A 71,758-nucleotide genomic window follows, 5' to 3' on the forward strand; every position below is an offset into this window, starting at 1 on the left:
ACATGGTAAGCCGGCTCCCCGTTTTCTCCACGGATGTCAGCAACTTTGTGCCGCCACGGGGTGTTGTTGACATGACTCGTGATGTGCACTTGCTTTCCGCCCTCTGTCGCAGCGATGTTCGGGTGCCCAGTAGCACCTTGGAACTGACAAAGCCCACCGTCTACGAGAATGAGGTCAGCGCTCTGTCCTCTGCTAGCCTGTGAAGACACAAGATGTGGACACAGGATAGGTGGGTTAGGATCACACTCGTAATGACACTGGTTATTTCAACGGTACACATGTGAGAGGAGCGGAGTTGGCTCCCAGAAGAAGGTGGGTACAGACGTGACAGAGAAGAGAAAAGGAAAAAAAAGACAATAGAGAAAGGACAGTAACCGGGGCCGAGTCTCAGCGGACGGACCCAGCATGTATCATTCCCATACAGCGTTAATAGAGGACCCGCAATGGGTGAGCTACTGCGTCGAGAACGAATGTTCTTTCAGAGACCACATTCGGGGCTACGTGTGCCCAACACACAGCAGCGAAGACGTGTGTTCGGCTTCCAGTTGCTCTTTGATACGATCCATGGCCATGCGAACCCAATATCAGGCGCACTCATCAGAGTCACCGTGCCCGTTGCAGCCCTGCTCGTATTTCAGAAGCCTCAGTTGGAGTTCAGAGGAATTCAGTCATTCGGTCGCAGAGCTTTTCATTTTGACAGGGTCCTTAGCCGGCACATAGCGTACTATGTGCCGCTAAAGGGAACCTGTCGAAATGGGCTATGCTCATGGAACACGAATACAGCTATCGCGGAATGGAAGCGTCAACCATCTCATACTGAAAGCCAGCTTGCCTGTCATGATCGCACTGTTCTCAACAGCACTGACCGACAAATTCGCTCGCCAATACGGGCGATGCGCCAAGAGTCAGGTGTTGAACAACATTCGTGGAAAGACCCACGCTTTCTCCTGGCCGACCAAGATATTTGAGCTAGCGCGGCGATACAATTCGCTGGCAAGCCCACGCTGCATTGCTCCAGAGAGATGTCCTCGGTTGTGAAGGAGGCAGTGTTGAAGAGCGCCGTGGCCCTATCGACTCTGTTCAACTCGCGTGATGACAAGATCACCCGGTTCATGAGGAAAGTGACGTGCAAGTATAACGACAAACACAGCAAGAGAGCTGACTTCAACACCATGGTGGTCATGCTGACGCTGTGTCTTTTCCCCTATTTAAAACATCGCGTACTTTGTGACCTATTTAACAACAGGACTTTAGTGATTATGTGCTTTGACAAGACTCGCACCAGACACAACAACGACTGGCTATTGTATCTGACACACAAGTGGCTCTCGGAGAAAGAAAACATGAACCAGTGCATAGAGTTATTTGGACCCTTTGCCTGCGACGCCATGCTCGCCCCGATTCTCCGTGAAACACTTCGTTCGGACTGGATCGATGAACGCAAGGAACTCAGTGGCACAAACAACGAGCTGAAACTTGGCTGGGCACAGGAGTTTTATGATTGGAAGTCTATCGCCAAGAACAGAACCTGTTCCATGGTGTTTGCTCACCACGGTACGTGTCAAAGCCAAGCTAAACACACTGTACACGGCTGCACACTCGTAACGGCGATACTGGACAAGATGAAATGGTGCGGCTGCAGCCCTTGGTCCGCCGTGCGGTCAGTGCGCTGCGCCGAGGCTCGCATTGTAAAACTTCCATGTTCAGACTGTAAGCGTAGACTCCTGACATCCTGCGTGTTTCTCATGGAGTGTGCTGCAGTCGAGGCTTCTCGACAGCGCGATTGACTAGTGCGAAACGAAGCTGTGATTCAACTATGCTGGCTCCTGTATCAAATCCACAAGCCTCCGGGGTCTGATGTCCAAGAGTTGATAGAAGCTTGGACCCAGTCAATCGTGGCACACTCGATGAAGTTCAAGGAGTGCCAGGCCACCGGAGCCTCATTTGACTTGGAGGCTCTCGTTGTCATGTTTGCCAGTGATCACATTCCATTCTCATCATCTAAACCCACACGTGCCTCAAAGTTCGAGCATGAAGCGGGTCTCAATGCCGAACCCGAGTTGGTAAATATAATTACTCAAAACCAAGGATTCTCCCCTAAGCGTGGGGCTGCCGCTGCTGCTGCTGCTGCTGCCCAGCCGACTGCAAGCGAGTGGAATGGCTGGGACATATCGACAGCGGTGGATGTCCTGACCAATGCCCCGAGGCGATGGAGGCCAGGGCTCAAGAGGTGCACGTGATTACACAAGCTCGTCCCGTGCTTCCCCAAGGTTGCTGCTTCTGCTGTGGACGATCTCACGCGTGAAGGCTCCTAACCACGCGAGTTTTCGGGTAGAATATGGCCCGTGTTTGTCAACTCCACCAGGACATGTTACCAGTTGTTCAAAGCCCTGGCTCTCCCCGTTTCGCCCAGTTCCCAGTACACACTTGAGCTGCTGGCGAGAGCGTAGAGAGATGCGTGTGACGCCAAGTCTTGGAACGTTTACACACAATGGGCACCGGAGGGCTTGTCAGAGTCAGCAACGGCGCATTACACAAAAGCACCTCCTGGGTCCCTTGAACACGATTGGCCCAAGTCACTCTCATAAGCGAATCTGAAAGGTGTATGATGATCAAAGTCTTGCACAAAGGAGTTCTACCGTGCCCGGCGGGACAGGGTGACAGTGTTCCTGATCGACTTGTGAGCTCCACGATAGCTTTGACATTCGCAGCTTGTGGCCTACGCGTGGTTGGGCACGAGGACAGCGAGGGTTATGATCGGCACAGCGCACGGCACACGGTCACCTCAGCAGGCCTGTTGTACTTTGCAGCGTGGTATGTACTGGTGTATGTGGGAATGTTGCACATTCAGCCCGTGTTGAAGAAACGATTGTCCCAAACAGGTTCAGATGCTGATAAACACCTGTGCGCAGCTCTGAACCTTAATCGTGCACCCGGGGGATCTGATAGTCACGTAGTACTTGACCACAGCGAGATTGTACACGCTCTACGGATAGTCTTTGGCAACTTGATTGACACAGGGACCGTGCTACGCATCGCGGAGCTATACGTGCCCGAGCTTCTGGCTCAGCTGCCTTACACAGAGAAACTGAACCAGACCCCAGCCAGCGTGAAGAGTGCGATAGAGACCCGAGACATTTGGTTTGACACCGAACCGCGCTTCACCTACCTTGGCAATCTCCGAACCGCGCTTCACCTACCTTGGCAATCTCGCGCACGGGCTACATAGCAGCATCCAGGGCACGTTGACGAGGTCTCTTGCCAGACCGATTGCACAGGCCCTGTGTGGACCCGGCAACGAGTTTGATCCGTGGTGCGACACGCTTCGGATTAGCGAGGACGAGAACGGTTACCAAATCGATAGCATGTTACACATGGCATGCAGAGATGAATCGGTTGAGACCTTTGAATGTGTAGATGGACAGAGCGAGTCTGAGGAGCAGGACGTTTGGCGCTATCCTTCTCCAATCTGCGAATCTGCAAAACACGAATGCCACAATGAGACTATCGAACCACAGCAGGATGCTAGTGCCGATGGTGAACGTGTCAGACCCCAGGGGCCTCGGCGCATATGCAAAGGGCTAGTGGTCGACGTAGACAAGTTTGGATTTCGCGAAAGTTGCATATTCCTGACTAACAGAAATGTGCAACTGGTATCAGAAACGAACCGGGACACATCACCGAGCATCAAAAACCCTTGCATGGTCAGCATCGCGTCTACCGTGTACGGAAAGAGCCCGGGTACGGCAGCTGTGACAGCATGTGCATGCTCTCACGGTACACTCATAGAGGCACTCTGGGTCCTCTTCATGCATTCAACGACGAACCCCATAACTACATCAGCATCAACCGAGACAGCTGCTGCTGCTGCCGGTGCGGAACCCTTGACACCCGAAGCTCTGGCCGTTATGGCACATCTAGCAGTCAAGAGTTTCAACTGTGATGACTCGATACTTGCTGTCTGCAATGACATACGTGTTCTGTTCGAAGAACCGTGCGATAATGAAGACAAGTTTATACCTGTAACAGCGATTATAGCAGGTTTATTTGGAGTCAACATAGAGCTCAATTTTAGTGGATACAATTATTATATCGTCAACAGTCACTACACGTCGTGGGCTCCTGGTTCCCTCTGTTACAATATGGGTCTCTGGCACGTAATGGTCCATGGTCTCAACCTACGTACCGTACATGCACCCCAGGAGATGACAGACACACACTGCTATCACAAGGCTCACAATTACGTGAGACTGAATAATCTCAATGTTGTGAAAGTGCCGTCCGACAACCACTGCGGATTCCACACAGTAGCCGCACTAGTGGGTCTAGACTATCGCCGGGTGGATCGCAAAACCTTGATCGACACTACTGTCAAATACATTGAGTCTAATAGCTACGACGAGGGCATCAAGTCGTACCTAAGTGTTGAAAAGGTTGACACTGAAGGTCTGACTGATCATCTTATGTAATACCAGCGGTGGTTGTCCGTAGACGAAGTGTCCTTGATGCTCAAGGCTCACTGAAAGTTCTCAGTGATGATCACAGAACACTCATTTCCCATTTACAACCCAGATCATAGTCATTTTCTTTTCACAAAGTGCCAGTGATGAGTATAAGCCTGTGACATTGTGAGAACGTGCACATGTGATTGGTGTGCAAATAAAAACAAACTGAGTTACACACTTCAAGGGTCTTTAATGTCCACAGAACGTACAACACAGGCAATCAAAACTAAATACTACAAAAGACACTGCGTTTCCAAACATGAAACAACATATACACAACAAGGGACATTCACAAAAGCAAAAGTCCTTTGGCACGGTATGTGACACTAGAGAAAGCAAAAAGGGATTCACAGAGGCAATAAAAGGTTATAGTTGAAATACACAGTCTTCACATCCCCACAAGTGCCAAAAAGGATTTGATTGGTGTGCAAATAAAAACAAACTGAGATACACGCTTCAAGGGTCGTTACTGTCCACAGAACGTACAACACAGGCAATCAAAACTAAATACTACAAAAGACACTGCGTTTTCAAACATGAAAGAGCATATACACAAGAAGGGACATTCACAAAAGCAAAAGTCCATAGGCACGGAATGTGACACTAGAGAAAGCAAAAAGGGATTCACAGAGGCAATAAAAGGTTATAGTAGAAATACACAGTCTTCCTATCCCCACAAGCGCCACAACGGACACTGATAGAGAGAGTTGGACCAGCTGTGTGTCAACATGATTTGGGTAGTGTGAATGTGAAGGTCTCAATCGACAGCTACTGCACTCACACTCTACTCAAGACTCACAGTAGCCCTTGCAGGTGTCTTGGGCACAGATCCAGAGGCTCGTTTTTGAGAACCGAAGCTGCCAGAGTTTGGCAGTCTCTTGTCTCTCTGCGCTTTGGGTAAGATGGCGCCGCTGTGTGTGTCTCGCCGCTTACCTGTGCTGGAATTTTTATTGATTTGCCTGCTTTTACTAATTGTCACCGCTGCTGGTATATGACCGCCTGACTCTTTTAAGTATCCGCAATTCCGTGGAAAAAGTGCCGATCTACGGCTCAGATGGACAGTCAACCATGCCGCCGCCTTTCCTGGCGTCCATTCCGGCCTATCTATGGCGTCAGCCCGGCCTTCGGCTCCGCAACAATCGCCGCAGGAGACGCGGAAAAAGAGGCGGAGTTCGTGTAAGGCTCAGAGCTTACCTGGCATCACCCTACACACGCGATCCGGGCCATCCGTGTCTCGGGTTCTCCGCGGAGTTCATAGCCTGCAATCGGCGGCGTTCTCTGGTACACAGTTACCGATGGCTCCAGTTGACGGTCCCGGATTCCGAATACAAATGTCCCCGCCGGTGGAGCAGGATGCGCTCCAGGCGAGGCTGCGTTCATGGGAATCTCCGCCCGCTCGATCGTGCTTCCCAACAGACTGAGCGGCGCTCAATTCGCATGGCGCTAATCAACACCAGATCACTCACAAACAAGACTTTTATCCTCAATTACTTTTTTAAGACCAATGCTCTGGACCTTCTTCTGTTGACGGAAACCTGGCTGAAACCAGGTGATGACAGTGCCTTCTCGGAGCTCCTCCCCCCCAGCTGTTCTTTCCTCAACTCTCCGCGAGCGTCAGGTCGAGGTGGGGGGCTGGCCACGCTCTTCAAGGATGAGTACAGATGCAGATTGTTACCTGCACTCTGTTATAATAGTTTCGAACTTCAGCTGTTTGTGGCTGACTTGGATTCTCCTGTGTTGTGTGCAGTTATTTATCGCCCACCAAAACACAACAAGGATTTTATGTGTGAGTTTTCGGAGTTTTTAGCTGATGTTGTTACAAAGTACGACAAGCTCCTGGTTTGTGGGGACTTCAATATTCATGTGTGTTGCCCCTCTAACCCACTTGCTAATGATTTTAAATCACTTTTAATCTCTTTTGGTCTTAATCAGTGTGTGAAAGGGCCGACACATCATCTTGGACACACCCTGGACCTCATTATTACTTATGGGCTTTCAGTTTCACTAAGTGAAATAAAAGAAACTGGCATCTCAGATCATTTCCCCATAAGGTTTGAGATCAGTGTACCACCACCTGCTAGTAAGCCTGTCTCCTCAGCTTCTAGGCGCCGCTGCATCACCTCCTCTTCAGCTGGAGAGTTTGCTTTGGCATTCGGGGGCTCACAGTTCTGTGTTATGAATGGTGTGGTATCTCCCTCTTATCCAGATAACATTCTCTCTGTGTTCCACTCCACGTGCACTGAAATTTTAGACTCTATTGCCCCTGTCCGGACTAAATCTATTAAACCTAAGGCTGACCCTTGGCTAAATGACTCCACAAGGGCCCTTAGGCAACACTGCAGGCAAGCTGAACGAAGATGGAAGAAGGACAATTTGCAAGTATCACTGGGTTTATTAAGAGACAGTCTAGCCACATACCAGAAGGCTGTGGAGGTGGCAAAGATGCAACATCTCTCTTCCGTAATAGCTAGCAGTTGCCATGAACCCAGAGTGTTATTTAATACTATTAACTCTGTTGTAAATCCATGCACCTCTGATCCGACAGAGGTTTCAACTAGTACCTGTGAGAAGTTTCTCTTTTATTTTATTGACAAAGTTGCATCGGTCAGGCAAAATGCCAGTGTTAGTTTTAATGTGTTTGTACCTGCTGCTCCTGTGCATTCTGCTGTGTTTGAGGAATTTCAGCCAGTTTCTCTGACATTGCTTTCTGAGATCGTGCAACACATGAAACCTATCCACTGTCCGTTAGACATTGTTCCCGCCAGGATAGTGAAGGAGGTTTTTAATGACACCATTGGGCCGAGTCTACTCACTTTTTTTAATTCTTGTCTTAGTTTAGGTTCTGTCCCGGCTGCCTTTAAACATGCTGTGGTCAGGCCCCTACTTAAGAAGCCTAATCTTGACCCTACAGTGTTGTCCAATTTTAGACCAGTCTCCCATCTGCCCTTTCTGTCAAAGGTTTTGGAAAAAGTTGTTTTTATACAGTTACAAGCCTTTTTGCAACTGAACTGTGTGTTTGAAAAATTTCAATCTGGTTTTAGATCACGTCACAGCACTGAGTCTGCACTTCTTAGAGTGCACAATGATATTGCCCTGTGTGTAGATGCCGGGAATCCGACTGTTTTAGTGCTATTGGACCTCACAGCGGCGTTTGATACGGTAGACCATGCAGTCCTCCTCTCTCGCCTTGATCAGTACGTAGGCATCCGAGGCTCGGCACTTCAGTGGTTTAGCTCCTATTTGGCGAATAGGAGCTTTTCTGTTATGATTGGTGACTGTTCCTCGTCAACCACTCCTCTCTCTTGTGGGGTACCCCAGGGTTCAATTCTTGGCCCAATCCTGTTTTCTTTATATATATTGCCGTTAGGGGCTATAATAGGAAAGCACAACTTATCTTTTCACTGTTATGCAGATGATTTGCAAATTTATTTGCCTATCAAACTAAATGACCGTGTCGCATTAGACTCCCTGCTTAGTTGTATCAATGACATTAAGTTGTGGCTGTCACAAAACTTTCTAAACTTGAACGAAGATAAAATGGAGTGTATCATCTTCAGTACTTCAAGCACGACAAACGGTCCATCCTTGAGTTTTGGAGCACTGGCTTCATATTTTAAGCCAGCTGTCAGAAATTTGGGGGTTACTTTTGAATGCAACATGAAGTTTGACAAACAAATCAGCAATGTTGTTAGAATGAGCTTTTTCCAGCTCCGTCTCCTGGCTAAAGTTAAGCCATTCCCTAACAGGCATGATCTAGAAAAAGCCATCCATGCTTTTATTAGTTCAAGGTTGGATTACTGTAATTCTCTCTATGTTGGTTTGAATCAGACCTCCATCTCACGTCTTCAACTTGTGCAAAATGCTGCTGCTCGCTTTTTAACAAATACATCTAGACGTGCACACATCACTCCCGTTCTTTTCACCCTACATTGGCTCCCTGTGCGTTTTAGAATAGATTTTAAGATTTTATTTTTTGTTTTTAAGGCCCTTAATGGCCTAGCCCCGGAGTACCTATCTGAGATTTTAACCCTGCGTGAGCACAGCCGGTCTTTGCGGTCTTCTAACCAACTGGTTTTAGAAGTCCCAAGGTCAAGGTACAAACAATGGGGTGATCAGGCTTTTGCGGTTGCTGCCCCGAGACACTGGAACAAGTTACCCCCTGATATTCGCACAATTACAGATGTTGCTCTTTTTAGGTCTAAACTCAAAACCTACCTGTTTAGAATGGCTTTTAATACGCAGTAGTGGGGTGACAATTTCCTCTTTCTGTTTCTATGTAACCTTTTTATGATTTTACTGTTTTCTACATTTCATTCTTCTTATTGCAAGATATGTTGTCTATTCTTAGCTCCAGATGTGAAGCACTTTGGATACCTGCTGGTTGTTTTAAAGCGCTATACAAATAAATTTTGATTGATTGATTGATTGATTTAGGTTGGGTGGCTATCACCTGAGCCAGGACTGGATGCTTTGTGCCAAGAACGGGCTCCACTACAATGGCTCTGTTCCACGAGAAGAACTGGTTGTGAAACTGTATGTTGAAGGGCCCGTAGGGCTCGAGGATGAAGCTCTTGGTCTCCAGCGTGATGTGTTTGTACCGGTCAGAGCCTAGTATGGTCTCCAGGTCACTGTGCACCAAAGTCTCTCGCTCTGTGAATTGGCACAGGTTGTACACACTGTGGAGTGCTTCTTCTTCGGTGTCAGTTGCCCGAGCCACGATTAAAGGGTCCATCACATGGCGTGGCAAACAACTAAGTAAACCCAGCTGGTCCAGTGTCCGGACTATGGCACCTGACCCGCTCTGCATGGAATCAACACTGTCCCACATATGTATTGTGTCAACCAGGCACCCGATGAAGTCAACTCTGAATCCAGTATTCCATCTCCAAATCCGCGCCGGTTGTAGCAACTTCATAGCAAACCCCAGAACCCTGAGCGCTACGATCTGTGCTCGTAGGAGGCACTGTAAGATGTGGTAGGCTAGCGTGGCTTTCTCCTGATCTGGGAATGTCCTTTCTTGCAAGCAGCTCAAGTTCCAGTCTCCTACAGCCTCGCCTACAAAGGTAGCTGCACCACACCTTTCGAACGGGTTCTCCGAAAGGTGCAGAGCGAATGTTCTGGGTATGAATGGATGTTTTTGGAGAGACGTGTGCATGTCCAAGACATCTTCTATAATCTTGACATCCTTATAGACAACCCTCTGCACCAACAACCCAGGCACATTTTGCATGGTGTAGACCAAGCCCAGGTACTTTGGCTTGTGACTTCTGACCAAAAGGAGCTTGATTGTGTCACTCCTTTTCAAAACCGGTACCTTGTCGGTTATCAAGTTGACGTGTTTGAAGCCGTCACAGGGAGGCTCGGCCAGATTCACCGTTTGATATATTTCTCTAGAGGACTGGTAGCTCAGTGTACTGTAGGCTACCTTTTGGTCGTGGTCAAACTTCTCAGGGTATTCCAGCTCGGCTTCTCCGTCCTCGATTTTGATCCCGAGAGGCCATGTACACTTACTGCGGTCTAACGTTGGCAGCATATTGGCACATATTTCGTACACAATAGCGCTGTAAGGTTGATAGCCACTTTCCTTCAGTTCTGTGCTAGTTAGACCTCTCGATTTCCAATTGCGTTTCCGTCTCAGTTTGGTCTCAGGCGTCTCCAAGGGTCCAACAGTCCCCTCCCCATTTCTGTGCACAGGTCCTAATGTTGCCACAGGTGCCGTCACAGGTCCTGCTACTGCTACACCCTGTCCCCCACCGAGGCTTGATAGCTGATGGCCAGACAGGTGTGATTGTAGCATGTCTGGGTCAGTTACTTCAACAACATGGTTGACTGGCTGAGGAACCAGAGGCGGCCCCCGCAGTGGCCGCTGTCCACTGTGATTTTTCACAACGTTTTCTGATTCCGCTATACATCTTTGGAGATACGCAGGATCATTGAAGCTGTTCTCATACAGGTCAAACAGCATATTGGTAGTACACTCTAATGCACGGCTACCGGTACCGGTGCGTGATTCAGGGTGACACTCTGAGACCAATTCAGGGTTGCTCTCCAAGAATGTGGAGATACCTGATGATGATCCCCCAAGGACGTCATTGACTTGTCCCCATCGCTTGTGCTTTCCGACGGCAATGTCAGTCGTAACGTGGTGCTTCTTAACTGCTACGTCAGGAACTGGTCTATCTTTGGAGCGTTTGTCATTGTGTACACCTCTACCACCCGGCAAGCTTGTGTTGCTTTCTGTGGCTGTTGAAGCTGTGCGGTGTGTGGTGGCTGTCAGAGTGCTCATCAGTCTCTGGTGGATCTCAGGGTTAGCCATAGTGAATCCTTCACTGTTACGAAACACGGACGCTTCACATTCCTTCAGCAACTCTATGACGCTGACACTTAGGGGTTGCTTCAATCCCAGATCCAGAAGCTTATCCTTAAGAGCTTCGTATGGTCTTGAATCCTCACCCAACCACACGTGAGGCACGTCGATCTCGCTTATGTCCCTATGTCCGGCTGTGTCTGGTCTCAGTGTGGCCCATTCCGTATCGCTAACCAGCCCGGTCCTGCAAAATGTCCAAGTGTCCAGCAAGAGCCTGTCTCGTGGGTTTTGACTCTCCGCTGAGCCAGCTCGCGGGTTTTGACTCTCCGCTGAGCCAGCCTTCGGGTTTTGACTCTCCGCTGAGCCAGCTCCCGGGTAAGGTTTGTCACATTTCCACCAGGCCTCGAGCTTCTCATGTCTGTCGGGGACATTGCCATGCACCTCGTTTGATTGGTACAATATACACATCGCCAGGGTAGCGCAAGCTTTGCGGAAACATGTTTCGTCCTGCTTATCATTGGAAGACCTGTACATCCTGGAAGATGAGATGAATGGTAATAGAGATAGCACGTCTCCAGTCTCACGGTGTACAAAGAACGCTGTGGCGAGGTTGTGCTTCGCATACAAGCGTCTGTGAGGTCTCTTGTTTGCCAGGCACGTGTCTCTGAGAGAGCCCATTACTCCTAGGAGGACCTTGTTGATGTGAGAAGCAAGCTGGTCCTGGTTCAGTGACTTGACTCGCATGCTTGCCATCCAAGAGTCCAAGGTCTGCCATTGACGATGCAGAGTCGTCACCACATGCATCATTGCAACTTTCTCCTTATTCACATCGTTCGCAGCCTCAAACACCAGACAATCGAGCCTGGGTGCCAGAATTTTGCAGCAGGCCATGTGTTCCAAATCCATCCTCTGGGCTGCGAGACTCCAGGTCCCACGAGAGGCTTGTCTGTCTTTGTAAGCCTTTACAGCTGAATGTAGAACATCTTCGATGTGTCTCTTGGGGAGCATCACCCTCAACGAGAACGTACACACGTCTCGCCTGGGCAGTGTTGTTATCTTCGTTGTCACATCTACATCGGCAGAGCGTGTGGCAGTGTGACCTATTTCGTGACATAGGCACTGTGTCTTCAGGAATGTGTTCAGGTTTTCTGCCAACAAATGCGTCACGCCTTATGTTCCATTTGTTATTAGCATCATCGGTTTGCAACTCAAGATACCAAGGGATGGACACGGTCAGTGTCCTGGCACTTCGTTTGTCTTGTAATCTCCACCATAGCTTTAGGAACCTTTCTGCAGTGTCTCCTTGGTCAAATCCGATGCTGTTTGTTTGGAGTTTTCCAAACATGTAGCTGGCAATACGGCTTCTGGCCTCTGCAGTGTTGTGAAAAACGTACCGTTTGCTCTGCACGAGTTCCACAAACAGCATCACAAAGTAAGGTGTGTGCATAACAGCCAAGTGTTCCAAGCACTCCCAGACACTGTTCACAATTGTCCTCCGGGCAGTGGTCTCAGCCCTAAAACTACCACCAGTTGCTGTCATCGATATATTCCAGCACAGTATGCAAGACCTACTGTGGCCATCGAAGAACATATTGAGACTCACGGGACCATGCATTAGCTCCTCGGAGTGGTAGTAGAAGTCTGTGGCCGAGCCTGGCGTCCCTTGTTTATCCTGGTATGTGTACAAGTATTGTATGATATCATCTATGCAGGCAAATGTTCTATCACGACGATGACCTTCGAGGGCTCCATAGTAGACAGCTGTTGCGACAGTCCTCCACATGACCACTTCATCCCGGGGCTCCATTGCACAACGCTCTATAAAAAAGAAAAGATGTGAAATGGCGATTAGTGTGCAGCATGGTGGTGGCCCAATGCATAGCACTGTGATCTCAAAGCAAGAATGTTCTAGGTTTGAATCCAGGTCGTTCTGGGCCTTTCTGTGTGGAGTTTGTATGTTCTCAAGGCACTGGCTCAGATATAGAGTTGGTCCCCGGGCGCTGTAAATGGCTGCCCACTGCTCCCTTGAGGGATGGGTTAAACGCAGAGAATGAATTTTGCTACATGTATGTGTATGTGACAATAAAAAGTACCTTTAGTGATCAAAACAATTATTGTTGCAACCATAAGTCTGATGAGTCCCCAGTTATACATATGCCTGGACCATAGACCTGTAAACATCATGTGAAGTGCCAAGGGTGCCGAGTCATTGCCGTACCGTCAAAGTCTGAATATTTGCAGTGATGTGTCAGTGTCCCTGACCGTATGACATACCATCATCTGGTATTTCATGTCCCTGGCATGATAGTACAGAGTATGTTGCACGGCAATTGCCATGCAACTACTTCCATCCTGCTTGAGTGTCCATTCTACCAGGGACGCCTTGAGCCCATCGGTGATAGCTGAGGCGCGCTCGTGCTTGATCCCGCAGCTAAACGGTGTAGGTTGGAAGCATCTCAAACCAGGTAAGGAATACCAGAAACTAAACGCGTGATACTCACACGCAATCTCGGGTGGCGTCGAGCAGCGTGTGATGAGATCCAAGGCTCTTGCCTCTCCGTACATTCTGTTCCCGTACTCCCGTGGGGACACGGCGAGATTCCGGTTGATCACGTACAGGGCGCTTAAATTCTCATGGCCGGGGAACATATCTATGGTAATGTCGCCGGGTAGCTCTTCCCCTCTGCTGCTAAACCGCTTCTGGTGACCATCAAAGTTGAACTGTTCCACGACCGTCAAAGGTCGCTCCACAATGCAGCCAAAGTGACGCGGGTGTGTTCTGTAGACGTACAAACCCGGAGGCAGACTTGGTGACTTTTTGAGCTGATAAACAAGCACGGCCCCACAGCACTTGGGGTATTTGAGGCTTCGATTCCGCATCAGCCAACTGTGTGCCATAACCACAGTGTCCAGTTCATACGCCCAAAGCATCCCGCTAGATCCGGACCCTGCATTCGTCCCTCGCCTCGCCCCACCCCGCAACATGCAGGCGTTCCCTGTGGCATCAGGTACAAAAGGGGCGACGTGCTGTTCCTCCAAGCAGTCCTTCCGCGGCTTCGAACAAGACACAGACTCACACGAGCACCGAGTTTCCTTAAACGCGTGCTGACGCAGTGTCCTCACTGCGTGTCCAAAGCTGTATCTGTGAGCTGGGCAAGCTGTATTCACTAGCTCTTCCTTAAGATCCCTCAACTTGAAACCCTCCGCTGCGGGAATGTACACCATGTCCCCGATCACAGGGACAGGGTCCAGAGTTAGCGCCTTGAACAGCGAGCAGCACAAAACGACAGGATCCATCGACGACAACCCTGCGTTCACTGGCCTAGTTCCTGAGGGCCTGCTGAGAGACTGCGACAGGAAACGTACAGAAACAATGGTGGGAGCGGTGCGGAAAGCGACAAATCTTTACCGGAGAGTGGCCACAGTCACTTACAGAAACATCGGGGCCGCGACCAAGAACAAACGTCTCAACTCGTCCAGTGCAAAGTGTTTCGTGTGCCTGGTGACCTTGGTTAAAAGCAGCAAAGACAAGAACAGGGCGGGGATTAAACTCCGTTGTCAATGTAACGTCAGAGTGTGTTCTACATGCTTCAAAACAATCGGACTGGCACTTGAGCGAGCCTCACTTCACAAACTGCCCAACGCTGTCGGGGTTCATCTGCACCGTGTGTGCATGCTTCGAAAGCACCAAGGAGAAAGTATGCTGTGACTGGATGTGTACTCGTTGTTCCTCTGAACGGCTACAAAACCAGGGCTCTCGATGTTTGAAATGCTCAAGGGCCTTGAATCAAAGGTCTAGACGTGAGACCCTTACCGTGTATAGGTTGGACAAGCACAAAGAGCCGTGTGGGGACACGGTGACCAATACCTCCCTCATGTATGCAGCGGAAACGACTGCCACTTATAGGGATGTCATGAGAGCATGGGTCTTCAACAAGGTGTCACAGAGTAGACACCTGTCTCCATCAGACATCAGAGCCCTTTTCCCTGAGTGCTTCGCGCCGCAAGTGTGCACGTGTATGTCCAGTTGCGCCAGGAACCCTATGTGTGCCAGCTGCACCCCCGTGCTGACCGTGTTGCAAATACTGGCCAAGAACCCGCGTCCTCTGCTAGCTACGTTTGCAGAACGCTCAATATCGGGCAGGGCTCTGGCTCGCAACGTGTACAATAGATCACTGCTGTGTATCATGCTTAACGATCAAGATCTACCCTCATGCGCCAACAGGGAGGGTTGCAAGGGCATGCTTTTGAACCCTCTGGACAATCCCAAGCCGCTCACAGTGCTGATTTCACCGCAGTCTTACGAGTGCTTCGTGTCGAGCAGAACCAAAACCGGAGAGATTCAGCAGCTAGAGCCATGTCGATGTATCCTCTGTCTCCTCTTCAACCAGTCGGCTGTAAGGCTTGTGGGTTTTTGTAACACTTATTGCAAAACTTAATAAAATAATGAATTACACAATCATTTCAGTTTGTCAATGAATCACTGCACACACACACACACACACATACACACACACACACACACACATACACACACACATACACATACACACACACACACACACAACACACACACACACACACACACACACACACACAATGATGAGAGCCGGGATATAGAACTCAGGTTTGTGGCCCATACACAATATGTATATAGAGTATTTGAGTAGGTCGTTGACTTGCAAACGCGCTCGCAAGTGACAGTCACAGCTGTTCTCTTCAGCCTGTCCCAGGGCTCGATCGCGCGCCCGCAACACACGCTGTGGTTCGACGCGAATGTTAGTTTTTTGGGTGATTTTCAGCCGCGAAGGTCGTTGACTTGCAATCGCTCGCAGGTGTCAGTCACAGCTGTCCTCTCTACCTGTCCCAGGGCGCTTCAAAAAAAGACCCCCAATACACGCTTTCGTGGTTCGGACGCTAATGTTAGTTTTTTGGGTGCTTTTCAGCCGCGAAGGTCGTTGACTTGCAAACGCGCTCGCAGGTGTCAGTCACAGCTGTCAGTCACAGCTGTCCTCTTCAGCCTGTCCCAGGGCGCTCGCACGCCCGCAACACACGCTGTGGTTCGACGCTAATGTTAGTTTTTTGGGTGCTTTCTGCCGCGAAGGTCGTTGACTTGCAAACGCGCTCGCAGGTGTCAGTCACAGCTGTCATCTTCAGCCTGTCCCAGGGCTCGCTCGCGCGCCCGCAACACACGCTGTGGTTCGACGCTAATGTTAGTTTTTTGGGTGATTTTCAGCCGCGAAGGTCGTTGACTTGCAAACGCGCTCGCAGGTGTCAGTCACAGCTGTCCTCTTCAGTCTGTCCCAGGGCTCGCTCGCGCGCCCGCAACACACGCTGTGGTTCGACGCTAATGTTAGTTTTTGGGTGCTTTCTGCCGCGAAGGTCGTTGACTTGCAAACGCGCTCGCAGGTGTCAGTCACAGCTGTCCTCTTCAGCCTGTCCCAGGGCTCGCTCGCGCGCCCGCAACACACGCTGTGGTTCGACGCTAATGTTAGTTTTTGGGGTGCTTTCTGCCGCGAAGGTCGTTGACTTGCAAACGCGCTCGCAGGTGTCAGTCACAGCTGTCCTCTTCAGCCTGTCCCAGGGCTTCCTCGCTTCGCGGCGCTCGCTAACACACGCTTGTGGTTCGACGCTAATGTTATTTTGGGTTGTTCTGGTACCGCGCGTATCAAGTTGACTTACAACGCGAAGCGGCTCGCAGGTGTCAGTCACAGCTGTCCTCTTCAGCCTGTCCCAGGGCTCGCTCGCGCGCCCGCAACACACGCTGTGGTTCGACGCTAATGTTAGTTTTTGGTGGTGCTTTCTGCCGCGAAGGTCGTTGACTTGCAAACGCGCTCGCAGGTGTCAGTCACAGCTGTCCTCTTCAGCCTGTCCCAGGCCTCGCTCGCTCGCGCCTCTAATTCAATTACTCTACTGGTCACAAGGCTTGAAACTAAGTTTGCATATCCAACCAAAATGACAAGCTTAACTATCAACATGAAGGAAAACTTAAAGTGATTTCACAGCTTTAACTGAAGTTAGTTTGCTGCATATATGACCCTTTCCTTCTGCTAATGTTAGACTACATTTTAACATGTACCATTATTTTATCATTTTTACTAGATGCCACAGTTGGTTAAGTATTCAGTTAAGTATTACATTCACACAGGAGTATACAAAATAGGCTTTACCTATCAAGATAGGAAATTACCTATCGGGATAGAAAATGTTGGGCCTATGGGGAAGGTTACAGTTAGTATTGTACATGACATATTAGGGCTGCATATTGTTTGTGATTTATCTTCTCAAATGCATCAGTATTTATTGTTGAACACAAGCATGAAAAGAAGTGTCCCTACATGTAAATAAAATATTGTCTTAAATAAGCAAATTGTTGATTTAAGACAAGAATAGTCTGATCAAAAATACTAGAATATCAAGTTTTCAAAGCCAGCTTTTGGTACAAGAAAGTTACATATGAGCTACCAAACCCAATATGTGCACTATTATAGAGGCTTTATAATGTTATAATAAAGCCTCTGTACTGGAACTGAAATTCAGCCCGTGACTTTAAGATGGAGAGGCCTTTTACGCGAGTGCCCTTGGTGCACGAGCAGAAGGATTTTTTGCAGTTATTTTAATTCTAATAGTGTTTTTATGGTATAAAGAGAATCAGATTAAAATGGAGATTTGTGTGTGTGTGTGTGTGTGTGTGTGTGTGTGTGTCCTTACCTTCTCAGCTTGGCTCCCTCGCTCAGCTTCCCCTGTGATGGACCCTGCCTCTGCTTACTGATTGTGCAGCTACATATGCATGAGAAGAACATCAGTTATAAATATGACTAAAAATAAAACATTTTCTAATTCAATTACTCTACTGGTCACGAGGCTTGAAACTAAGTTTGCATATCCAACCAAAATGACAAGCTTAACTATCAACATGAAGGAAAACTTAAAGTGATTTCACAGCTTTAACTGAAGTTAGTTTGCTGCATATATGACCCTTTCCTTCTGCTAATGTTAGACTACATTTTAACATGTACCATTATTTTATCATTTTTACTAGATGCCACAGTTGGTTAAGTATTCAGTTAAGTATTACATTCACACAGGAGTATACAAAATAGGCTTTACCTATCAAGATATGAAATTACCTATCGGGATAGAAAATGTTGGGCCACTAATGACAGTGTGGTGTTTATATATATATATATATATATATATATATATATATATATATATATATATATATATATATATATATATATATATATATATGAATATCTGCTTTGAAAACCTTGTAATCAAAAATATTTTCTCGTTTGAAAAAAAAAACTACTTCCAAGCTGGAATCAATCACGCAACTATCTGGTATAGAGAGCAAAGCACTAACCACTTGACTATTGACTCATTGATGTCTATGGTGTCTCTGTTAACCTATTCAATTCACTTAAACCATCAATCACAAGGCGTGTGTCCGTGCGGTAAAGCATATCACGTTCCCGATTTAAACCAAAGACGGAAAAAAACTATGAGGTCAGTTTCCCGTGACAATATATGTGTACAATAATATAATAGTGTAAATAATATAATATAATCGTGAGCGTGAAAAGCGGAACTGACAGTCTGTCGCGAGCGTTCCACACAGGCAGATTAGAGCGGTGCACTCCCATGGTAGCTACCATTGGGAGAGAGGAGCAGCTGTGTCCTGTTGCTACACACGAAAGGTAAGCCAGGGTTTCCCACCCATAGACTAGCTAATGTGATTTGGTGCGCCACACAGCCTACACCGTTTGTTTGTTAATTTCTGTAACGCTATTTAAAACATGCGTTCAAACAGCGTTTCATTCACTCATCCGTCTCTCTGTCACACAGGCACGAAGCTGTCGTGTGTTAACAGCAAGACACATTTGAAACGCGGTCGACAAGTTTCCTCAGACAAGACTTCAGAGGCAAATCAGAGAGGTGAACATCGTCATTATAAAATAATTGGCTAAAAGTATTTAATTACTGTCTGCCCCGGGACCCAGTGAAAGGTGGGCTTGTAAACATAATCAGAGCCGGCCCGATGCATAAGCGAACTAAGCGTCTACTTGGAGCCTCCAGGCCACCAGGGGGCCCCAATCGAGTGTTGTTTTTTCTCCTTAACATTCGCCGACGGTCCCATCTGGGCTCCCGTAGTTCAGAATGGACCCAGCCCTCCCCAGCGCGTATGCCATGGAGATACACAAACAAGATGGCAGCGACAGCGGCTAATATGAGTTATTTTCTTAACTAGTCGTTTCATTACTTACTTAACCGTAATCTCCGCCGAAATGACCGGCAACACATGGTGCTCTTTACCCGGCTCAAAGTCACCCATTCTCGAATAACTGAACCACGAACTACTGCTGACCTGACGGAGCGAGTATTGGACGGAGCACCATGGAGCACCGTCAGCTGTTGAGGAACTCGGTTGCAGCTCAACACATCTACTAGAACGCGCCATTAACCTGTAGCGGCTTATACAACTAGTAATTTCCGCTTTATAGCACGGAGCTCCTCTTCAATGTTTTTTTTACCGCTAGTTACCACGATGGAGCTTGCTACAGGTATGCTACACTCATGAGACCATGTCATGTTAATGTACGTTACTCAGCAACAGGTGAAACAGGAGCAAGTCAAACTACTAAACAACTAAAGTCAAAATGAATTGAACTTTTACTGAGGAACGAGAGGTGAATTACCTGTATGTGTGAAAACAGCTTTATCTCACGCATCCGTTTAGTTGTTGATAGCATAATTATATAATTTGTTGAATACATAGCATATGATTTTGTCATTCTTTTACAGAGGGCGCCCCTTCCCAATACATTGGTAGGGAAACACTCAAATGAATTTGCATAAAATTGGCATGAATAATCATAATGGTATACATGTCCCGTGTGTGTATGTGTGTGTGTGATCTTGTCAGTTATTTGTCATCTGCAGATTGATTTTATAGGGGGGGGGGTTAAATCATGAATCAGATTTTTTGTGAAACAAATCAGGGATTTTTTTGAGGGCATATCGCCTAGCCCTACTTCCTACTAACACAGTGTATGTCCGGCAAACTCACAGCTGACAACCACGCAGCTAAACTAGACTTGGACTTAGTCGGCTGATTGTTAACGGTTAATAAGCGGTTAACATCGGTCAGGACAAAAAATTTAAATATGCATCCCTATCAGGATAAATACAGAACATGAAGTCCTGTGGGATTGAATATCGCGTCTCAATTTGTGCTTTATCCTTCTCTTTCCCTGTATGTACTCCAGACCACAGAAACTCCGCTGGCCGAGCTTCCAGAACTCCCATCGGCCCAGCTCCAGATTAGCTGCCAGTCTGTGCTACAGATGAATCTACTCCAGAAGCTCTCCCTGCTGCAGCTCACTGCTCTGCTGGAGAGACACACCCCTACAAACAAACATGGCTTTAGCTGGTGAGGGGACTAGAGGAAATGAAATCCATAATTGCCGGGAAGGGGCGTACATTGTCTTTTTCTGTGGTTCTGAGAAGCGCTCAGATTCTTGTGAACAGCTGCTCTTACAAAGACGAGCTTGTCCTGAGTCACACATAGCGTCTCCCTGCTAAACACACTCGCACCCATGCAGATAGATACACACAGCCATATATCTGTGGGTGTATTCTTGTAAAACAGTCAGAGTTGCATGCTTCAACTCTGGGGTTCGTGGTTATAGACTTTGGCGTCATCTTGCACCCAAGTGCACACACACACACACACACACACACACACACACACACACACACACACACACACACACACACACACACAGTAACAAAGTGGGACAGACAATTTTTGCGGATGTATAAAGCAGTAGGATCCTCCCCTTTTAACACCCGTCCGTACATCCTACTCCCCCTCCTCTATTCTCCCCTCACCCCTCTCATAAACCTAGAGACAGGCATCTACAGCTGCCTGGTTTCCTGCTTGCACACACATAACACACACACATTTTAGTAGCCAGGCTAATTCATTAGTAGTGATGTGATTTGGACTCGCAGGGTTTTACATTCAATCTGAACTAAACTACAGCCATTTGAAATATGTCTGAGATTGTGATGAATCCAAATTTGTAATGTCTGTTGGTGTTCTTCTTCCGCAGAGCTGTTTCACCCTTATTATTGTAAGACGTGTTGTTGATAACAAAGTAGGTTCTTCAAATAAGACCTAGTAAGAATGAAGACATGTCACAACTTTTTTGACCTTTTTAAAGAAATCCTTTTACAACTAAATTGTTTAAATTCTATAAAGGCAATGTGTAGCATATATTGATGAGATGGGTTTTCTTTTATTGTGTGTGTGTGTATGTTGCAGGGCTGTGCCAAGGTTTATGAAGCGGATCAAGGTGCGTGAATATGTTCGGTGTGCCACTACAAGTCATCGTCCAGCGGACAGGCCAGCCCCTCCCTCAGGGCATTCAGCAGGCCATGCGCTATTTACGCAGCCAGTGTCTCGACCAGGTAACATAAAGTACACAAATAAACACACACATATGGACAGATTTGTATATAAACTTGTAATTGCAGTGTACACATACCGTCAAAGTCCCTGCCAGTCATGTCATTTAGCTTTAGGTACGGTTTTCAGTTTCCACAACTAAGAGAAAAAGCTTTTTCTTTAAGCTACTGGAGTCACATATTTCAAGTTTAGGACATCTACAATCAGGCATATAATCATCCCTGATTTTTGTTTAACTGGGTGTTACACAAGATGGAGCAGTGAATTGGAAAAAAAACCCTGATACCCACTTAGTCAGTATGTGTATACAGTTTCTTTCTCTCCTCTCTTTGCCACATAGGAGGTCTGGGGAGTGTCAAAATGTGCAGCTGTTAAGTCACCTGTGTCTGTCTGTCTAATCCAGAGACTGTGTGTGTGTGTGTGTGTGTGTGTGTGTGTGTGTGTGACAGAAAGCGGGAGTAAGGAGAATAGTTATAACTTAGGGCAAAACAGAGTGATGGTGTTCTTTTGAAAGCAAGAAAAGGCGCCTCTGTTTAAAAGTGGTGAAGGCTAATGGAAAATTTTCAGGCTAGACAAACCTCTTTTCCTCCCCAACATTGCCATTTCATACAGCCTTAAAAGGCCACTGATGAGGTCCCACACAACATTCAGTGCAAGAATGCCAGCTGGGTGTCATGGGAGCTTCTTGTAAATACAGTCAACAGGATCTACTGTGATGTAACCGTGTTGACTGTAAGCCCTGGATTTGGGGATAAGTCAAGAATATTATTTTTCAATGATAACATCCTGCAGCTTAAAAATATATATTTTTTAATGTGCTTTGGGCACATGAATCAGTTTTGATACGCCTTTGCTGACAGAACGACTGAACCACTGGTTCACTGTACCGCATCATTGCCAAACACCTTGTCTCCCTGTGTTTGTCCTGTAAACAAACACAGTCCAAGTTACATAACTCGTTGATGCAATTCATGCTGTCATTTGCTCAAGCAATGTTATGATTACAAAAAGTAAATGTGCCAACCGTTTTTAAAGTCCCCATTGTGCAGAACTGGACTTAACTTCACGTCTCTGTCCATTTAATCCAAACTCAAGAATTGGTGAAAGAAGTTAAAATACAGCATAGTCCCACAAAAGCTGCAAACCCATGAATCTACCCCGTCTAGTGTGGTTCTGTGTGTCCACTAGGAGAGCATTTGAATGGATGAACAGGAAATAATCAGCAAACTACAGTACACTGTTACTTATCCAATTTTAATCCCATTCCGCCTCAAGTGTTGCTCAGCCCAGTGCAGTCTTCTTTGACATGCGACAGTAAATCCTAAGAGGCTGCATACTGTGGATCATTAGTGTATATTTGATTAGATCACTTCCTGGCTTCCTGTCATGGCCACATCACACAACAAGTTAACTCGATTACCGCCCAAATTATTTTCTTTAATTAGATTTGTATTTGTTCGCGGAAGTTCATAGGAAGGAGGATGTCCTATGAAATAACTAACAGTAATTTGCCTTAATTTCAACAAGCCTTTTCTTATCTAATGAAATCCTTTTCTTAGACTGAAATATTGTGAGTGTTCAATTAAACCTGAAAGATGACATACAATCAGACCGAGAGAAAGAAAGAATGAGAAAACAAGAAGATGAAATTAGGATGTGGTGTGTTTCCATCCTTATTCAAGCTACGCTTAATACAGTTTTCCATTAATTAAGGGGGCATTAATGTAATCAGGGTGGGGATGCCTGACAAACACAAAACATTAAGTAGAGACTTAGTGCTGATCACTCTTATCATAGGACATCAAAGGACCCAAAAGGCTTACAAATAAATCAAATCATTCTCCCTTCTTAAACAAGATCCAAATAAAAATGTTCAAATCAAACATATTTAACCATCATGCACCCTGGCGGCTCCAGCAACACAATGGAAAGGTGAGGCCTGACCCTCATCGTCCTCCTTTCCCACAGATCCCAGGGGAGATGAATCGCTGCAGGAACTCTTATGTGGAGCAGGCGCTGCTGTCGCGATGGCTGGAGGACCTCTCCGGGGACAGAGAACAAAACTTGTCCCTCTGTTTGACTGAGTCCAAAAGCTGATAAGGAAGGTAGTGCTAAAAAACACACACACACACACACTTGCTTCATGCAATGATGAAATGCTTTGCACTGATACACTGTTTTTTGTTTTTGCTATTTAGGGACAATTGGATAGGTTAGAAAGTTCTGAAAAAGAATCTGATCAGTCAAACCATTATAGTATGTTATCTTCTGAAACCTACAAGAAAATGCCTACTACTGAGGGTATAGTTAAAGGGGTTCCACTCACATAACTTGATTATTAGAGCTAAAGATTTGACACTGAAGTGCAGTGGTCATTCTGTTTGGTCAATGGGAATTGGGAATATAGGTTAAACAGTAAAAAGAACAATTCTCTGTTCCTTTCTCATATACATGGAAAACTTTTTTTGGTGTCTGATTTATATCCACTTATTTTGCTCAGGTAGTGATTTAATGTGCACTTTTAACATTGGCTTAACCTCAACACCTGATGGATTGAGAATTTCTCGTAATGATGCATCTAACAAAACCACGTTTGTTAATCACAGTGTGGCTGATATGACCTCACTGATGCGGCGTCTGTAATCAGCCCTGCCTCTGACTGCATGAAACCTGACAACCTGCACTACACAGCTCATGTTACTACAGGGCTTGATGAAGAATGCTCAAAACGGTTCTTTAGAGACATAATGACAGTTTGACAACCTCACATCTGATTTGGACTGATATGGACTGTGTTGTAGCTGCATGCTTGACTGACAACCAATATAGTTTTTTTTTGGTGCCCAGCTTGTGTTTTTTCTACATCTCTCAAGGCTGCATCTGCTTTTCTTTCCTCGAGAGAGTTTTTTGGTACAGTGCTGTTTTCATGTAAAATGAACAGAAGAGCAGCTTTTTCAGTTTAGTGTTAATGATTAGGATTTTTTTTTTACTTGAGCCTGTCACATAAAAATGTCTGTACACGTTCCTGAGGTCACTGTAAGACTTTTTGCTGCCGAAACTAATGAAGCGTTCGTGAATATGAAACTGGCTTCCCCGACGCTGGGACTGCCAGATCCCTAAAAACAGTTTATGCAGACCGTTGATGAGCACAAGAGCTGCGTGGCTCTGTGTTGCTGCAACACCACGGCGACAAAACTCTGTCCAGTTGCAAATTTCTCTGCTAAACTTGATTCTGCCACTTGAAGCATTAAATACGCCCTGTTCCACATTCTGTATCACACATTTTGTGGGAACAGAATGAAAAACTCTATTTATCTGTGGCCAGGTACCTTAGATATTACTACTCTGTTAGATTGCAAAATTATTAGTATGTGTATGTGTAGTATGTGATTAGTATGATGGAAATACAATTGAGGGAAACAGTTGTTTCACAATGGTGAAGCAACATTGGTTCACAAATGGTTTCTTTCTGGATAAAGATTACTGTCAGCCGGTGTAGGAGCCAAAGCCCTACTCACTGAAATAATTCCAAAATGGAGAATTCCTACCAAAATCTCAAGTATAGTGGTTTGCATTCAAAATGCAACATGCATACATTTGACAAAAGCTCTGCTTATTGTACTGAGGTATAGAATGTGCACGCGCAAGCGACTTAACCTGTCACCCTTTTTTGAGATTTTGTTTACAGCACCTCCACACATTGGACTTGGGTAAGGAGGACACCCACCAGACACACCACTGTGTGAGCACCAAATGGTAAGCCTTTTGTGAAATCATGTTGATCCTATTTGCAAATATATCTTTTTTAATAAAATACAAAAACCCAACTTGGTTCTAGTCTCAGACTGTCTTATTTGTTTCAATTTACTAAACTCTGAAAACATTAAGCATTTGTGAGAGAATTAAAGTAGAATTTAAACATAAAATATAAGGAATTGTGCTTAAATGTAATTTTCCCATTATATTCCACCCTTGTGATTACAACCTAATCACAATACACAAATTACTTTAATGATTACATATATTTCTTTGCAAATAGCGTCTTCCATGTCCATGTCTTCTATTGTCAGAGGTTAATAGCACTTGACAAATCGTTGGAAACTGTGTGTGTGTGTGTGTGTGTGTGTGTGTGTGTGTGTGTGTGTGTGGTCCCCATCTTGGCTGTATTGATCCTCTGTAAGAAGGAGCATTTAAACACACTGCGTTTCAAGGTTTGATCTATGTCATCATTCAAACACACACACACACAGCAGATACTTTGAGGCGTGGTTGAACTGGCTACCTCCGCTGGTGAATCCTGAGCATTATACTGCATAAGAACTGTAAGATGAGTGTATTTACATGAGATGATTTTATTTAAATAGTGGTGTATATATACAGTAAAGGCCAAAAGTTTGGACACACCTTCTCAGTCAATGTGTTTCTGAGAGAGAGACTGAGAGACTCAAATCAAACTAAATCCCACACATAAATATACTCATGTTTCCCCTTTGTCTTTGCAACTTATTCAAACAAGCCATTAGGCTGTATTTCTAAACACTCAACTGTAGGTTTTTTTTATATAGTGTGTGTATAAGCGATAAGTCTTATTCAGGCTGCCCTAGACACCAAACCTCCAGACTCAGATGTCTGTCTCACAGATGTGAAACAGACAGACTCCGCTTTCGGATGGATGGTGTGTTGCATATTTACATTATCACACGTTTACATGTGCAGACGAACCTGATGGTCTCCATCAATTACCCGATCCATTGTATGCAGTTTTAAAGCCTTTGATGTGTGTGTGTGTGTGTGTGTGTGTGTGTGGGTGTGGGTGTGTGGGTGGGTGGGTGGGTGTGGGTGGGGTATAAGTAGGCCTACACCGCTATTGTAAACCGTCCAGTTCAGACCCACAACATTTTGAGGTGAGTCAGATTATACGTTATAACAGCTGGGCTGTAAACCGGAATGTGGTCACTGCAAGGGATTTAATTGCATTTGGTTGGTAGCATGTTGATGTTGTACAAGTTGTGTTTAAAATGCCGAAGCATTAACGACGTGCTGTTATTATTGTAAGATTGTCAGGCTTAAATCATTACACTCGTTTAAACGTTTTGTTGGCGGTGCCTCGCTGTGCTTCGCTGTAGATTGCGTTGTCTCGGCAAATTGTGATTCTTTTTTCTTAACGTTTATGGTGTTCATATGGCCGTAAGCCTACCAAGATTGGATTTCGTGACGGCGAATTGTTAAATTGTTAATTAAATTGAAATTAACAACCTCAGTTTTTGTCAGTGTAATTTAAGATTTTAAAAATAATTTTTTTTTGGGGGAACATATACTGTAATATTTCACCGGTAATACGACCGAAGTAATATTATTAAAATACAGATTGGGCTAAAAATACCAATAGGCTAATAACTGGGTTCCTTTTTGTTGATTTATATTTTTTAAACTATAATGCCTCATATATCAACATTTATTTTTTGTTATCATGATATTCATTTCTTTATTACACTAATATTATTTCGGTCTTATTACCGGTGAAATGTTACAGTGTATGCTGTAATACAGACCATAGGCTTTATTGTCCGGGCGGCACGCATTCACAGCAGATAATCCTCCATTCATTTCAAATAATCGGCCACAGCGAACAGCGGGGTCTTTCTTTACGACAGGTTCGCCTGAATATACATATATAGCCTATATATACAGTCAGTAGTTGAGTCACAACAGTATGCTCCTTTTTATGCGCACATATTCTGTATATATGTATGCTGACGTGGAAATTCCACACCTTCTGTGAAAGAATGTTCCACGTTTTACGTGAGGATTTCTGTAAATCCTCACGTAAAACGTTATTGTATATATTGTAACACCGGTTTATGAAATTTAAGTCATTTTAGCCTAAAAGCCTAGACTACACTGCCTTAGATTTGTGTCACAGGGCGCTGGGTTCCTTTTTGTTGATTTATATTTTTTAAACTATAATGCCTCATATATCAACATTTATTTTTTGTTATCATGATATTCATGTCTTTATTCCACTAATATTATTTCGGTCTTATTACACATGAAATATTACACCGCTGTAGATTGCGTTTGTCTCGGCAAATTGTGATTTTTTTTTCTTAACGTTTATGGTGTTCATATGGCCGTAAGCCTACCAAGATTGGATTTCGTGACGGCGAATTGTTACATTGTTAATTAAATTGAAATTAACAACCTCAGTTTTTGTCAGTTTAATTTAAGATTTTAAAAATAATTTTTTTTGGGGGGAACGTATACTGTAATATTTCACCGGTAATACGACAGAAGTAATATTATTAAAATACAGATTGGGCTAAAAATACCAATAGGCTAATAACTGGGTTCCTTTTTGTTGATTTATATTTTTTAAACTATAATGCCTCATGTATCAACATTTATTTTTTGTTATCATGATATTCATGTCTTTATTCCACTAATATTATTTCGGTCTTATTACACATGAAATATTACACCGCTGTAGATTCCGTTTGTCTCGGCAAATTGTGATTTTTGTGCTCATTGACTGAATATTATAAGAATTAATAAGAGTGTGGTCGTGAGCTGGGGGGGGGTGTCACTCACTGTTCCTCAAAGTGTGGCAGGTAAAGACATATTCTGCTGCTAGACTGCATTTTGCTTTGTGCTTTTGTTTGTGTGTTCCAGTTGGTGATGTAGTTTAGTTTCTGTTGTGTTATAATTTGGTTAATTCTGATTGAACCGGACCAGTCTGTCTCTGTCTCTGTCTCTCTGTGCGTCTCTCTCTCTGTCTCTCTGTGTGTCTCTCTCTCTGTCAGGACAAACACGCATGCATCATGCTGTCATTTAGAAACAAGTAGTACTGCCTTTTCATCTGCTATATTATTCTAAACAAACCACTTTTACACCCCCTCTCTCCGTGTCTCTCTTTCTCTCGCTCTCTCTCTCTCTCTGTCTTTGTCTCTCTCTGTCCCTCTGTCTCTCTCTCTCTCTCTCTCTCTCTCTCTCTCTCTCTATCTGTCTCTCTATCTCTCTCTTTTTTCTGTCTCTTTCTCTTTCTCTCTGTCTCTCTCTCTCTCCCTCTCTCTCTCTGTCTTTGTCAATTCAAATTCAAAGAGGCTTTATTAGCATGACCATATTGACATACAGTATTGCTAAAGCACATAAACAGTGAAACATGTTACACATTTACATCCAGTAGTCCAATAGGATGCAGACAGTAAACATTAAGTTAACATTCATCATGTCAACACAATGTAACAATATGAACAACACTGATGATATCAGCAACAACATGAAAACAACAATATTACAGGTGTGTGTGTGTGTGTGTGTCTGTGTCTTTGTGGGTGTGTCTGTGTGTGTCTGTGTGTGTGTGTATATGTGTGTATGGGGGTGTCACTCACTGTTCCTCAAAGTGTGGCAGGTAAAGACATATTCTGCTGCTAGACTGCAGCTAGGTAGCACTGCATTTTGCTTTGTGCTTTTGTTTGTGTGTTCCAGTTGGTGATGTAGTTTAGTTTCTGTTGTGTTATAATCTGGTTAACTCTGGTTGGTTGGTTCCCAGACTGGTCCTGAGGCAGAACCGGGTCAGGAGGTGACCTGAGCATCAGGACCAGCTGAGTGAGGGGACTCTTCTCTTTGCTCAGCTCTTGGTGTTGCAGGGCTTTCTGCTGGTAGGAGTGGGGGTCACTGTTTTTTAGATGTAGCCAATATTTGATTGCACGTTTTTGAATTTTGATGAATAAAGGGAATTGGCCTAATTCAGCTCTGCAGGCGTTGTTGGTGGTTTTTCTGTGCATCTGTAGGATGCTTTTACAGAACTCTAGATGCAGGGTTTCAACTGGGTTTTTGTCCAAATGGGCCTGATTCTGGTAGGAAATAGGACCCCACACCTCACTTGCCGTAGAGGAGAATTGGTTCTATTACAGATTCAAATAGTTTGAGCCAGATTCTAACTGGGATTTTAATGTTGATTTGACTTTTTATTGCATAAAATGCCCTGCGTGCTTTCTCTCTCAGCTCCATTATCGCTGGGTTGAAACTTCCAGTGGAACTTATTTTGAGTCCTAAATAATTGTAATGTGTACAGCGGTCTAATTTATGTGTTCCTAATGTGAAGCTGCATGTGTTTCCTTGAGATCTGGATCTTTTCTGAAAGGTCATTATCTTTGTCTTTTGAGTGTTTACTGCCAGGGCCCAGGTCTGGCAGTACTGCTCCAGCAGGTCCAGGTTCTGCTGTAAGCCCTGTTCTGTAGGGGACAACAGGACCAGTCAGTCTCTCTCTCTCTCTCTCTCTCTCTCTCTCTCTCTCTCTCTCTCTCTCTCTGTCTCTGTCTCTGTCTCTCTCTCTCTCTCTCTCTCTCTCTCTCTCTCTCTCTCTCTCTCTCTGTCTGTCTGTCTGTCTGTCTCTCTCTCTCTCTCTCTCTCTCTCTCTGTGTGAGCGGATGCGTGAGTGTGTGTGCAGAGTCTCAGGAGCGTGTGAGTTTCTATCTTTGTTTTTCTCTTTATTTTGGGTTTTGTATGTGTTTATTTGGTTGTGTGGTGGTTAGTTATTAGTTGGTGGAGGGTTTAGTTCGGGTAGTTTGGTTGTCAGCCGGGTATAATGCCCGTGGCTGGCGGCCATGCGGTGCTAGAGAAGCTAACACGCCGACATGCGGTGAGGATTTCCCCGCATGTGGGCTGTTCAGTGGAGGAGGCCAGCTATGCTGTCGGGGAGGTAGTGGGCTTTGACAGCGTGCTGTCTGCCTCTCGTATGAACAGGGCAGTGGTGATTTTCCTGGATGATGTGGTGAATGTTGACACTGTGGTGGAGAAAGGTGTTGTGATCCGGGATACTTTCACCCCGGTTCTCCCGCTGGTGAGCCCGGCTAAACGGATCACCGTTTCAAACGCTCCTCCGTTCATTAAAACTGACGATTTGGCCAGAGAGCTGTCGCGGTACGGCCAGCTGATGTCTCCCATTAAAATGGTTCCGCTCGGGTGCAAATCACCAAAACTCAGGCATGTAATGTGTCACAGAAGACAAGTCTTCATGATTTTAAAGGAAAACGCGGCGGATCTAAATTTAACGTTCAGTTTTAAAGTTGACGGCTTCAGTTATGTTGTGTTTGCAACGTCGGATACGATGAAGTGTTTTGGATGCGGGGAGGAGGGTCATTTGGTCCGTTCCTGTCCGCGCCGGCCGGCCCCCGGTCCCGCGGATCCGGCCCCCGGTCCCGCGGATCCGGCCTCCGGTCCCGATGGGCCGGGCGGTTCGGCGGAGACGGCCCCCGGTCCCGATGGGCCGGGTGGTTCGGCCGATCGGGCCGCAGAGCCGCCTCCGGGGGGCTCAGACTCAGATGTTGCGCCTCCTGCGGCTGACTCAGACTCGGCAGGTGTGCAACAGAGTGCAGAAACTGCACAGGTTACAGAGCCAGTCACGCAGGAAAAAGAGAGAAATGTTGAACATAGTGAGAGTGTAAACGAAGGCCATGACCAGTCTAATGACAAACCAGACAATAACAAACAGACAGGGAAAAAGAAAGGCAGTGCAAAAGGAAAAGGCTGCAGTCAGGAGGTTATTAACGTGGCTGATGTTGATTTGGCTGATAATCTGTCTGAAGAGATGGAGATCATTAAAGGTTCCAGCAAAAGAAAAAGCAGTGCTCACAAGGAGCAGAGTGAGTCAAAAGCTAAAAAGCTGCTGGAGGATCTGAGTGATGAGGATGAGGATGATGAGGAGGAATGTGAGTGGACTGCATCCCAAGCAGAAGAGTTAACTCTTTATCCTCTGGATAAAATTAAGAAGTTCCTGCAGGACACTAAAGGGATCAAGGCAGTTAAGACCGAGCAGTTCTTCCCTGATCTCAGAGGGTTCATCAGGTCTGTGGCCTGGCTCAGGACAGATACAGAAGGGTTCACTAAACAAGAGGGTTACCGCCTCAAGAAACTGGTCACCAAAGTCAGAGCTCAACTGATTGAGGATGATGATTAAGTGTAATATGTTTCTTCACATACATGTTGTGTGTGTTTTTGTTTTTGCTCTTTCCTTTTTAATGGCGGAACTAAAAATTGGATCTTTAAACATTAATGGAGCAAGAAGCGATGTTAAAAGAGCTTCTCTTTTTCAACTGATGGAGCTCAAAGCTCTTGATGTTATTTTTTTGCAAGAGACTCACAGTGATGTGGGGAATGAGAGTGAGTGGAGGAAGCAGTGGCCGGGGGAGGTTATTCTCAGCCATAAGGCCTCTAACAGTGGGGGGGTCGGGGTGCTCTTCTCTAAGGGCTTTCGGCCCTGCTCCTTTAGTGTGGAGGAGATCATGTGTGGGCATATCATAAAAATTAAGGTTCAGTATGAAAATGTAAACCTTATTTTTATAAATGTGTATGCTCCAGTTCTGGCCGTTGAACGAATGACTTTTTTAAACCTTTTGTGTGATGTCATTCAGGATTGTACTGATGATTTTTTGTTTTTGGGAGGTGATTTTAATTGCACAGAGAACCCCACTTTAGACCGAAACCACCTAGAGCCTCATCCTGCCTCCTCAGCCCGACTCAGGCGTCTGATGGAGGGCTGTGAGCTGAAGGATGTGTGGAGAGGGTTTCACCTGAACACCAGGCAGTACACCTGGAGTCAATCCAGAGACAACATGTTGTCTTTGGCCAGGCTGGACAGGTTTTATTGTTTTAAACACCATTTTGGTGTTTTTAAGCAGTGTGTAATTACTCCTGTTGGTTTTAGTGACCATTGTCTTGTCCAGTGCTTTGTTTATATTCAAAATGTAAAATTGCACAGCGCATATTGGCATTTTAATACTGGACTTTTAAACGATAACTCTTTTAAAGAGGGGTTTGCGTGTGTGTGGGGTATACACCGGAGCCAAAAGTCCAGTTTCCCATCGTTGCAGCAGTGGTGGGATATTGGGAAGGTTCAGGTGAAACTTTTTTGTCAGCAATATACTCGCAATGTCACCAAGCACATTACCAGGTCTCTTCAAGACCTAGAGATAGAAGTAGTGGAGTTACAGGAGTTGGTGGATTCTACAGGAAATCAAAGGCATGTTGAAGCTCTTAAAGTCAAAAGGCTGCTTTAGCCAACCTGTTGGGCATCACAGCACAGGGGGCTCTGGTCCGCTGCCGCTTCATGAACGCCTCCCAGATGGATGCCCCCTCGCAGTTCTTCTTTGGTCTGGAGCGGAAGAACGGGCAGAGAAAGATCATCCACTCCCTTCGCTCCGCAGATGGAGGTACGATCACGGGGACACCTGAGATCAGAAGGTATGCCACATCGTTTTATAAAGACCTGTTCGGAGAGGAGTATGTGGAAGACGCTGAGTCAGCTGCTCCTTTCTACGATGGCCTTCCTCAGGTGGGTGCTGATAACAACACGATGCTGGACGACCATCTGTCCCTGAACGAGCTGCATGTGGCTCTGATGAGCCTGGGGAACGGGAAGGCACCAGGCATCGACGGGCTGCCTGTGGATTTTTATAAGACCTTCTGGCCCGTGGTTGGAGAGGATCTGCTGGAGGTGTTCCAGGACAGCCTGAGCAGAGGACGTCTGCCGCTGAGCTGCAGAAGGGCAGTCATCACCCTGCTGCCGAAGAAGGGAGATCTGCAGGAGATAAAGAACTGGAGACCTGTTTCTCTGCTGTGTGGGGACTACAAGATCTTGTCGAAGGCTCTCGCTTCTCGGCTTCGGGAGGTGATGAGTGAAGTGGTTCATATTGACCAGACCTACTGTGTGCCCGGCAGGTTAATGAGTGATAATATCACTCTAGTTCGGCATGTTTTGGACGTCTCTAGCTCACTGGGTATGGATACTGGTCTTATTTCCATAGACCAGGAAAAGGCTTTTGACCGGGTTGAACATCAGTACTTGTGGCACACGCTCAATGCTTTTGGTTTCAGCCCAGGTTTCATAGCTAAGATTTGGGTACTGTACCGTGACATTGCGAGTATATTGAAGGTTAATGGTGGTTTGGCTGCACCTTTTAATGTGCAGAGAGGGGTACGGCAGGGATGCTCTCTGTCGGGGATGCTTTATTCCCTGGCTATTGAGCCTCTGCTTCATAAACTCAGGAATGAACTTTTGGGTGTCTATTTTCCTGGGTGTGCTTCAGCTGTTAAACTTTCAGCTTATGCTGACGATGTCGTGATTGTTTTAAATAAACAAGCAGATATCAATACTTTGGTAGCAAATGTGAGTGTTTTTAATCACATCTCTTCTGCCAAGGTTAATTGGGCTAAGAGTGAAGCGGTGGTGGTGGGGGCTGGGTTGCAGGGCACTCTATCTCTCCCAGGAGGGCTAACATGGAAAAAAGGAGGGATAAAGTATTTGGGAGTGTTTTTGGGTGAGGACTGTGTGTTGGAAAAAAACTGGGATAACGCTCTGGAGAAGATAGAAGGCCGGTTAAAAAAATGGAAGTGGCTTTCACCGAGCATGTCCTACAGAGAGAGGACTCTGGTTATCAACAATCTGCTGGCTTCCTCTCTGTGGCATAAACTGTCTTGTGTGGACCCCCCTTCTAATTTGCTTGTTAAAATTCAAGCTGTTTTAGTTAATTTCTTTTGGGACAAGCTGCACTGGATTCCCCAGTCTGTTCTGTTCCTTCCACTGGAAGAAGGAGGACAAGGACTGGTACATTTGGCCAGCAGGGGCACTGCTTTCCGCCTGCAGTTCCTCCAGAGGCTGCTCTATGGCCCTAAGGACCTGGTCTGGAGACCTCTGGCCCACTGGGTGCTGAACAGTTTTAAAGGTTTTAGATTAACGGATTCGCTGTTCCTGATGGACGCCAGGAAGCTGAGTGTCCAGTTTTTACCTCCTTTCTATCGAGGCTTGTTCACCGTGTGGAAGCTGGTGGTCAAGGAGAGACGGCTGCAAGGTGACTCCCTACACTGGCTGCTGCAGGAGCCGGTGGTCTACGGGGACCGGCTGGATTACCCCTGCTGGGCTGGTTCAGCCATCACGGACACATTCTGCAGAGCACGGGTGCTCACCCTGGGGACGGTGGTGGACATCACAGGACATAAACTGACAATGCTGCTGCTTTGGCAGCTGTTCTGGGGGTGAGATCCATCAGGATCATCACCAAACTGTTGGATTACTGGAAGCAAAAACTGACCGGACATGAATCCATCATGTTGGAGCAATATACTGGTGGTCTGACCACACCTCAGACTGAGGACTCCTTCCCTGATTTATGTGTCTGTCCATGTCTGGATCACTATGTTGGTCGTTTTTTAAATGTAAAGCACTGCATTTTAGACATGAAGGAGGTGAAAGGGAAGGGTTTTTATAAAATGATGGTGCTGTGCTTAAATAAAAGTAAGCTCCACCAACGGGTTGACACACCGTGGCGAGGGCATCTGGGTTGGGCGGCTGATGTCCAGCCTGCGTGGAGGAGTTTATATAAGCCCCCGTTAACAAAGAGAGTAGCTGACCTCCAGTGGAGGGTGCTACACGGGATAGTGGCAGTCAATAAGTTTGTGTCTGTCATTAGTCCTGGTGCTAGTGATAACTGTCCCTACTGTGATGAGACTGAAACTGTGTTTCATTGTTACTGTGAGTGTGTGCGCCTGCCTCCGTTGTTCTTACTGCTGGAGAAGTTGTTCATTAAGGTAGGGGAGGTCTTCTCTAAAAACATGTTCATCCTTGGGTTCAGGTATAGTAAGATTGCAAAATATAAATGTCAGTTGTTGAATTTCATCCTGGGCCAATCAAAGATGGCGGTGTATGTTAGTAGAAAGAGGAAGGTGGATGACTCTGTTGATATTAATGTAAATCTCCTGTTTGCTCGGATGGTGAAAGCCAGAATCAGGATTGATTTTAATTATTATGCAGAGATGAAGGATGTGGATGAGTTCAGGGTGATCTGGGCCCATGGTGATGTGTTGTGCTCTGTAGAAGGAGACCAGCTCCTCTTCTCTCAGGAGCTGATGTCATGTAGTTGAGTGTTTAAGTCTGTATGTATTTATTGGACTGGTGAACAGAGTTTATTTTGTATATAACAGAAGGGAACATTGATTAAATAAAGTTCCTTTAAAAATCAAAAAATCTCTCTCTCTCTCTCTCTCTCTCTCTCTCTCTCTCTCTCTCTGTCTCTCTCTTAACATCCAGTAGTCCAGGAGGATGCAGACAGTAAACATTAAGTTAACATTCGTCATGTCAACACAATGTAACAATATGAACAACACTGATGATATCAGCAACAACATGAACACAAGAATATTACAGGTGTGTGTGTCTTTGTGTGTGTGTGTGTGTCTTTGTGATTGTGTGTGTGTGTCTCTGTGTATCTGTGTGTGTGTGTGTGTTTGTGTGTGTGTGTGTGTGTGTGGGGGGGGTGTCACTCACTGTTCCTCAAAGTGTGGCAGGTAAAGACATTCTGCTGCTAGACTGCATTTTGCTTTGTGCTTTTGTTTGTGTGTTCCAGTTGGTGATGTAGTTTAGTTTCTGTTGTGTTATAATTTGGTTAATTCTGATTGGTTGGTTCCCAGACTGGTCCTGAGGCAGAACCGGACCAGTCTGTCTCTGTCTCTGAGGCAGAACCGGACCAGTCTGTCTCTGTCTCTGTCTCTCTGTGCGTCTCTCTCTCTGTCTCTCTGTGTGTCTCTCTCTCTGTCAGGACAAACACGCATGCATCATGCTGTCATTTAGAAACAAGTAGTACTGCCTTTTCATCTGCTATATTATCCTAAACAAACCACTTTTACACCCCCTCTCTTTGTGTCTCTCTTTCTCTCGCTCTCTCTCTCTGTCTTTGTCTCTCTCTGTCCCTCTGTCTCTCTCTCTCTCTCTCTCTCTCTCTCTCTATCTGTCTCTCTATCTCTCTCTCTCTTTTTTTCTGTCTCTTTCTCTCTCTCTCTCTCTCTCCCTCTCTCTCTGTCTTTGTCAATTCAAATTCAAAGAGGCTTTATTAGCATGACCATATTGACATACAGTATTGCTAAAGCACATAAACAGTGAAACATGTTACACATTAACATCCAGTAGTCCAATAGGATGCAGACAGTAAACATTAAGTTAACATTCATCATGTCAACACAATGTAACAATATGAACAACACTGATGATATTAGCAACAACATGAACACAAGAATATTACAGGTGTGTGTGTGTATCTGTCTGTGTCTTTGTGTGTGTGTGTGTGTGTGTCTGTGTGTCTGTGTGTGTGTGTATATGTGTGTATGGGGGGGTGGTCACTCACTGTTCCTCAAAGTGTGGCAGGTAAAGACATATTCTGCTGCTAGACTGCAGCTAGGTTGCACTGCATTTTGCTTTGTGCTTTTGTTTGTGTGTTCCAGTTGGTGATGTAGTTTAGTTTCTGTTGTGTTATAATCTGGTTAACTCTGGTTGGTTGGTTCCCAGACTGGTCCTGAGGCAGAACCGGGTCAGGAGGTGACCTGAGCATCAGGACCAACTGAGTGAGGGGACTCTTCTCTTTGCTCAGCTCTTGGTGTTGCAGGGCTTTCTGCTGGTAGGAGTGGGGGTCACTGTTTTTTAGATGTAGCCAATATTTGATTGCACGTTTTTGAATTTTGATGAATAAAGGGAATTGGCCTAATTCAGCTCTGCAGGCGTTGTTGGTGGTTTTTCTGTGCATCTGTAGGATGCTTTTACAGAACTCTAGATGCAGGGTTTAAACTGGGTTTTTGTCCAAATGGGCCTGATTCTGGTAGGAAATAGGACCCCACACCTCACTTGCCGTAGAGGAGAACTGGTTTTATTACAGATTCAAATAGTTTGAGCCAGATTCTAACTGGGATTTTAATGTAGATTTGACTTTTTATTGCATAAAATGCCCTGCGTGCTTTCTCTCTCAGCTCCATTATCGCTGGGTTGAAACTTCCAGTGGAACTTATTTTGAGTCCTAAATAATTGTAATGTGTACAGCGGTCTAATTTATGTGTTCCTAATGTGAAGCTGCATGTGTTTCCTTGAGATCTGGATCTTTTCTGAAAGGTCATTATCTTTGTCTTTTGAGTGTTTACTGCCAGGGCCCAGGTCTGGCAGTACTGCTCCAGCAGGTCCAGGTTCTGCTGTAAGCCCTGTTCTGTAGGGGACAACAGGACCAGTCAGTCTCTCTCTCTCTCTCTCTCTCTCTCTCTCCTCTCTCTGTCTCTCTCTCTCTCTCTCTCTCTCTCTCTCTCTCTCTCTCTCTCTCTCTCTCTTTCTCTCTCTCTATTTTTTTTATTAATAAGGTAAAAACTTCCACTAATTAACCCTGACAAAGCACACCTGTGAAGGTGAAACCATTTCAGGTGACTACCTCATGAAGCTCATTGAGAGAACACCAAGGGTTTGCAGAGTTATCAAAAAAAAGCAAAGGATTCTAAAATATAAGACATGTTTTCAGTTATTTCACACTTTTTTGTTAAGTACATAATTCATAGTTTTGATGCCTTCAGTGAGAATCTACGATGTAAATAGTCATGACAATAAAGAAACACATTGACTGAGAAGGTGTGTCCAAACTTTTGGCCTTTACTGTATATATACACCACTATTTAAATAAAATCATCTCATGTAAATACACTAATCTTACAGTTCTTATGCAGTATCAAATGCTCAGGATTCACCAGCGGAGGTAGCCAGTTCAACCACGCCTCAAAGTATCTGCTCTGTGTGTGTGTGTGTGTGTGTGTGTGTGTGTGTGTGTGTGTGTGTGTGTGTGTGTGTGTGTGTGTGTGTGTGTGTGTGTGTGTGTGGCTCCATATGTATATGCTTACGGCATAATAAAAGGTAACCAAACAATAAATATATATAAATAAATACTAAATATGGTAATGGTATGGTTTCCCTCCAGTAAATGCCACTGATTATTAAAATCATTGCCATGTGTGTTTAAGACATCATTTCATACTTTCTTAACATACACCGGTCTACAGTCACTTTACTTGAATGATTTTAACTTGAGAACATTATTTGTATTACGCTTTATTACTTCAAGGCATAAATGAAATCTTGAAAAATACCATTTTAGTTTTGTACATTAAGAAAAGGCTACATTCACCATCCCTCTCTACATCTCTCCACATCTATCATTTGTGATCTGCTGGGGAGTGGTGCAATAGTGCCATCCTGTGGACGTGCGCAGGTACTGCACGTCAAGCTGAATAGCTGTTTTAATCAAACAATGTTGTGTGTGTGTGTGTGTGTGTCTGTGTGTGTGTGTGTGTCTGTGTGTGTGTCTGTGTGTGTGTGTGTCTGTGTGTCTGTGTGTGTGGCTCCATATATATATGTGTGTGTGTGTGTGTGTGTGTGTGTGTGTGTGGCTCCAATATGTGTTGTGTCTGTGTGTCTGGCTCCATATGTGTGTGTATATGTGGCTGTGTGTGTGTCTGTGTGTATGTGTGTGTGTGTGTGTGGCTCCATATATATGTGTGTGTGTGGGTGTGGGTGTGGCTCCATATGTATGTGTGTCTGTGTGTCTGGCTCCATATGTGTGTGTATGTGGCTCCGTGTGTGTGTGTGTGTGTGGCTCCATATATATGTGTGTGTGTGTGGGTGTGGGTGGGTGTGGCTCCATATGTATGTGTGTCTGTGGCTCCGTGTGTGTGTGTGTGTGTGTCTGTGTGTGTGGCTCCATATATATATATGTGTGTGTGTGTGTGTATGTGGCTCCATATGTATGTGTGTCTGTGTGTCTGGCTCCGTATGTGTGTGTGTGTGTGTGTGTGGCTCCATATGTATATGCTTACGGCATAATAAAAGTAAATGCCACTGATTATTAAAATCATTGCCATGTGTGTTTAAGACATCATTTCATACTTTCTTAACATACACCGGTCTACAGTCACTTTACTTGAATGATTTTAACTTGAGAACATTATTTGTATTACGCTTTATTACTTCAAGGCATAAATGAAATCTTAAAACATACCATTTTAGTTTTGTACATTAAGAAAAGGCTACATTCACCATCCCTCTAACATCTCTCCCCATCTATCTTGTGATCTGCTGGGGGAGGTGGTGCAATAGTGCCGTCCTGTGGACGTGCGGAGGTACTGCACGTCAAGCTGAATAGCTGTTTTAATCAAACAATGCTGTTTGAAGTGTGTGTGTGTGTGTGTGTGTGTGTGTGTGTGTGTATTTGTTTAAACTCTAGTTGTATTCAGAAACAGTCTGAGTTGTCTGTTTGCTGACGTCTGGCTTCAACTGTATTCGTGTAGTGTGTGTTAACGCTTGATATATTTTCAAGGTGTTAATAGGCTGGCTCACACCACACACACACACACACACACACACACACACACACACACACACACACACACACACACACACACAGGTCATAAACATAAGTCCTATAACCTTTCCAATGCTTATGAAGCTGTTCAGTCAGGTAATGCAAGCTAAAAGAAAAACACTGCACTGTGTCCCCGTTAACGTACATGTCTTTTATTTAGTTTGAAACATTTCCAAATCAGGGGACATACAGGGATAACTTTGATGTTTTTGATATACATTTTATTATTTTTTTGTCTTCCACTCATGGTTTCAATCGGTCCACTTTGATCCCTGCATGCCAAGCTGCTGTGAGGACTTGCTGTGTGATTTGAGAGTGTGATATTTGTTTTGCAGGCCCTGCACTTGAAACATACATCTCTGAAGCTATGTCCCCAATGGTATCCTTAACAGTTACTGTCCGGTGGGCCGGTGATGCTACAACATCTGACTTTGACCAAAGCGAGGAAGTAGTGTTCAACCTTGACGATATCATTCAGCTGGAGGAGATCCTGATGACCGACATCTTTGTGGATATTCAAGGATCCCAGTTTGCCTGGGGCTTACCGGTGCCCGGTGATACTATGACATCTGACTTTGATCAAAGCGAGGAAGTGGTGTTAAACCTTGACGACATCATTCAGCTTGAGGAGATCCTGATGACCAACATCCTTGTGTATAATCAAGGATCCCAGTTCGCCTTGGGCTTACCGGTGCCCGATCATACTACGACATCTGACTTTGACCAAAGTGAGAATGCAATGTTCCAGCTTGATGAGATCATGCAGCTTGAGGAGATACAGATGAATAACTTCCTTGTGGATAATCAAGCATCCCAATTCGAGTGGCGCTTACCGGTGCCCGGTGATACTACGACATCTGACTTTGACCAAAGCGAGAATGCAATGTTCCAGCTTGCTGAAAGCATGCAGCTTGAGGAGATACAGATGACTAACTTCCTTGTGGATAATCAAGGATCACATTTCGAGTGGGGCTTAACATTGCCCGATTCTACAACGTCTGACTTTGACCTAAGCGAAAATGCAATGTTTTGATTTGACAATATCACACTTGTATGACCTTGGTATCAGAGTGTAACCACCTGGTGTGCACATGCAACAACAAATGTCTTGTGTGCAATACGGTATTCATAAAGTTTCAGAACGTTTTCACTTGATGCACCATGTACTGTGTAAGATCGCCAGACTTGAAAGAGTAAACATCTGACACGACAATGTACCACAATGTCCTGTGTGTGACTTAAAGCGACTGTGACCTTTCACTGTAAGGAGGATGTTTGTGCAAATGCTATAGAAAAACATTTGTGAATCTTGATTCTGTGTCATGAATTTAACCCTTGTGTTGTCATTCTGTTAACCACGCATCCTTTTGTTTTCTGGGCCTAACCTTAAATTTAAATTATCGTCTTCCCCCAATGTTTTTGTCATACTTTCCAAGTTGTTATTTCGCTTCACAAGTTTTATGACCAATGTTTTCTGTTTTTGAAGCTTTTTGACATGTTGTAACTTGTTCTTGTTTTGACACGTTATAATACTAAAATAAACAATCAATGTAAGTAGTAATAGCATCATTCATTTACCCGTTAACAGCGATCATGGTATTGGTTTGTGAAAATGTGGTTGAAATTAAACCACACCTGGTGATAAAAAAAAAACTTTTTGAAAACAGATCACATTTGACCACAAGAAACAGGAGGAGTGACAAGTTTCCTTCCACATTTCCTTTTTACCTTTGTTGAAACATGGACACACACACACACACACACACACACACATATATATATATATATATATATATATATATATATATATATATATAACACCATATACACCACGGTGAACCTAATGTAATCCCAATATCGTCTCTACTCTTTGGCAGACACACAGCCCTTACCAGAGAAACAGACTCTGTTGGACGGACAGCCTTGGTCGGAAACCCCTCCGCAGTGGTTGGAGACACAGCTGTTTGGTTGGACGCATTATCCGGCAGTCCTTTACAGAAGCATTTTTCACGGGGTGTGTACCGCAACCACTGACCTTGAAGTTTTAGGAGGAGCTTTGTATAAAATTACTTACAGGGCTTTGGGTAGTTTCATTGCTACTGAACCGTGAAGAGTCACAGCTGTGAACACAATGGCTAATAATCTCAACATCGGTGATCGATTCAGTGTGTGGAACGACACAATGGCCTCTCCAGAGCGTAGGACATTCCTGAGGTCACAATATGAAAATGAAGGTAGGCTTAGTCAAGGACACCGGGATTTGATCAACACTCAAGACTCGAATACTGTGCAAACTAATCCTGTGCACCAGCGAGATAGAGTCCTTCCGCGATAGAGCCAGGTTTCAGTCACCTCCAAGGTCAACATTTCAGCCAACCGGTTACCAGGTAAATCAAGGTGGTTACAATCGAACACCAAGCAATTACTCTGCACCATATGATGGCTACCAAGTTCATCCCCAAAACAGAGGCTACGATTCTCAGCTGAGAAACGGTGGCTACGATTCTCAGCTGAGAAACGGTGGCTACGATTCTCAGCTGAGAAACGGAGGCTACGATTCTCAGCTGAGAAACAGTGGCTACCATTCTCGGCAGTTTCCGGCTTGTGGTGGCAACAATGCGCTTTCTGGAAGGCTCGCATCCTGGCAGTCAAACCAGCCTGGAAACTACCATAGGCGTCACAGACAGGATAACGATGGTGGATCGCGTAGCTCTTCCTGGCGTGATAGGTCACGGGACAGGCGCGATAGGTCACGGGACAGGCGCGATAGGTCACGGAACAGGCGCGATATGCCACGGGACAGTAATGCTGACAAAGAGGTGAACCATAGCAGTCGTGATAACGAACGTGGATCATGTAGCTCTTCCAGGCACAATAGGCCCAGCACTAACACTGGCCACACGTGCTCCTCCAGTCCTAGAAACCCACGTGATGACCCCATCAGCTCTGATAGTAACAATGAAATGTCCCAGTCATCGATTCCAGACGATACTGTGCAAACTGAACGGCCTGACATGTCACAGTCATTACCTACAGATGAGAGGGTCTCTGCCGAACAGCCCGAGATGTCAAAGTCTCCGCCTAAAACCACCCCTGCGTCTGAGCATGTTTTGCCCAACGAACAGCCCAGAGGGTCCCCGTCATCTCCCTCAAACAACACTGTGGAAACTCTGTGTCTAAGGAGATGGCAGACGTCGCATGTGAAACGTATGTAAAATGTTCATATCTTGTCCAGAAAGTTCCCAATGTCAGTTTAAAGTGGTAACGTGTTCTTTCTTCTTACAGGGAGGTTGTCCCGATTGCTGAAAATCGGATATAATTGCCTATGGGCAAACCGACGTCGAGGTTGCAAACAGTTTGCAAGACGAAGAAAGACATGCACTTTTCACCACAACAGATTTCGAAAGCGTTTCACCCTACAATGATAATACACCCAACTTATATACGTCGACAGCCCCTGGATTCCAGTACACAGCAAATGCAACAGCCCCTTCTGCAGAAGTGGCTTTACTGCAAATGCTCCACATATCTGCGGAGAGTGCGTGTTGGCAACAAAGGGACCAAATTCAAGAGCCTGTGATCCACCAGCAGGAGACTTTCACATTCGATTACATGGACTTTATAAATAACGTTGGGGGGCAGCAAAGGGCCCAATTTCAAGAGCCTTTGGTCCACCAGCTACAGCAGCAGGAGTCTTTAGCGATTACAGACGACACTTTATAAAGGGGGGGGTAACGGGGCGCAAAGGGCCCAATTTCAAGAGCCTTTGGTCCACCACCTACAGCAGGAGGAGCCTTTCACAGTCGATTACATGGACTTTCTAAATGTTGTTGGGGCGGCGCAAAAGGGCCCAATTCCAAGAGCCTTTGGTCCACCAGCTACAGCAGGAGGAGCCTTTCACAGTCGATTACATGGACTTTCTAAATGTTGTTGGGGGGCAGCAAAGGGCCCAAATGCAAGAGCCTGTGGTCCAGCAGCAGCACCCTGTGCACTCACCAGGGCAGCAAGACCCTCATCAACAAGAGGCTCAAACATCTCTAGTCCAACCAAACGTGGACATGAACTTTATAAATGACGTGGGGGGCAGCAAACTGCCCAAGACCACGGTGCTGTACTCTACCAGCAGCAGCAGCAGCACCCTGTGCACTCACCAGGGCAGCAAGACCCTCATCAACAAGAGGCTCAAACATCTCTGGTCCAACCAAACGTGGACATGAACTTTATAAATGACGTGGGGGGGCAGCAAACTGCCCAAGACCACGGTGCTGTACTCTACCAGCAGCACCCTGTGCACTCACCAGGGCAGCAAGACCCTCATCAACAAGAGGCTGAAACATCTCTAGTCCAACCAAACATGGACATGAACTTTATAAATGACGTGGGGGGGGCAGCAAACTGCCCAAGACCACGGTGTTGTACTCTACCAGCAGCAGCAGCACCCTGTGCACTCACTAGGGCAGCAAGACCCTCATCAACAAGGGGCTCAAACATCTCTAGTCCAACCCCACATCAGTGCACACCGCAATGTCAATACATACATACCCCAGGCAGTGATGCATGATTCATTCATAGTCCCTATACCACCTCAATGTGAACCGGCTAGCACCTATCAACGACCTACACCAAACCCCTCGCAAGAGCATGCAGACCGGGGTACCATGACCTCTGACACACTGCTGAATGAGGTGACACAATTGGTCTTGTGTTCCACATGTAAAACAATGTTCAATTTGTGATTCATACCAGATTGAGCACAACAGGGCCATACAATGTGAGTGCCACTGTGTTACCTGCACACTCTGTTACCGCAGTGGTCAACCATGTAGGCTGTGCAAACTAAAACTAAAAAACGGCATAGTGAGTACCCCACCACAAACAGCCTCACCAGTTGCCCTGATCTGGTGAACGCGGGGAGATTGGGACCTTAAGCGCGCATTGCAAGCCTGTTCAAGACCAAAGAGGCAATCAACAGACATGTGCAGCATATCTTGACTCAGGACCAGCCCCCCAGTGAGAAGGATCTGGACCACAGTGAGTGCAATTTATTGATTTTTTCATCTGGTATCTACATTACCCTTGGGAAATGCACCTGAGACTCATCATTATGCTTTCATCCACACAGCGTTCGAGGCCCTTGTCCGAGATGAAAAAGAGAGTATGAGCTTCAAGTACTGGCCAAACAAATATATGCCAGTGGACATGGCCAACCGATATGTCTGCATCTCTCACGTGCCCGGGTTTTGGGATCGAGTTATTGTGGCAACCCATACTCCACTAACAATGGAGGATATGATCGGCCACGATGACCACCTGCCAAAGTTGTTTGGTGTGACCCTTGGCTTCTACAGGTTTCACTGGTGCTGCTTTGTGTTGACGAAACAGATCATCTTGGCTATGTGGTGCACTGATGTTAGCGGCAAAGGGCAACCGAGGGTAGTCCCTCTGGTTGATACCAAACTGAGCAGCTATACAGATACTCCAGAATTCAAACATATGGCGTACTATCTGAGCCAGTGGTTTACAGCTCAGTACACGTCACAAGCCAGGGAGCTCAAAGTGGTACTGGATTGTAAGCCTTTACAAGGTTCTACTTTTGTTCATTTTATAGCTTTCTTGGCTTCTAAGATTGGAATAAGTAGTGTGACTCCTAACGTCTCCCAGGTCAAGACAAAACATGATATGAATTACCATCTGAACATCAAGGTTGCAGACAAGATATTCACTGACCCCAGTGTTCCAGAAGGTGGGTCTGTTAATGTTGTTGAGGAGTTTGCCCATCGTCACAAAGGAAAAGCTAAGGATATCAGCGTCCGGTGTGTTTACACAAACACAGAGAGGTACATGCTTTAAAGGTTGTACAGTAATTGTGAATACACCACATGGTCTAATTTGAGCCTCCAATTTTGTTCAGGTGCATCAATGTGTCTTTTGACCTTTTAGTATTATGTGTTTGTAGCTACAGTGGCAGGTATTAGTTGTCTGGGACCACTGGTGTGTTTTAATTTTTTTTTACTTCTGTGCTTATTGTATTTTTTACTTTTTACGTGTACAAGAACTATATACCTCACTTTTGTGAAACCTAGAGCCCGGAGTGTATGTACCTAGGGCCTTTTTATTTCTGTACTTCATAAATTTGGAACTTTTTGCCTGGACAAAATCTATTTACGTCACTTTTGGAAAAAATATCTGGTGCCAGGAGCACATGTACTTGCTGTTATGTGTCCAGTGTGTTTACACAAACACCGAGACGTACACGGCCTTGTAAAGGTTGTACAGTAATTGTGAATACACCACACGGTGTAATTTGAGCCTCCAATTTTGTTCAGGTGCATCAATGTGTCTTTTGACCTTTTAGTATTACGTGTTTGTAGCTACAGTGGCAGGTATTAGTTGTCTGGGACCACTGGTGTGTTTTATTTTTTTTTATTTCTGTGCTTATTGTATTTTTTACTTTTTACGTGTACAAGAACTATATACCTCACTTTTGGCAAACCTAGAGCCCGGAGTGCATGTACCTAGGGCCTTTTTATTTCTGTACTTCATATATTTTGAACTTTTTGCCTGGACAACAATCTATGTACCTCACTTTTGCAAAATAAACCTGGTGCCTGGAGCGCATGTGCTTGCTTATATGTTTATTTTAACACTTGCCGTCTTTTGCACTTTCATAAAGCACCTGATTACTTGACAATAGTCAATCACCTCCATAGTAAATACAGGTTGTACAATAACTGAGACATGTCAATGACAACACCTTTAATCATCGGTATTCAAATACACAACACATTATGGCAGAAACAAACAAACAAAAGACAAGGTTGTGTCAAGAGAAATGTTAAACACAAGGTACATACTCAAGTATGACACAAGCACGGGATACTGACATACAGGAAAAAGCTATAACCCTTGGCTATGTTATGGCCAGCAATAACAGTGGGCTCCTGATGACACCAAGGCAACAACTGGTCTGTGAGCAATCTGATACTGATATTTCGATCCACGTCCTCTTCGACATATACACGCAAATGAGCTCTTGTGGGCTAAAACGGAGATCCCATTGTACTGTTGACATGGCTGCTGGGCTCTCGTGGGCTAAAATCGAGATTCGATGGTCTGTTGACACTGTGGCTGGGGCCTCGTGGACTATTGATAAGGCTGATGATCTCCCATGGGTTAATCGTGAGCTCCCATGGGCTGAACAGCTGGTGAGCTGCCACGGACTGTGGAACCGGATGATGGCCTCCCAAGGCCTGGGAAAAAGGCTGATTAACTCCCATTGTATCTGGAAACTGCTCGTGAGCTCTCAAGGGTTGTGGACACCAGCGCTGGACTCTCAGGTGTTGCGGAAACTGCATACTAGCCCCCGTTTGGTGCTCTTGTTCGGGCTCGTGTTTGTAAAAGCATTGAGGTCCCAAACTGCACATTCCCCGACGAAAGTATCGACACGGTATGGCTGCCATCTGATTCTTATATCTTTGAATCAACATCTGCTTCTTGGGTTCGTCTAACCGCCCACTGACGACTCTTGAGATAATAACGTGATACAGTTCGACACTCTGGACACGACATACCGGTTTGCTTGTTTCTGTATGAGACCTGCTTCCACGATTGGATGCACTTCAGGCAGTAGCAGTGACTACAGTTTGGCAGAATCGCGAAACATCGCTCCGCGGGGTTTTCCTTGGCTGACACCACGTCCAGGCACACACCACACACCATGTTGCTACTGTGCTGTGCGTCAGTTGTGATTGCATGTTCAACTCTGCGATACCGTGCTTACATTCTGTATTCTGTGTCTCCACATTCAGGAGGAGCTCACACTGATCACGGATATGTTGTCCCGGATCGCGAGCAGCGTAGTGTTCCGCTGCTCTCTCCACATTCGAGTAGCTCACGCTGATCGCGGATATCCTGTCCCCGGTAGGCCCATCCATTGTCCTTGATTTTGTACTCAGCTTGAAGTGATGTGTACAACTGTTAGTAGCCTTACAGAGGCAGCTTAATATGATCCCAACATTAAACCCTGCCCCCTGTCTACTCTCGTTCCAGATGAAAAGCCTCTGTCGTCGGATGCGCAGCCCCTCTCGTCGGATGCACAGCCCCTGAGAGTGTGTTCAGCCACAGACAATTCCGAAATGTTCAACACGAGCTAGACACTGTACCCTCAATATTCCTCTTCACTGTCAACTGTGGAATTATATCCACCGTGAAACGCACTCCTGGCAGTATCCGGCCTTTGAGGCTTTGCGTGCGTTGGATTACGTGTTTGCTATTGCAACGCTCTGACGATGTGCGCTTCACGCCTAGAGCTTGGGATAGCTGCTGAGGCTGACGAAGACACTTGGAGTTTTTGGGCCCTGGGATGTTGCCGTGGGACATAGGTGGGGCCGAAGGGTAGTTGTTACACATGTTAGTCTCGAGCCAGCTTGCGGGTATGTCGACTAAAGGAGCTGTGGGCTTCTTGGCTTCCCAGTGAGACATGCCGATCCAGCGGTTGTGTGTCACAGGCCACGCGGAACTCATGCAGTAACGAAACAAAAGATATATGTAGTATCTGGAGAGTTTGCGATTGTCCACGACTATCGACTCGGGGATTTGGGTTTCGCGATACACCGTGCGCAGCGACTCCATAGTGTGGAGAGACTCTAGGTCTGCCCTGGGTGTGTATAATGTGTCGGCTCTCTGCCACATATCTCTACGTGCTTCAAGGTAGTCTGAGAGAGCTTTGCGATTTCAACGTGTCGTGCAGCAAACCCGTGGCTGGCGCACCTGCCACAATCAGGCACTCAAAGAGCGACAACGACGCGTTTTCAGAGAACACAATTCCTCTGCGAGAAACCGAACCACCGCTCATCTCGTATTATTTACTAACCCAGATATGAACACGGGGCGCGCGGGTGTTGATGATCTCGCCAAAATGGCCCAGATACAGGTTCCAGACAACCTGGACAAACTGATGCATCTGGTGGGGCGGTACAATCTGTTTTACGTATAACCTTGCGTTACAATGACTTGCGCGGTCGCTGGACTGGCTCGAGTACAGTGTGGCGATTTAGCATTCAGCCAACACGAAGACACGGTTACAGTGCTCAATAGGCTTCTCCCATCGCCCGACGTGGCGGTGGTGAGTATAGACACGGAACCAGAAATCGAGGGAAAGACGCGTAATTGTATACATAAAAGGGGATCATGGGCAAGCGCAGCGCGTATGACTCTATAGTATTGTTCCTAGTAGTCAACTTCAATGGCACTCCATACAATCAGGATGCCAACATCATCTTCAAACACGCTGCGGGCATTGCTCACCGAACGCAAACCCCCTATTCCCAGAGTTCGCCAAGTGTCAACATCATAATCCGTCAACTGTGGCAGTCCGTCAGGAGCAGTATCCCATACTAGACGGCTTCCTAGCCCTTAGCTACGATACGACTAGGCCCAAGACACCCAACGTACCCCTAGACAGATTTGGGCGAATATACAAGCCTCTAAGGTCTACCAAAGAAGCCAGTCCATGGAGTCTCTACACAGATATACCCCGGGACCTCGAATGTGCCACCGACATAGAAACACTGATAACCACAAAGGACACAGTTCTGGGGCGAGGAGGCTTTGGGGTGACCGTTCGGCTCGACAAGGACCTCGTTGCAAAAACCAACCTGTTTCCAGACATGGTGAACTGGAGCAGGCCTGAGATAGACTCGGACTTTAATCGCTATGCACACATTGCCTCACAAGTGGAAGAGGTCATGATGGGTGTTTTTTTTTTATTTCTGTGCTTATTGTATTTTTTACTTTTTACGTGTACAAGAACTATATACCTCACTTTTGGCAAACCTAGAGCCCGGAGTGCATGTACCTAGGGCCTTTTTATTTCTGTACTTCATATATTTTGAACTTTTTGCCTGGACAACAATCTATGTACCTCACTTTTGCAAAATAAACCTGGTGCCTGGGGACATGTGCTTGCTTATATGTTTATTTTAACACTTGCCGTCTTTTGCACTTTCATAAAGCACCTGAGTACTTGACAATAGTCAATCACCTCCATAGTAAATACAGGTTGTACAATAACTGAGACATGTCAATGACAACACCTTTAATCATCGGTATTCAAATACACAACACATTATGGCAGAAACAAACAAACAAAAGACAAGGTTGTGTCAAGAGAAATGTTAAACACAAGGTACATACTCAAGTATGACACAAGCACGGGATACTGACATACAGGAAAAAGCTATAACCCTTGGCTATGTTATGGCCAGCAATAACAGTGGGCTCCTGATGACACCAAGGCAACAACTGGTCTGTGAGCAATCTGATACTGATATTTCGATCCACGCCCTTCGACATATACAACATGCAAGCTCTTGTGGGCTAAAACGGAGATCCCATTGTACTGTTGACATGGCTGCTGGGCTCTCGTGGGCTAAAATCGAGATTCGATGGTCTGTTGACACTGTGGCTGGGGCCTCGTGGACTATTGATAAGGCTGATGATCTCCCATGGGTTAATCGTGAGCTCCCATGGGCTGAACAGCTGGTGAGCTGCCACGGACTGTGGAACCGGATGATGGCCTCCCAAGGCCTGGGAATGATGGCCTCCCAAGGCCTGGGAAAAAGGCTGATTAACTCCCATTGTATGTGGAAACTGCTCGTGAGCTCTCAAGGGTTGTGGACACCAGCGCTGGACTCTCAGGTGTTGCGGAAACTGCATACTAGCCCCCGTTTGGTGCTCTTGTTCGGGCTCGTGTTTGTAAAAGCATTGAGGTCCCAAACTGCACATTCCCCGACGAAAGTATCGACACGGTATGGCTGCCATCTGATTCTTATATCTTTGAATCAACATCTGCTTCTTGGGTTCGTCTTCACCGCCCACTGACGACTCTTGAGATAATAACGTGATACAGTTCGACACTCTGGACACGACATACCGGGTTTGCTGTTGTTTCTGTATGAGACCTGCTTCCACGCATTGGATGCACTTCAGGCAGTAGCAGTGACTACAGTTTGGCAGAATCGCAAACATGGCCGCTGGGTTTTCCTTGGCTGACACCACGTCCAGGCACACACCACACACCATGTTGCTACTGTGCTGTGTGTCAGTTTGATTGCATGTTCAACTCTGCGATGCGCCGTTACATTCTGTATTCTGTGTCTCCACATTCAGGAGGAGCTCACACTGATCACGGATATGTTGTCCCGGATCGCAGCAGCGTAGTGTTCCGGCTGCTCTCTCTCCACATTCGAGTAGCTCACGCTGATTGCGGATATCCTGTCCCCGGTAGGCCCATCCATTGTCCTTGATTTTGTACTCAGCTTGAAGTGATGTGTACAACTGTTAGTAGCCTTCAGAGGCAGCTTAATATGATCCCAACATTAAACCCTGCCCCCGTCTACTCGTTCCAGATGAAAAGCCTCTGTCGTCGGATGCGCGCCCCCTCGGCCGGATGCACAGCCCTTGAGAGGTGTGTTCAGCCACAGACAATTCCGAAATGTTCAACACGAACTAGACACTGTACCCTCAATATTCCTCTTCACTGTCAACTGTGGAATTATATCCACCGTGAAACGCACTCCTGGCAGTATCCGGGCCTTTGAGGCTTTGCGCGTTGGACTACGGTTTGCTATTGCAACGCTTTGACGCATGTCGCTCCGCTCCCAGAGCTTGGGATAGCTGCTGAGGCTGACGAAGACACTTGGAGTTTTGGGCCCTGGGATGTTGCCGTGGGACATAGGTGGGGCCGAAGGGTAGTTGTTACACATGTTAGTCTCGAGCCAGCTTGCGGGTATGTCGACTAAAGGAGCTGTGGGCTTCTTGGCTTCCCAGTGAGACATGCCGATCCAGCGTTGTTGTGTCACAGGCCACGCGCGGAACTCATGCAGTAACGAAAACAAAAGATATATGTAGTATCTGGAGAGTTTGGCGATTGTCCACGACTTATCGACTCGGGGATTTGGGTTTCGCGATACACCGTGCGCACTCCATAGTGTGGAGAGACTCTAGGTCTGCCCTGGGTGTGTATAATGTGTCGGCTCTCTGCCACATATCTCTCGTGCTTCAAGGTAGTCCGGAGAGAGCTTTCGCATTTCAACGTGTTGCGGCAGCAAACCCGTACGGGCGACCGTGCCAACAATCAGGCACTCAAAGAGCGAATAACGACGGCCGTTTCCAGAGAACACAATTCCTCTGCGAGAAAACCGAACCACCGCTCATCTCGTATTATTTACTAACCCGATATATGAGACAGCGGTGGTGTTGATGATCTCGCTAAGCCAGACATCGCAGACAAAGCCATGACCAAACTGATGCATCTGGTGGGGCGGTACAATCTGTTTTACGTTAAGACCTTGCGTTACAATGACTTGCGCGGCGTGCTGGACTGGCTCGGAGTACAGTGTGGCGATTTAGCATTCAGCCAACACGAAGACACGGTTACAGTGCTCAATAGGCTTCTCCCATCGCGCCGTGACGTGGCGGTGGTGAGTATAGACACGGAACCAGAAATCGAGGGAAAGACACGCGTAATTGTATACATAAAAGGGGATCATGGGCAAGCGCAAGCGCGGTATGACTCTATAGTATTGTTCCTAGTAGTCAACTTCAATGGCACTCCATACAATCAGGATGCCAACATCATCTTCAAACACGCGCGGGCATTGCTCACCGACCGCAAGACCCCCCTATTCCCAGAGTTCGCCAAGTGTCAACATCATAATCCGTCAACTGTGGCAGTCCGGCGAGCAGTAACTCACCCATACTAGACGGCTTCCTTAGCCCTTAGCTACGATACGACTAGGCCCAAGACACCCAACGCGTACCCTAGACAGATTTGGGCGAATATACAAGCCTCTAAGGTCTACCAAAGAAGCCAGTCCATGGAGTCTCTACACAGATATACCCCGGACCTCGAATGTTCCAACCGACATAGAAACACTGATAACCACAAAGGACACAGTTCTGGGGCGAGGAGGCTTTGGGGTGACCGTTCGGCTCGACAAGGACCTCGTTGCAAAAACCAACCTGTTTCCAGACATGGTGAACTGGAGCAGGCCTGAGATAGACTCGGACTTTAATCGCTATGCACACATTGCCTCACAAGTGGAAGAGGTCATGATGGGTGTTTCGATGAAACACGGCAACATCTTGCGCACATTAGGCGGCATTGCGCGCCTGTACCCTAATCGGGTTAACTGGAGCTCCTGAGCAAAGAAATAAAAGTCAAATACAGAGGACGGTGGCTATTTGAGAGCATAGCGAACATGGTCTTCAATACCCTCGTCAGACGCCGGTTAAACGAGAACGAATCACTGTACCAGGGTTTGAGCAAAGTGATAGACGGGAATATGAGCACCTCGAGCCTGTCTCTCGGTCACGGTCTCGCTGACTTCCACGAGTCGTTGTACCTCGCGCCGGACAATCACTATGACTACCCGAATGAGCCCAGTGCCCTGAATCCGCTGAAAGTGTACGACCACGCATTAGTACGCTACTTGTTCTGTGACAGCCTACAAGTTGGCCGGCTGTTTCAAGCGTCGACCACATTCAACTACATCATCTCCAACACGGCTCCCAGGTTCACGACCGAACGGTTCATGTTGTTCAACAACACGGGTCCAGGAGAGGGCAAGAGCTACGCAAACAGTGTGCTAAACTACCAGTTCCGGAGGGTGAAGGGTTGCATAGAGACACTGACTTCTTTCACACCGCAAGCTTTCAAGTACAAGCAGAAGAGAACTGGCGCGTGGTCATCTAGCGAATACTAACGCACCATAACCCACGAAGAACATCAAGGCCGCAGACAAAGAGTCCAACGTGATCCCCAATACATTCAAAACCCTCCTGGACACCAGTGTGTTGGAGAGTGATGTGGTGACCAGAGATATGAGCAGCGGTAGGGTGACCACGGTAAAGTACGAGGTTACAAACAACTGCGGCTTCGTGGTGGAACACCAACACAATGGGGTTTGTGAGCGAGGCCTGGCCCGATCGGAGCCTGATCATGGAATCCGAAGTTTCCGAGCAAGTGACCCGACGCGCGTAGCACCAAGCAAATACAGGACACAGTGGAGAGATGCAAAATGGAGCGAATAGCTGCAGTGTGCCTCTACAGGCAGAATCTGATCCAGTCCGCCACGCATGATCGCCATGTCCGACATTGTACAGTTTGGAGAGAGGTTCGACGTGGCCAGAGAAGCCTGCATGGCTGCCCTACACTCGAGTACGTCATATTGTGTGCTACACGGTCCGTCAGTTGCAGGGTTTCGCGTGTGTATCAACCATTTAGTGTTTGCCGAGGCTATGAAGTTGGCGTGTCACTTTGTGTTTGACATATGGATACCTCCGTGGACTGAGATCCCCAAAGTCAAGACGTGTCCTGATCTGAGGACTTACATGAAACAGATAAACGAGAACAGGCTCAAAGCGCTGAACAAGTTGTCCTTCGGACAGGTCTGCCTGGAGACCAACGCGGTCTACAAGCTGTGCGCTGCCGCTTGTCTTCCTGACATTTGTCCCAGTGCGGTCGACACCCAGGGTCGCTTGCGCTGCCCAAGGTGCTAGGCTACATCTTAACCCAGATCCACAAGCAGCACCTGAAGACTAGTATGAAGGATGGACACCTGCGTATTTCGGGTATAGATTCAATGTTTTTCTCAGAGACTGAGATCAACGGGCGCAATGAGGTTGCACACGAGATGCTCCTGCTGTGCTCGACATGCAAGGTTCCAGCTCGTCCAGGGCGCGAACCCCGAGGTGAAGAACTACAAGCTGTGCACCTACAAATATGCAGTGAACCGGACCGCCGCAAAGCAGCGAGACGGGTCACTCGACTCCCAAGAAAATAGGTTCGGTCACAGTCCCACTCGTTACGTAATTTGTTGTGGTCCTTACGACCGAAGTTCACACTCGGGCTTTTGGGATCAGTTGTCCTCGGCCATGGTTGAAGCTTACAAAAACCAAGAGTACGGTGAAGTCAACGCTTTTGGGCAGTGTTTGAACGACAACGGGGACGAACAGCCGCCTACGCCAAGATTGGCATTCACCTTGGATTTCAACGAGGACCCGGTGCGCGCTCTGATACTGGAGGCAAGTGCAGACATAAAACCCCTGAACGAACTTACGTTCGTGAAGTGTCACTTGTCAGGGGAAAAGTGTCTCGGGATGCACCTGAGGAAGCTTACGACGAAATGCATGTGAGAGAATCTAAACTAGGTCCGAGAGGAACCTTCCACGGGCCCAGACTTAGCGTGTACTCAACCGACTACTCAGGTGTACCCGTGAAAAACGTCGTTTTGCACTACACGGACCGTTTATCACCAGGACAAGATACTTTTGAGAGTCAACTGTGATAATCGCGGCCACTTATCCGAACTGGAAGAGGATTGGGAGTGGAAGGACGCATGTGAGGTGCTTAACAGCGTTCACGGTGTTGACGTGTTCTCTGTGGAAATGCTTAAACGGGACTATGCAGCAACCATGATGGTAGTAAAGGGAGAGGTAATTAATGCGAAGCCCTCGGTCACGTCTCCGGCTGCAATGATAAAGGCAGCGCTGCGGAGATGAACGGGCGCACAGCGCTTGCAATGAGAATGACTAGGGCTGCGGTGCATGACTCGCAAGAGCCTAGGCGTCGAAGACAAGCTCAGGAAGTCTCACCTACTGCAAGTAGCCAGGGTCGAAAAAGGACCAATTCAAGAGGCTCTGTGGACACTCTGAGACTGGACAGGCATAAACACGCAAGGCAAGATCAAGACGCTCACCTACCGCTACCGTAGCCAGACTGGCGTAGGGAACTAATTCGAGAGTTTCCGTCGACACTCTTTTGAGTGGACAGGCGTGAACTGAGCATAAGTGTGAGGAAGGGTTTCTATTCAAAACACTTGTATGTTTGTACAACCACTATTTTGTATATCAAACTGAATAAAAAGAAAGCCTCTTGAAATGTGCCATTGTGTCAGTGTGATATTTGTATAAAGAACATCCGTTTAGTCTATGGAAGTCATGAGGGTCCTAGTTGAGCTCACGGAAGAGTGTTGCTCACGTGTTGTGTCACGTGTATTTGTGAATGAACAATGAACAATGCCAGTCGTTTGAGACAAACTGTATTCTACACAATCATGTAAAATGTATACATACATATACAGGCAGAATATAATATCCGACTTGATGTCTTTCCTACATGCACAGCATGGCCAAGGAGTGTCATCAGCGGTTGGATAGTCAGCCTTTATCGCATAGTCAGCCAAGACATTGTGCAGAGTATAACTGGACTCCTCCAAAGAGACTCCTGTCCAAACAACCTCCTAGGTCCTGCCTCACACAAGTCATGATTACTCTGAATCAACTTACTGGACAGGTGCTAGAGCTGATGAAGACCCACGATGCATTCACTTTCATGTCTGCAACCTCTCTACTGAAGATAGCCAAGAAGGATTATAGAAGGATTTATGATATACTTTCCTCACTGCAAGGCCTTGGACTTCTGACTAAGGCGCCGTCCAATTTCTCTGCACGACTGACGGTGGTGGTCCTGTGCGCGATCCTGTCCGTCAGGGTGGGTTGAGCGTCGCAGTAACGGAGCACTTCAGTGGTCCTTGTCAGCTCCCAGGAAGTACTGGCCATGTCCAGCTCTCTTTTGATCAGGTCGAAGGCCTCTGTGGGCACTGTGACGCTGAGAAGGCATCCAAATTGCATGGTGACCACAAAGGACTTGTGCTGGAACACTTGGCTGTACTCTCTGCTCTGCACTCCATTGGTGATTGTGTCGTAGGTGCCATGCTGAGCCTCGCGCTGATCCGTGATCCTGTAGCGCTTGCAGAATCTGGTACCAGTGGGCACCACTTTGTCTGGGACTAGCATCTTGTAGACGAAGCCAGCGAGTAGTCAACTCGTGTCTTTCTGTTGCCTAAACAGAGTTGCTCCCATGTGAGCTTGCGCCATCATCACGGTGGCCTCTGCGGTGATGGAACTATTGGTGGCCAAGGCTCTGGTTAGGTTGTCGACCACAAACTGGCCAACGGTTTCAGCTTGTAGCTGCTCGGGTCCAGGTTCACCACACTCATGACGACGGAGTACCGAACTGTACAAAGTACTCGGCTGCAGCGTGAATAGCAAGATGGATGGACAGCGTGTGCGTCGTTAATGTTTATTTTCGGTTAGACAATGTCACTTGTGCAACGCTCACCATTACCGTTACCACAGGACTTGTGGTTGTAGTGGTGGTAGTAGTAGGGCTTCTTCACTAGTGCTCCGTGGGACGTCACAGGGATTTTATCGAGAGCTTGATGCATCTCTCTGTCGCACTTGCCGTGGTACATTAGTAAACTCGAATCTTCACCGTGTCTTCTCAGCAGGTTTTCCGCGATAATCACATCCGTGGTAACGTCGATAGCGTCGCGTTTGAGTTTGGAGAGCTCGACCACACGTGCCGGGCCTTGGTGGAGGCAAACCCGCCGTCGTCGCGTCCCAGTTGTCAGTGTCAAAGTGTCGGTTATCACGGTTTCTGTTTGGAGCGCTTTGTCTGTTGCTACACAGACAACAAAATGCTCTAAACAACATACAGAACATATCGGAAACTGTCTGTCTACGCTGGAAACCTGTGGATATCGTTAACTACACATTGCACGCGATACTGCACACCACACGTTCAGACCGGGGAAGAGAGATGACGAGAGATGACGAGAGCTGCACCGAGCGTGTCCAGGGAAAAGCTTGTCCATTGCGAGAAAGCGCTGGATGTGGCTCCTTTGGAGGACAGGGGGGATTCCTACTTGTTAGAGACTTTCAGGAGAAGAGAGTGTTCCCAACGCGAACGGGGTCTTGACTCTCATGCTGTCGACTATGAGCGTTACGGGTTGGTCCCCATCCACAGGGACACAGAATCCTGGGTCTACGTGAGTGAGGATCCGCAGCTGGCCATAGCGATAGAGGAGATTGTCAACACGTTCAGTCCGGCTCTGTCCGTGGAACTGCTGCTTTACAATGTGTTAGGGAGCAACAGCGAGAGCGCCACTTGCTTGGTGCGGTACCTCATCAACTACTATTCGGCGAACCACGTGTGCACACACATCAAGACCACACTGAGGAACATGATCCGCTGGACCGTTTTGGCAGGCTTTGTGCCCTGCGTTTTCTTGCCTTGGAAGAAAGTTAGAGCTCTAGGTCTGGGGTTGTCAGGCAAAGCCGCCGTGACTAACCTAGTCTCGTCCAAACTGGTCATACATAGGGATGTGTACATGGGGCACGTTGGCGACAGGGTGTGTGACCAAAGTAAACGGAGGAGGAGGAGGACTGAGAGGCATGATAGACCGACGAGATCCGAACACAACGCTGGCCGAGGTGAACACGTCGCCAGGGGTAGTAGACACAAGCATCACCAACCTTGCTTTAGCCCTGTGCCGGATGGACTCAGTCCACCGGCTGCCGCTTTTGAAGCTGTGCAGGAACGAGAAGCTCACGAGCGGGCCCTGCCTTCGGTCTTGGACGTGCCACTCGATCAGCTTGCGGCCATGCTGAAACTTCTGATGGACAATTCGGTGCCCAGAACGCAGGTCTCCGTGGTGTGTAAGATCATCGCCGACTGGGTGCAACGGGACATTGCGCTCAAGCGTGACCCGATCAAGGAAACAGAGCTGAAGATGGCAACCGTGGCCCTGTGGGGCGTGATGAAGACCTTCGAGCACGGACGGTGTCTGGTCATACCCGAGTGCAGGGCTTCCACTTGTCTGGCCTTCTATGACACGGAGACGGACCTTGTCACGGCCTCGGTGGACGGGGTCCTCTACAGACATGTCTCCATGTGGGATAGTTGCTGGTCGTGGGCCGGTTCCACCTTCTCTTCGTTGGCCAAGAGATCTCACACGACTGTCCGGAGCTGGGCTACTCTCTTTTACAAGATCATACAGGGTCTGACGACGGCGTCGAGCAGACACGCGTACACCAGCACGGGCGTAGACCGCTCCTCTTTGACACACCTGGCCGACGTCATGCTTTCATCCCGTGGAGAGCAGCAGCATGCGGGACTTTCGGTCTCGGGCAACGCTTTCGGGCAACCTTTACTCGATAACCTGTCCCGCTTGCTGGCCAGCGAACAGCAGCGCGACATGTTCGGGCTGAACGCGGCCGCGCTACCAGATGTGTTTCTGAGGCCCGGGGTCAGGACTACGGTTTCTGAGCACAAGTCTGCGAGTGTCTCGCTGCAGCAGTAAAATGATGACCTTGATGATCTCTGAAGGCAAGGAGGTTCTGCTCCTCAAGCAGTTTCTCGGTGAGGCGAACAGGCACCCTCGCCTGGCCTTGGAACGGCTCAAGAGTGAATGTAAGGATCGGGGGCTGCTGCAGCTGGCCGAGGCCGTCACGAGGCAGCTGGAACGGGCGATCGCTGAGGCTGAGGACGCCACACACGAGCAAGAAGCCGTGACAGAGCTCGGATCGGACGTCAAACTTGTGTGCAACTACCCGTTGTCTGTTAGCGTGGCTCACCTGGAGGAGACCTTGAGCATGTGGACCAATTTTTGGCGAAGCACCCTGTCCGGATTCAGCCAGTTCAACAGGAGACACAATACCATACAGTACAACAACAGGGATACGGTGAGAGAGCTAGAGTCTGGGTCGCCTGTGCACGTTTTCCACTGCATGCTGGTGACACTTTTAAACACGTCCGGTGTGACATTCGCAGACAGCCTGTCCGGGAGAAGGCCAGATGCTTCGCTCACAGTCAACGACATCATGCTCACAAGAGGGTGTGAGGTGCGAAGGCAAACGGGAGTGGGATCAGGGGGTTGTTGCAGCGGAATCCACGGACCCAGGGCAGCTCTCGGCTACATCAGCAAGCAAGCCCGGGTCCTCGGACCCTCGACCCTACGTAGATCACACACTGGGTTCTGTTGAGACTCTGGGGGCTGAGATCTCAAAGGGGATCTTTGGTCAACACTTGGCAAGATGTCACAAGAAGGAATCACAACAGACTCTGGGTCAGGGTCACAGAGGCGTTGCTCCGCTTCATCGGAGTTTGTCGACTCAACGGGGCTCCGTTGTGCCATCCCACGGTGATCGTGGGAAGCTGCGGGGACAGCAATAGGGTTGCTCCAACCCGCACTCTGTTCCACTATCCACCTGGGTGCCGCTGAGCCGTCCAAGGACTGCCAGGCTGGCACTCTTTTACCCCTCTCTGCAATCTCAAACAACGCGTACTTCCAAAACTCAGACACCTTGAAAGATATCTGACAACAGGGACACAGTGTGTAGTCGCCCGTTTGAGTGGAATCACCACACGAGGTCTCATTCACCTCTCTCAGTACCCCTAAGGGGACAGTGAATTCGGCTCTCTTTACGTGCCCTTGCCCGTTGTCGCTTCCGCCACTGACCGAGATCGTTTCTGGGACCAGCTTCATGTATCCAAAAACCCGGTTGTCTTCCATGTAGAGGAAATGCCAGTCTCCTACTAGGTCGCAGCATGGAGTCTGTTGCAATGGACAGTTCTGGCTCTTGTTGAGCACAGTACCCTCTTCTTGTCTATGCATTCTCGGTGATATACGCCTCAATGCTCTGCAGCCGCGTGCCACACACTTGCATTAGGTTCCTAAGTTCCTTGACCTGAGACTGTATGTTGGACTCAGCCCTGCTCTTCGTAGCCAACCGTTCGGCAGTTGCTAGTAGAGATTCAAAGTGTCTGTTCACCATGTCCCACACCCTTAGAATAATGTCTGTTGAGGCCACGGAAGACACTGCTGCTTGGCAGCTGCTGGATGTGTTATCGCTTGTCATGTTGCTGGCGCCGCTGCTGTTGCTGCTGCTGCTGCTGCAAAATATTACCTATAGTCCACGTGCCTGTCCGGAGAATAATTAGCCTACACGCACAATGTGCACGACAAGCTACCGGTGACGATCACGGAACGCTCATACCCACTTTAGAAACCCAGATCATCATACCACACACACTGACATTGTGAACCGGTACTGAGTATACCTGTGACATGGGAATGTGTCAATACAACAATACACCACACTGAGACGTACATACAGTCAAAGCATCTTTAATATCAAGAACATGTACCACAACGACAATGAGCACTCGAGCCACGTAGGACTCGATGCGTGTGCTACAGGTAGAATGCTCAGCTCGTACTGAGGCACTGAGCTCTACTCAAGGCAAGCTGTAGTGTCTGCTCGCTGTATCTGAGCTCTTTGAAATCAACGTCCTCTAAGCTGGGAAATCCTTTGGGTGGGCAGCACTTGGGGCTTTGGGTGGTGTGATTGTGTACCGTAGCGATCAGTTCCACTCTAGCGTTCACTTTACCTTCCTCTCTCAGGTATGTTTCGTGCGCGAGTATCATGTTCTCGTGCAGAGCACTGGGATTGTCGAGGAGCCACGGTACTAAGTGAATAAACTCTGGGTTCTTCAGGTGGTAACGTGCAAGGACGTTATCCTGACACGAAAAGAGACTGCTACGGTAGCGTTCAACGAATGCGCCTCTCACTGACTCTCTGTATCCTGGCCAGTGCTTGGGGTGGCTGCGGTCTCTCACTTGTATGAAGTATGTCTCTGTGAGGTATACCAGAGCCATCTTCTCCTGGGATGTCAACATGCCGCGCCGCTCCTGAGCCAGCTCGCAGCACAACCTGTTGAGATGTACATGCATCTCCACCAGCTTGGCCACTTCACCCAGGGCATTTGGGAGCTCCGTGGCTACGTCCCTCACCTTCTGCGAGTTGATAGACATCGATGCAAATACCTGGTGTCTGGTCTCTTTGCCGGTCACGTTGACGGAGGAGAAGAAGAAGGGTGTGTGGAAATGTTTCTTATTTTCCTTCATAAGGATCATTGCGGTCGACGGGTTGGCCACTCCGTATATGTAACAAGTCAGGTTCTCATTGCTGATCGCGAACGTTTCGTGGAGACCACGCAGGTTCCCTGGGACAAGGCTATGGTCTCAAACACACCTCTGAAGTAAGGCTGCAGCAGGTGCTTGGCGTTGGATGTGTAGTTGGCACTGTGGCAGGGGCTGGACGAGAACTCTATGCGGGTGTTTCTATAACCGTGTTGGGAGCACAGCCTCTTCTTGTCTGACACGAACTTCAGTCTGCTCAACAACATGGTTTTAGTGGTGTTGGACTGCATCAGAGCATACTGTCTGAGACGCGTAGAGAATACGGTCACACTGAATTTCTGATTACCAACCGTGTTCACGTGTAGCACATGGAGGAGCACGCTCGTTGACCAACTCCACCACGCAGCTACCTGTTGTCCTCAGCTGCTTTATTTGTTCTCTGAGGGGAGGCACTCTGGCTACGCCCGCTGGGGTGCACCGACGCGCTTTGTGCTACACTCTGGCGGTTCGGTGTCCGTAAAGCCAGTGAAGGGTGCTCTTGTTGCACTCAATGTCCAGGATCCACAGGGCTCCGAGCCGCAAATGCGGGACACTCGGGAGAGACTCGTATAGGCTGTTGACGGGCGCGGCGCGCCTGGATCTAGACGTAGTCCGCTTTAGGCCTTGTGTATGCATCGCGCGGCAGAACTGGGCACTTTCTCTGTTGTCTGTGGCAACGTTGCTCGCGGCTAGCTCTTGTGTTCGAGCGACGTCTTTGGCAACGTTCCGTGCGCTGTGAGAAGGGGTCATGTTTACCGTGCACAAACAGCGCGGCTCGAAGCTCGCTTGGACACAGGCGCAGGGCGTCCTGAGGTCTGACAAGGAAGAGTTCCAGATTACAGAGCAGGAGCTTACGATTGCCAGCATACACTAACACCAAATGAGACCAGAGGAGCTCCACGGCGATCTTTGTCTCGGCCGAAACGTCAGCCGACTGATACACCTCGCCGAATTCGGCGGGAGGTGTTGCAGAGAGGTTGTCTATCAGGCACTTGAGGGTTCTGAGTTCGAATTCGCGCAACAGCACTTCTTCTAAAGTCACCAGATCCTGTGACACGCACCAGCAACGCGGCCCCGCACTGCCTTGGCTCGGTCGTGGGATTGGACAAAAAGCACAGCCTGCAGTACACCGCTAGCAACTTTCCCAGGAACTGAACCACAGTAGGGCCCCTGGGCTTTATAACTGCAAATTGTCCGTGGGCGCAGCTGCTGAAAGTGAACATAGTCTCGAAGCTCTAGGCGAACAAAACGTGAGGGCCTGAGATCAGCTCTCGGTGCTTGACGAGACACTCTATTAAGGCTTCGCTGAGCGGCGGAGCGCCTCACCCGTGCAGTCCAGCTCGTCCATTAGGTACCCAAGGAAGACATCGTACCTTGTTATGTCCACGCGCGGCGCGCGCATATACCGATGGGGTTTGACAAGGGGATCCCCGAACAGTTCTTTGTAGCGACTGCCATCAAAGCGTGTTACGGGACGCTTGCCTTCTTGGGATGAAACAAGCGAGCGATCGGGAGACGACGGGTCTTCGTCGGAAAAGACCCAGGTTACAGAACCCATGGGGGTCTGTGTCTCTAGAGCGAAGGCTGTGAAACTCTCGACGCATGGAGTACAAGCGTCTGTACTGTGAACTGAGGAATAAAGCGTCTTCAGACATAAAGGGTCTGGTGAGAGAGCACGGAGAAACTGAGCACAGTGTCCGCCTCTACGAAGTTCATGAACATATATGGCATGTGTTCCTTCGACCCACCTAATGTGACCAGGATCTCGTGATCGGGACGGGTTCCGCCTATGTGCAAGTTTACGCCAGCTCACCTGTCCTGAGAACAGAGCTAACTCTCACAGACTCATTTCGGCCAGCGGCATACTGAACCCACCGTCCGCGCATCGGGTAGAACACGGAGAGCTAGATCTCACTCAATGTGGAGAGTCGGACTACCACAGGGCTACTGAGGAGTTTGCTAGACTCGAATCAAGGAGTAAAATGAGGGTACCGCGAAGTGTACATGGGGAACGTGGAAGCACTCTAAGTAGCATGGAGAATCGCTTTATTTTCACCGTAACAGAGGACTTGCACACGCTAGGATGTGCTTATAGGCAGATGATGGTTATAGTTGAACTGTTACACCTAAATGTTCTACATTTCATATATTCCTAGCGCACAGGCGTCATTTCCGCACCTTGCAATGTGAAATAAACACCATGTACAACTGACCATTGTGTCTGATCATCTCTTTATTTCATACATCACACACACAGAAAGGGGTAGTTACAGCAAATGATAAATTGGTTACACGCTCAGGCTCAGTCAGAGTCATCAAACCCAAAGTCCACATCTGAGTTACACATCGTCAGCCCACAATCGAAGTTTGGCCTTTTTTCTTCCCGGCTAGCGGAGGTCTCCTCACCAGCCCCGTGGAGCTGGGGGTCAGACCTAAACATGGTGGTTGCCCCTCTGACGTCTGTCCCTCTGACGTCTGTCCCTCTGACGCCTCTAACATTCTCTCCAGTCACCTCGATGTTGTTTCTCTTAACAGCAGACACCAGTGATTCAAACTCTGTTTCATTCAGCCCGGGTTCATCACCTTGATGCGACTTCACGTCTATCCTGGTAAACACGCAGGACACCGAAATCCTTTGATCTTTCCGACCAAGTCATCAATCGAGCTCGCCTTCTCACCGGTGAGACAGGCCAAGTCTGTACCACGCTGGGAGCTAAAGAGCTTTGTGTCGACGCACTCCGCTGCTGAACACCCTTACATGGTAGTGGCAACCCTGCCTACAAAGCTTGACACAGCCGTAGTTCTTGTTAAGTGTGTGTAAAGGTTCTCATGGTCACCTTTTGCATCATAGGCGCATGGATCATGAATTCCTGATTGGCAAACGCAGTGGCAAATTTCAACACACCCGTTTCGCCCGCAGAACAACACCCTGTTGTAGGAAAGCGAAGCTCTCCTTCATGATCTTGGCGACTTCGTTTTTCGTGGTCCCCAATCATTTCCAGTGACCTCCGTAGGTTACGCAGGGGAAGATTAGTGTCATCCGCGCAGCCACTCCATGGTATCCAGCTGGGTGTAGTTGATACCCATTATATCTGGCTTACTGAAGGCTTTCCCGGTGAGTTTTATAGAGTTGCCATAAGACGCATCGAATGCGCTGCCGCTAATTTCTTTTTCCCTTTCCATGTCTAAACTTTGGAGCCATGAAAAGCGAGATGAGATGTTTGTACAGGGCTGCGCGCGGGCTCCCTTTGACTGTAGACAAGGCGGGCTAACTCGGCACAGAAAAGCCCCATGACCATCATCACCGTTTGTCGTATAGTCATGGCCAGGGTCAGGGTGCACATGGGCAAGCTCTGCGAGACACGATTAGCCGATAGTCAGTCGACGTCGACAGGGATCCTTTGTGAACCGAGGCGTTGAAGGTGGGGTCCCTCATGCCTTTAACATTGGCCACCTTCTGTGAATTCGCCGTGTTAAACCTGTGGTGGAAGCGGGCGAAAGGGAAGCCATCAGTGGACTTCTTTTAACACCAATGGACTTGTGCCCCCTAGACAGCATACTCTGTAAACTACCACTGTGTGTGCGCTTTGGGTCTTGAAGGGCGATGGCCAGCATGTTGTTCATCATAGTGTTGTCGGCAATTCCCAGGGTCACTGAAGCGAAGGTCCCTTTGATGGATGGGGCTCCCAGAGGTGGAGAGGGCCTCTTGTCATCAGGGCCGGTGAAAACTTTACCAAAGTATAGAACTTTGCCTTTGTCCTTTCCAGAGAAGCCTACCCCAGTAGTGTACAGGCAGCTGTCTGGTATTTTACTCAGCTTTGTCTTGAGGTTTGCGCTCTGGTGACGAACGGCGTCTGAAAACCTGGCCATCGACCTCTCAATGACAGTCATTACGGTCTCGGTGAAGTCGCTGTTTGAAGCACAGGGCAGCATGTTGCCGATCGTACCGAATACTGCGCACTGCATGTAAGCCATTACGTTGTCGGACATCAGGTAGGATCAGATCTTGAGGGCCTTGTGGTCCGTCTGACCACCCATCATTCTCAGACCAGCCTCCTTTACCATGACCATTCTGTCACCCATCTGGGGAGCAACAAACCACAGCATTTTATGCTTTCCTCCACGATCCTACACGCTTCGGATAACGTTCCAGTATGCGAGAGTGTCTGTCCAGCCGAGAGTCATCCCATAGGACACATCAGACCCGTCTTTGTCCAGTTCGTATCCCGTGAACAGCCTATAGTGGATCAAGAACGCGTCAGGGTCCTGACACTCGGCCGCTCCGGTCTCAACCCTTCGGGGGTTACTACCCCCTTGCCAATTGAAGAAGGGAATGAACATGGGCTTCAGCTGAGTTGCGGCACACAAGGGGTCGCAGAAATTAGCCTCGAGGAAGGGGGCCGAGGCAACACTCATGATGGTGGCAAGGTCCTAATCGTCAATGCAGCTGCTCACAAATATTGCCAGCAGCTGAATCAGGTACAGAAACAGCATGTGTGCTGGCTCCTCTCCGTGTTTGTACATCACATCATTGTTGACCAGGTCGGCCACGTCAAACAGCCCAAGTAGCTTTCGCAGCAGAGACACGATCGGACCTGCTTTGGCTTTGTGGAAGGTGACAAAAACACTTGTGTAGGAGTCACTCCCACCCTGATCGTCGGAGGTGTCGAGGACATGTTGATGCAGAGCCTCGTCGGTCAGGGTCTCCTTGTACAGTGAGAGGACCTTGTCCCTAGTGAACAGTTTGCACAGGCCCAGGAAAAGCGTCTGCTCGACCTCTTGGTTTATGCGAGGCATGCTCTGCAAAGCCAAGAAGTGCCCCAGGTGTTCCGCGTGCACTTTCAGCACCTCGTTAAGGAAGAGGTCTGGACAATGGAGATGCAGCACCACGGGAGACTTGAGCAGGACCGGAGCGAGGCGCAATGGGTTCGCTGGGCAAGTGTAGACGATTCCCGAAGTCCTGTGGTCCCGGAGCGTAAGCAAAAGCCACTCTGATCCAGGCCTACCTCGAAAAGTGTCTTACCGTAGTTTGTCATTCTAAACAGAGAGATAACAGGTCCGCGGCCCCGCAATGCAGACAAAAATAGTAAAGATGTTGACGTCTAAGACAAAGATTTCAGACTGTGGTGACGCTTTACAAGTTCTGTTTGGAGCTCTGGGATGACCTGTCCTTGGCCCCTGATCGAATTTGAAAGGCTCAAGCGTTGCTGCTGGCAAGTAAAGAGAGGTTGTCTCTGATGCAAGGATGCAAAGTTGTGCTCAGACTGGCGCTCCTGGCTGACTTTTATAGGTACCAAAAGGGAGGATCTGGCTTTATATGCAAAGGAGTCGGACGTGTAGTGGTGGGATTAGATCGGATGCACTCAGACTCCTCCTTATCGGGAACATCCGGACCGAGTAGCAAAAACGCTCGACCAGGCTGCATGTCCGAACGAGGCTGCGTGTCCGATCGAGGCTGCATGTCCGGATCGAGGGCGCGGTCCGGATCGAGGCTGCATAACCGATCTAGGCTGGCGTACCTGAGGGAGACTGTCCTGGTGGAGCGAGACAGCACATGAGAAGACACGGTCCATTCACTGGGGAACCAACCGTTGGCACTGTGCTCATGAAATTTCAGCGTTTTGTCACCGAGGGGAAAGCCTGGGTCCGCCGAGACAGGAAGAAGCCTTTACTCTTTAGACCGGGCGACACGCGAGAGGATAACATCAAGTGGTCAAAGTACAGTTTTTCGGCACCGAAGAAGCCGGTATCACGCAAAGCTCATAAAAGCCTTTCAGGTTGTGAAACACGTGGGACACCCCATGCTAACGCTCCATTCCGAGTGGGGTCTGAGTTGTTACTACAAGCTGGCTGTCGCGTACACAACGGATCAACCGCTGGAGTTGGCCGCGGCGTGTCTACCCGAACTGCGCGAAGCTGTAGATATTATCCACAGTGAATGTTTTCAGAAGCTGAGCGAACTGAAGCTCGAGTGTCAGATGCTGCTATATGCCGTGCTCAACTGTCACATTAACTGGGTGGACCACAACCACAGGCAGATACTCCTCGTGCCTGGGCAACCCAGCGAGCAGCCTCCTCCTCGGCAACAGGGAGACCTGAGGTGCTCGAGATGTCTAAAGAATCAGACCTTCCACTCGTCGGAGGTGAAGGGCAACCCGAGGAACATTGACGTGGAATTTGACTTTGAGCAGATGAAATTCGGTCTTCATGCTGTGCTCGCGCGTGATAAATGTACCCCTAAGCACAAGTGCTGTCAACACGCGACATTTACTGAAATGAAACAGATGTACACCTCTTGTATGACATGCAAGCAGCCCATATTTTCCGAAGTACTAGTTGATGTGGAAACGCTCTACCGGCGCTGTGTAGTGTGCACGTCCAACGGTCTCCGATAAGGTCCACATAGACACCACTCTCTGTATCACCAGAAAACAAACAATGTCCAAACCTCTCACAGACGGTCAGTACCAGGCGTTCTTGGCGCTGAATAGAGCCATAAACTTTTTGCCCCTGTCCAGGTTAAAAGATATCTTATGTACACATCACGGAGCTAGACACTTTGACGCTGCATTGCAGAGAGCATGACATGTATGCTCCGCCAGTGGTAAGAAGAACTACATCGTCTCCTTGGCCCTCATGAACAGGTTCGGCCAAAGAACTGAGGCTATCGCAGACATTATGGGACAGATCTAAAAACATATGTGTGTTCCAAGATGGCGCCGATGTCAATGGCTTGCCGTCTCTCCGGGCCGAGTCTGTTTTGTACTACTGTTTTAGCACTACTTATGACACTGTTTATACATGTCTCTAGCACTGCACTTGTGTATGATCGTGCTACACTTTTAAATATCCGAAATGTATTTGAGGAGCACTCCAAAGAAGCCTGGGAGGATCTCCAGTCTTATGCTGAAAAACCGCCGTTAAAGATTCCTACGAGGCTGCAACATGATCCTTGGCTCCCGTTGCCGAAAAGACGGCGTCGCCGTGGAAAGCGAGGAGGAAGACTGGTTAAACTAAAGGCATACCTGGTCTCTTCCGCGGGAGTGCCGCGGCATGTGGATGTGCGGTTGTGGGGCTGGAGCGGCGGTCAAGCATTGTGCTGCCATGCCGAGAGCGGCGTGTCTGGATGGATTCGGTCTGTGATGCCGAAGGGGCCTGCGGCGAGTCGCTGTCGGCGTGCACGGCATTTCCACCGGAATGGAATTGACGCGCAAAATCTTCGCCCTGTGCCATTTGGTCGCGGACAGTTACCGGAGTCCATGGACGTTCAAAGATCAGCCATAAGGTTAGCTTTGATAAATGTACGCTCTCTGAAAAACAAGTCTTTTATCCTAAACGAGTTTATTAGAGCTCGGGATTTAGACTTGGTTTGTATTACGGAAACGTGGATGAACACTGACAATACATACGTTTTGGGAGAAGCTGTACCAAATAATTTTTCAGTTTTTAATTCTCCTCGACAAAAAGGAAGGGGAGGAGGATTGGCCTCTATTTTTAAGAACAATTTTATCTGTACCTTACTCAAGTTTGATCAGTTTTCAAGCTTTGAACTTCAAGCCTTTGAAATTCAATCAACTACACCTGTACTTTGTGCGGTTATCTACAGACCACCGAGAGCAAATAAGGAATGTATTTCAGAAATGGCTGCCTTTTAGCTGACATTGTCCTAAAATATGATAACATCTTAGTGATGGGGGACTTGAATATCCATGTATGTTGTCCATCAAACCCCTTAGCAAAAGACTTTTTAAATCTTGTTGACTTTTTTGGTTTTAAACAAATGGTAAACGGCCCTACACACACTTCGTGCCACACTCTGGACTTGATTCTATCACTTGGGGGGTTTTTGGGTTTTTTTTTTTTTTTTTTTTTTTTTTTTTTTTTTTGTTATTCTTTTTGTACTTTTTCTCTTCCCTGTCAGCTGATAAAACCGTGTGCAGTTAAAGATTACACCGTCCGTTAACACCGAACTCACACGTAGATTTTAATGTATCTTTTATGGAGAAATTGCAGCATATGACTATGAACCTCCTATCTCCACATCTTGGTGTAGAAGACACTATTAATAATTTTAATACTATATGCAGAGAAACACTAGACGGTATTGCTCCTTTGAGACAGGTGAGCAGGAAAAATAAGCCTTCTCCCTGGTATGATGAACATGTTAAATCATTGAGAAGAGATTGTAGACGATGTGAACGTAAATGGAAGAAAGATAAATTACAAATTTCGTATGAAATGTTAAGAGACTCGCTAGGTAAATTCCAACAGGCTGTAAAAATGGCTAGGTTCAGATTTTTCTCAGATATTATTGAGAAAAATCGTCAAAATCCAAGAATCCTTTTCTCAACCATTGATATATTTTTGAACCCCAGATTAGAGGTGCCGGGAGTTATACCCACGGAATTATGTGACAATCTGTTGGAGTTCTTTGTCGGACGTATAACGGATATCCGCAGGAATATACAACAGTGTTCCTATGAGCATGCGGATATACCTGTAATTCATGCTGTGTTGTCTGATTTTGAGCCTATCTCTTTACCCACACTTTTAGATATTGTTGGTAAATTAAAGTCGACAGTCTCTCCTCAAGACATTGTTCCTACAAGGCTGTTTAAGAAAGTTCTCGAATTGATTGGTCCATTTATATTATCAATAATTAATAAGAGTCTTCTATCTGGAATTGTTCCAACTTACTGTAAACATGCTATAGTGCATCCTCTACTGAAAAAAACAAACTTAGATAAGAGTGTAATGTGCAATTACAGACCAATCTCAAAGCTACCCTATCTAGCAAAGATTCTGGAAAAAGCAGTCTTCATTCAACTTGAGTCCTTCCTTATTAACAATTCTATCGGTGAAGTTTTTCAGTCGGGGTTCAAAAAACAACACAGTACAGAATCTGCATTATTAAAAGTTTTTAATGACGTTTTTATGGTCACAGACAGTGGTGACGTGACCGTACTTCTTCTATTGGATCTTACAGCAGCGGCTGACACAATCGACCACAATATTTTAATTGGGGCGCTTAGAAAAGTATGTAGGTATCCGAGGTAATGTCTTAGACTGGATTAAATCTTATTTTCAAAACAGAAGTTTTTCAGTGCAAATGGGAGAATATACCCAAGCTCAGCATCTTTATCATGCGGTATTCCACAAGGATCTATTTTAGCACCAGTCTTTTTTCCTTATATATGTTGCCTTTAGGTCAGATTATGAGTAAATATGATGTCTCCTTTCACTGCTATGCGGATGACGACGCGAGTTGTATCTTTCCCTTACAACCAGCTGTCCCTGCTGCTGTTGAAGGTTACGAGTGTTTTGGGGAGATCAAAAGATGGATGTCGGCAAACTTTTATGTTTGAATGAGTCAAAACTGAAATGATTTTATTCGGTCCTTCAGAGTCCCGCAAATACATCTAAAATTGAATTGGGCACATTATCCCCCTATCTGATGAATCAAGTAAAAACTTAGGTATAATCTGCGATAGTGCACTGAAATTTGATAAACAGATAAATCAAGTAGTCAAAATGAGTTTCTTCCAGTTAAGACTAATCGCTAAAATGAAGTCTTTTGTAACACGGAAGGATCTGGAAAAGATAGTGCATGCGTTTATTTTCACAAGACTGGACTACGGTAATGCATTGTATTATGGTGTTCATCAGAAAACCTTAAACAGACTGCAACTAGTGCAAAACGCGCCAAGGCGTACTGACAGGCACTCGGAAAAGTGAACATATCACTCCTGTATTAAAAAACTACACTGGCTGCCGGTTTTCTACAGGATTAACTTTAAGATACTCCTATTTGTTTTAAAGCACTGCATGGCACTTCCGACATATATAGCCGATCTAATCCAGGTGAATAAACCAAAAAGAGCATTCCCGAATCATTAAATCTCTTGGTAGTTCCGCGGGCGGTACAGAAAAATGAGAGGGATCGCTGCGTGGCGGCTGCTGCTCCCAGGCTGTGGAATAGTTTACCTCCCTATATTAGGGAATGTTCTTCTCTTATAGAATTTAAACGACATTTGAAGGCTTACTTTTTCACTCTGGCTTTTGATCATCTATGAGTGCTGTGTTAATGATGTGATAGGATTTTAGTAGTATTTATTAGTGGCAAGGTCCAGACTTTAATTGTCTTGGAGATTGTTTTATTTTATTTGTTGTACAGCACTGTGGTCAACTTTTGTTGTATTAATATGTGCTTTATAAATAAATTGAACATTGAACATTGAACATTGAACATGAGAGTTTGTGGAGAGCTTTTCGGAACTGAACGCGAGAGCAAAGGCAGAGTTGAGACCTTGGCCTCAACGACACAGTCACCACTCGTGGAGCGATGTGACCCCGCCGTGAGCTGCAACACCGTGATTGAGGCCACCGAG

The 71,758-nt window shown here is 47.1% G+C and overlaps 4 protein-coding genes and 1 long non-coding RNA gene across 5 annotated transcripts in view; 4 read left to right on the forward strand and 1 right to left on the reverse strand.

Annotated features, from left to right (window-relative positions):
- Positions 1 to 572, reverse strand: part of LOC120549547 — a 2,771-nt gene extending 2,199 nt beyond the window's left edge. The window contains exons 1-2 of the mRNA XM_039786548.1: positions 513 to 572; positions 1 to 197 (exon numbers count right to left, since the gene is read on the reverse strand). The exon at positions 1 to 197 is cut by the window's left edge and continues 166 nt beyond it. Of these exons, the coding sequence (XP_039642482.1) occupies positions 1 to 197; positions 513 to 572 (257 nt within the window). The remainder of the gene's footprint in view (positions 198 to 512) is intronic.
- A 17,859-nt stretch (positions 573 to 18,431) lies between these two features.
- On the forward strand, positions 18,432 to 25,651 carry LOC120549207. Its single transcript, XR_005637348.1, has 7 exons — positions 18,432 to 18,515; positions 18,664 to 18,753; positions 20,085 to 20,248; positions 21,146 to 21,291; positions 23,258 to 23,394; positions 24,965 to 25,045; positions 25,540 to 25,651. It is a non-coding gene; the product is annotated as an uncharacterized LOC120549207 (long non-coding RNA).
- A 9,069-nt stretch (positions 25,652 to 34,720) lies between these two features.
- On the forward strand, positions 34,721 to 40,967 carry LOC120549202. Its single transcript, XM_039785911.1, has 2 exons — positions 34,721 to 34,873; positions 39,837 to 40,967. Exon 2 carries the CDS (start codon positions 39,869 to 39,871, stop codon positions 40,532 to 40,534), a length of 666 nt encoding a protein of 221 aa, XP_039641845.1. The 5' UTR covers positions 34,721 to 34,873; positions 39,837 to 39,868; the 3' UTR covers positions 40,535 to 40,967.
- Positions 40,968 to 44,452: 3,485 nt separating this feature from the next.
- On the forward strand, positions 44,453 to 46,131 carry LOC120549201. Its single transcript, XM_039785909.1, has 2 exons — positions 44,453 to 44,532; positions 44,624 to 46,131. Exon 2 carries the CDS (start codon positions 44,659 to 44,661, stop codon positions 45,349 to 45,351), a length of 693 nt encoding a protein of 230 aa, XP_039641843.1. The 5' UTR covers positions 44,453 to 44,532; positions 44,624 to 44,658; the 3' UTR covers positions 45,352 to 46,131.
- A 2,377-nt stretch (positions 46,132 to 48,508) lies between these two features.
- LOC120549549 lies at positions 48,509 to 52,707 on the forward strand. The gene is made up of 3 exons (XM_039786551.1): positions 48,509 to 48,665; positions 48,766 to 49,254; positions 52,622 to 52,707. The coding sequence occupies exons 1-3, from the start codon at positions 48,509 to 48,511 to the stop codon at positions 52,705 to 52,707; spliced, it is 732 nt and encodes a 243-aa protein (XP_039642485.1).
- Positions 52,708 to 71,758: the final 19,051 nt, after the last annotated feature.

The sequence above is a fragment of the Perca fluviatilis genome, chromosome 20 (genome assembly GCF_010015445.1).
Source record: "Perca fluviatilis chromosome 20, GENO_Pfluv_1.0, whole genome shotgun sequence".
NCBI classification, from domain to species: Eukaryota; Metazoa; Chordata; class Actinopteri; order Perciformes; family Percidae; genus Perca; species Perca fluviatilis.

Coding starts and splice junctions, on each gene's coding strand:
- LOC120549202 (XM_039785911.1), top strand. CDS start 39,869: ATGTCCCCAATGGTATCCTTAACAGTTACTGTCCGGTGGGCCGGTGAT.
- LOC120549549 (XM_039786551.1), top strand. CDS start 48,509: ATGACTTGCGCGGTCGCTGGACTGGCTCGAGTACAGTGTGGCGATTTA. Junction 48,666..48,765: donor AGAAATCGAGGGAAAGACGC/GTAATTGTATAC, acceptor CCATACAATCAG/GATGCCAACATCATCTTCAA. Junction 49,255..52,621: donor AGTGGAAGAGGTCATGATGG/GTGTTTTTTTTT, acceptor AGGTCATGATGG/GTGTTTCGATGAAACACGGC.
- LOC120549201 (XM_039785909.1), top strand. CDS start 44,659: ATGAGCTTCAAGTACTGGCCAAACAAATATATGCCAGTGGACATGGCC.